At 41.1% G+C, this 72,089-nt stretch overlaps 1 protein-coding gene across 1 annotated transcript; it reads left to right on the top strand.

Moving 5' to 3' along the window:
* Positions 1-18,872: 18,872 nt before the first annotated feature.
* Positions 18,873-55,789, top strand: LOC126263098 (odorant receptor Or2-like). The gene is made up of 6 exons (XM_049960107.1): positions 18,873-18,886; positions 35,803-36,688; positions 37,642-37,741; positions 37,866-37,970; positions 49,903-50,058; positions 55,638-55,789. The coding sequence occupies exons 2-6, from the start codon at positions 35,829-35,831 to the stop codon at positions 55,692-55,694; spliced, it is 1,278 nt and encodes a 425-aa protein (XP_049816064.1). The 5' UTR covers positions 18,873-18,886; positions 35,803-35,828; the 3' UTR covers positions 55,695-55,789.
* Positions 55,790-72,089: the final 16,300 nt, after the last annotated feature.

The following is a 72,089-nucleotide window of genomic DNA, read 5'->3' as shown; positions in this document are numbered from 1 at the left end:
GAGATTGTAATTCTGTCAGAGACAGCAAAGGACTTGGAAGAGCAGTTGAACGGAACGGACTATGTCCTGAAAGGTGTATATAAAATGAACATCACCAAAACAAAACGAGGATAATGGAATGTAGTCGAATTAAGTCGGGTGATGCTGCAGGAATTAGGTTAGGAAATGAGTCGCTTAAAGTAGTAAAGGAGCTTTGCTATTTGGGGAGAAAAATAACTGAGGATGGTCGAAGTAGAGAGGGTATCAAACGTAGACTGGCAATGGCAAGGAAAGAGTTTCTGAAGAAGAGAAATTTCTTAACATCGAGTATAGGATTAAGTGTCAGGAAGTCGTTTCTGAAAGTATTTGTATGGAGTGTAGTAATGTATGGAAGTGAAACATGGACGAACAGTTTGAACAAGAAGAAAATAGAAGCTTTCGAAATGTGGTACTACAGAAGAATTCGGAAAATAAGATGGGTAGATCACGTAACTAATGAGGAGGTATAGAATGGAATTGGGAAGAAGAGATTGTGGCACAACGTGACAAGAAGAAGGGACCGGTTGATAGAACATGTTCTGAGGCATCAAGGGATCACAAATTGGGTAAAAATCGTAGAGGGAGACCTAGAGTTGAGTACACTAAACAGATTCAGCAGGATGTAGAATTTTAATAAACGTGTTATTGTTGTTGTAGTCTTCAGTCCGGAGACTGGTTTGATGCAGCTCTCCATGCTACTCTATCCTGAGCAACCTTCTTCATCTCCCAGTACCTACTGCAACCTACATCCTGTTGAATCTGTTTAGTGTACTCAACTCCATCCACGCGGTCGGGGCGTTCCAGCAGCGGTCTCCACCTGCCTTCGATCCAGCGCCTCGACGTGGCGACGGCTAAGCGACGTCATCGGGAAATCTTTATATGAACTTTAGTTATTTTGAACAACATGAACTTTTAATTTTCATGTTAAACCTCGGTGAAAGAATCTCTTGACCTCCGATACAACTAAACACAAACATAAATACTCGTGTTCAAAATATTATCTGTTGTAATCATGTGAAGCCTGACACGTAAGCGTAGGTAACTGTAGTTTCGTGAAGCCCCTTGGACGGTTTTATTCCCAGTTTTCCGGATCCAGTGAACCCGGAGTGGTGGGGAGGGGTGGATAAGTTAATTCGGGAAGTCTCTGCCGCATTTTCCCAGGTTCTACAATTATTGAAGTCATTTACACAATCACATCAGTACTAATTGTGGGATGTGTTATTCAATGTTATATATGAACAATGGCATGTTGAGAACAGTGTGTTAATGAAGTGAAAGTGAACAATAGGCAACGTGGATATGGTGGTCAGGTAAAGAAAGATACAATACATAAACTAGTTCTTTTTCCCAATCGAAGGGGCTATGCAATATCCACGCCTATATTTTATTCAGAACAATATTCACGACAGCATTGTGTGTGGAATGTAAGTGAAAATGAATCGTATTCTCGTGATATTTATAAAAAGAACTTTATCGTTAGTACGATAACGAATAATTATTGTCAATGACGTAATTTAATATTTTGTAAAAAATTATAACTTAGTCAATACCCACGGAAAAATATAATGAAAATCTCATTTCTGTTGTTATCTATGATTCTTCTAAAAAAAAATCCTTCTTCTTGTTCGAACTGTAGCACTGATAGGTTATCATTGATGTCTCGTAACAGAGAGATCTGTAAAAAAACTGTATTACCTTGCTAATTTAATATTTAAAACATAGAGTTTATGTGCCATTAAAATGAACCTTCCTTGTTAGGAGTTTTATTTCATTATAATTCTCGTTCTATATTATAAATGTTAAGTTTTCTACTCAGCTACAAAAGAGAGAAGCCATTAGCGCTATTGATCTACAACGCGGTGTATTGGTAAGTGCAGAATAATAAGCGATTAACATTCAGAAATCATTTCAAATATTAATACATATGGTGAAGATACAAATAGATTTAATATGTATTTTTGTTAGTAGTAAAACAAGGCCTGAAGCAGAGTCGATAAGTGATTGTCTTATGTTAGCCGCCATCTTAGTGAAATATTCCTGAGGCAGTTTTAAATTGATTTTCTATACACACATAAATGTTGTTGGTCATAATTGCGATAGTAATTGTGTACTGGTGGCCCAAAACCCACTCTGAGGTAATAAATTCCAGTTAGACTGTGAATACAGTGAACGCCTATGAATACAAAAAGCTTCTTACGTGATATAAATTCGTACCTGCTGATGTGATTATGAAGCCTTGTTATCTGGAAACAACTTCTATGAAATATTTTTACTGGAAAAATACATTAGTGTTGTGTACGTGTGGTGTTGTGTGACAAAACTTTTCATTTTTCTTAAACAAAAGTGTTGCCACCTCGAATAACAGTAGCGTTAAATTCGATAAACGATCTGCAGCTAGTAAAGAGACTATTACACAACATCACTGAAGATAACAAAGTCATTATTCTTGTTTAGGGCAGATAACTTATCATACATATAGCTTGTTTGCTATATATATGTGATTTCTTTTGTGCATCAACTTAGTGCCATTTGCACAGTTTGACAATCAACATTGTTAACCGTTCCAGGGAAAAGCAGTTATTAAATAAGACTTCATGTTACATTTATAATGAGAGCTAGTTTTATTTTAATCTTGCTGAAATAGTGCAACACGCAATCAAACCATGCACGCCACAGGGTGAAGAATGACTACAGGCCTGCTTTTCCGACTTTTTATTCCGAACATTTCGTTCTTGGTCGTCCACTCCTATTATTCCCTCTTGTCTCTTGTACTTATTGAATATTACCCGTCTCTTCCTACAGGATACTCCTATTATTCTCAGTATTTAGAACATCTTACATCGTTTAACGCTGTCGAACACTTTTTCCAGCTCGACAAATCCTATGAATGTGCTTTGATGTTTCTGTAGTCTTGCTTCCATTATCAACCGTAAAACCAGAATTGCCTCTCTGGTTCCTTTATCTATCCTGACTGATCGTCGTCTAACACATTTTCAGTTTTTTCCCTTTCTTCTGTATATTATTCTTTTAAGGAACTTGGATGCGTGAGCTGTTAAGCTGATTATGCCATAATTCTCGCACATGCCAGCTCTTGCTGCCTTCGGAATTGTGTGGATGATACTTTTCCGAAGGTCAAATGGTATGTCGCGAGACACATAAGTTACACACACCAACGTGAATATTCGTTTTGTTGCTACTTTCGCTAATGACTTTAGAAACTCTGATGGAATGTTATCTGTATCTTCTGCCTTATTTGATCCTGAATCATCCAAAGCTCTCCTAAATTTTGATTCTGTTACTGGACTCCCTGTCTCTTCTAAATCGACTCCTGTTTCTTCTTGTGTCACTTCAGACAAATCTTCCCTCTCCCTCTTACAGGTGCCTTCAACATACTCTTTCGACCTACCCGCTCCTCCTCTGCATATAACAGTGGAATTACCGTCGCACTCCTAATGTCAACACCCTCGCGTTTTATTGTATCAAAGGATGTTTTTACTTTCCTGTATGCTGAGTCAATCCTTCCGACGATCACTTCTGTCTACATCTTTTCACATTTTTCAAGCAGCCATTTCTCATTAGCTTCTCTGCTCTTCCTATTTACTTCATTCCTCAGTGACCTGTATTTCCTTAGTCCTGAAATTCGCTGAATATTTTTGTACTTGCTTCTTGAGGTATTTCTTCTGTTACCCATGGTTTCTTCGCGGTTACCTATTTTGTACCTCTGTTTTACTTTTCTACTTCTGCGACTGCCCTTTTTAGAGATATCCCTTCCTCTTCAACTGTACTGCCTAGTGACCTATTCCTTATCACTTTTTCTGTAGCCTTAGAGAACTTCAAACGTATCTAGTGATTCCTTAATACTTCCGTATACCACATTTCTTGCCGACTGATTCTTCGTGACTAGTCTCTTAAACTTCAGCGTACTCTTCACTACTGCTATACTGTGGTCCGAGTCTATATCTACTGATGGGTACGCCTTACAATCCTCTATCTCATTTTCGTATCTTTGTCTGACCCCATGTAATCTAACTGAAATCTTCTCGTATAAGAATCTCGTATAAGAATCATAAGATGGGGAGGTATACTTGGAAAAGGGCACGTGTGGCCTTTTCCCAGTATACCTCCCCATCTTATGATTCTTCAACAGAGTATTCGCTATTACTAGCTGGAATTTATTGCAGAACTCAATCAGTCATCTCTCATTCCTTGCGCGAAACCCATATTCTCCTGAAACTTTTTCTTCTGCTCCTTCCCCTACAGCAGCATTATAATCGCTCATGACTATCACATTTTCATCTCCTTTTACGTATTGTATTACCCTTCCAGTATCCTCATGTACTTTCTCTGTCTCTTCCTCTTCAACTTGCGACATCGGCATGTATACCTGAACTACCATTGTCGGTGTCAGTTTGCTATCCATTCTAATAAGAACAACCCTGTCACTGAACAGTTCACAATAACAGACTCTCTGCCCTATCTTCCTACTCAGAACGAATCCTACTCCCGTTTTACCATTTTCTGTTGCTGTTGATGTTACCCTATACTAATCTGAGCGGAGATCCATGTGTTTCGATTTCTCTTCACTGACCCCTACGATATCTTGCTTTAGCCTTTGAATTTCCCTTTTCAGATGTTATAGCTTTTCTGCCACGTTCATACTTCTGACATTCGACGCCCCGACTCGTAGAACGTTATCCTTTCGTTGCTTGTTCAATCTTTTTCTCATGGTCACCTCCCTCATGGCAGGACCCTCCTGGAGATCCGAATGGGGGAATATACTGGAATGTTTAGCCAATAGAGAGATCGTCATGACACTTTTTCAATTACAGGCCACATGTCCTCTTGATACACGTTACGTGTCTTTAATGCCGTGGTGTCAATTGCCTTCTACATCCCGACGCCGTTGATCATTACTGATTCTTAAGCCTTTAGGCCATTTCCCTATCACCAGGACAAGAGAGCGTCCTGAACTTCTGTCTGTTCCTCCGACCTCTTTCATAAGGCCGTTGTCAGAATGAGGGTGAATTCTTATCCCGGAAGTCCTCAGCCGCAAGATACTCAAGCGGTGCACACACGGCAAAATGTCCACTTTAGGCGGCCAAAATTCAAATTTGTTAAATAATATGCCCATTTATAGTTAGAAAGGCTTCTGACCTTAGGGTTGATGTGTATTCAGACTTGACATGATTCTGAAAGTACCTACCAACCTAAAAGGTGATTTATAGGTAGGTAAAAATGAAAAAGTTAGTATCTCTCATCATAATCATCCATTGTTCCGTCGTCGTCGTCATCGTCGTCATCATCATCATCATCATCATCATCATCATCATCATCATCATGATCCATTGTTTCTTTGTCACCATTATCTTCAAGCATTTTCACAACAGGTTTTTCTAACATTAACAGTACCTCCTTAGGAAAGCGTTATCTTTTTTTTAATGTGCCTCGTCCTCATGGACGCAATGATAGGATCTGAAGCTATCAGCATCCAGTGGACAATATCCGTATTCGTATGTATTCTTGATGTTTTCCTTGCATGGAAAAGTCTTAAACCTTTATATTCTTTCTCACTAGATTCCATACATCTTGTGAAAAAAGCCCTACAGGCAAATGTAGTTCGTTTAGTATTAGCAGCTTGTGGACAGATGCACTCATTTTGTACCACTTGTACGTTTCTAAACAGATTTTTGCTGTTTCGAGGAAATAATTTTTAAAATTACTATAATTAACTTTAAATACGCAAGACAAAATGCTTGGGATATTTGCAAATCTTCGTATAATTTCGGGCTCTGGACCTGTTATAGGCGCAGATTTCGTGGGCTCTGCAAAACATTTTCTTGCAGTGTTCCCGTCATTGGAGTTACCTCCTCCTTGCATGGGCTGGTCTAACACTAATCTCATTTCACGATAGAATTTAGTGGTTATTTCTTCTATTTATATTTTCTTTGGTTTCTTTACCTCTTGCTTGCCACTGCTTCAGTTCCAATTTATATGATATATGTAACAAGTACTCGTAACATCTAAGGTATGAGTGTAAAACAGATATCCCAAATTTAAACGAACTAGTCGTAGAATATTGTTTTTGCAAAAGTAAGTCAACGTTGTCGAGTTCTTTGGGTATTGCCTTGCATACATTACACGCTTGTGTTGACGAATGTCTGTGAGCACTTTACGCGTTTTTCCGTCCATCATTTTACATACACCATGAAGTTTAAATGTGTAAGATTTATCCCCAAGGGTCACCTCAGTAGGCTGCAAACTTGATATTTGTTCCTAATTGCTTCGTAAAGGAGTTTTACTGATTCTTTTGTCTCCTTTTCAATCTGCAGGCGAATGATCCGATTACATCTCGACCAAGAAGGACTCGGGTTTTGCCAGATAATCTGTTTACCATTCGTTGTGACCTCTGACATTTGCAATGGAACTATAATAAATAGAATTATGTCGGTATCTCCACACAGTGAGTTGTTGGCAACCCATTGTTTGTAAATGGAATGCCCACCACTACCGTCAAGGCCCACTTGTAGATGACTTCAATCGCTGAGTTTGCAGTGTGATCATGGTGTAACAGAAGTACATGAGCAAGTCTTTTGATTGTGTGGCTCAAAATGTCTTGCACTGCAATTTGCACTTCGATCTCGGTGATTGTTATGTTACTCGGGTAACATTGCTACTTTGTTTGTGCTAAGACATTATAAGGAGGAAATATGTTCGCACCTCGAGATTTCGCCCCTTTTTGTCAATGATTATAACCTTCTTTTCCCATGTTAGAGTCAATAATGAGCGCTAAGGCTTCTTCTAGTGAGTAAGGCTTCATTACCGAATATGATGGCTTTTCGTGAATGTGTTTTATGCGTTTGTGTCTGCGAGGGCTTGTGGTTAGGGCTAAGTTTACTACTAGTGCAGTTGTTCTTTTTCCACTCTTATTAAGGCTGCTTTGAGGAGCAGTACACAAAAGCTCTGGGTTTGACTCACCAACAATTGGTTGCGCTATTATTCGTTTTGATCATTGCGAGCTCTCTTCAAAAGATTTTGCAGGCCTTACTCTGGGTTTTTTCACGTGTAAATCTTCGTTTGTTGTTGTAGTGCTTAGAGCTGGCAAGACCAAGTCGTTTTTTAACCATTCTGAATTGGATTTTGTAAATCTTTCTATATTCCAATTGGATTTTTTCCACTATTGTAGCAATTTTGAGATAAACACTCTTAAAAAGGATTTAATTTTACATACACTATCTTTTGACTGTTTATATTCACTAAATGTGTCCAATATGTGAGTCGTTAATCGTTCTATGCACTTAGAATGTAATTGTTTATAAAAGTTCTACTACACCCATTTTCTTCATATTTAATTCCGAGTGACTTGGTCCACTCTGTGCCCGCATCTCGTGGTCGTGCGGTAGCGTTCTCGCTTCCCACGCCCGGGTTCCCGGGTTCGATTCCCGGCGGGGTCAGGGATTTTCTCTGCCTCGTGATGGCTGGGTGTTGTGTGATGTCCTTAGGTTAGTTAGGTTTAAGTAGTTCTAAGTTCTAGGGGACTGATGACCATAGATGTTAAGTCCCATAGTGCTCAGAGCCATTTGAACCATTTTGGTCCACTCTGACTATCTGTAAAGAAAAGACTCTGTTGTCACAATGTGTTGGTTTGAGTTCCTAGAATTTACAATACTAATGCACAAGTGTAAATATTTAGGACAGAAAGCGGTACTAAGCGGAACATTTATTGAAAGTCTAAGGAAAAATATTTTTTATAAAATCGTCATTTACTGTTAACAAGGGTAAAAAATGAGTTGTAACGTTGTCTATTTAATGAACACACCTGTGGCTTCCACCTCCATGATAAATATTGAGATTTTCGCGTGAGATGATCAAAAAATTCACGTTATAATACTTTCGAGTTTAGAAGCAACTTGCCTCTCAGATCCTCACACGCCTTTATTATCAACATAACTAAGGATATTTTACGGCAGTGTGATGGACCATCTACCTCAGGTGAAGAATACAATGGTCTCGCGGTTCTAGGCGCGCAGTCCGGAACCGTGCGACCGCTACGGTGGCAGGTTCGAATCCTGCCTCGGGCATGGATGTGTGTGATGTCCTTAGGTTAGTTAGGTTTGTAGATCTAAGTTTTAGGGGACTGATGACCACAGCAGTTGAGTCCCATAGTGCTCAGAGCCATTTGAACCATTTGAAGAATACAAGGACGTTTAGACCTAATCTATAAGTGTGAAAATCGATTTTTGGCCGCCTAAAGTGGTCATTTGGCCGTGTGTGCGGTGGTGGGATCTAAGAACATTTTTATTACTAATCAAAGTCGCTACTCTTAGACCACGTGTGGTTACTGACCGATAACAAAAAAAATCGTGTGATACAATTACGGAATCACAATTTTCAGGTTCTTTCCCTCGGCTATAATGTGAAGCCTTGCTTGTTGTCAAATTCCATGGTTCTAAGTCAATGGAAAGTTACCTACAGGATTTGATGATTGAGTTTGGAGGATCAAAATTGGTGGCCATATCTTTTTACTCTGTTGTCTTAGAAGGTAACATTTACTGTGCCATCACGGGACCATAGACGTTAATATGTGTCATGGATTTCGACTTGATACATCTACCATTTGCAAAGAGATAGGGCTTTGAACTCTCGGATAGACACACAAAGAGATAGACAGACAGACGAAATCCTATAACAATTCTGTTTTTATCGATTGAGGCAGAGATCCCTGAAAACGTATTCAAATAATCGCCTTCTATGGGTACTGTATTCTGTTTCTTAAAAGTTTCAGTGTTTCTCTTTTCTTGGTTAGTTTAATTATTTGTAGATTACTGTCACAAACCTCCCTATTTCACCCACATTCATCTTGACTTTACGTTCTCATACATGCGTTGTCTCAAGTGCCCGCAGCTCGTGGTCATGCGGTAGCGTTCTCGCTTCCCGCGCCCGGGTTCCCGGGTTCGATTCCCGGCGGGGTCAGGGATTTTCTCTGCCTCGTGATGGTGGGTGTTGTGTGATGTCCTTAGGTTAGTTAGGTTTAAGTAATGCTAAGTTCTAGGGGACTGATGACCGTAGATGTTAAGTCCCATAGTGCTCAGAGCCATTTGAACCATTTTTGAAATGTCTCAAGTGCTCCAGCATTGTTCGCCCTGGTGCATTGAAGATCGTATTTACTGAATCAAGCAAGTTCTACATAAGTGTCAAAATTAATAGTTACGTCAGTGAGCTCATTGTAATGGCGGCTGAATGGATCACATTCAAGCTTCTTAAGTCTGATCAGGAAACAGTACTCACTGACATATCCAGAATACTGGCTGTCTAAATAATATTATGAAAGCACGATATGATATGATACGACGAATTAGGGGTGATACGGAGGTATATAGGCAGTCGCGTATTCGTCGCTCTATTTACGAGAGTAACACTAAAGGAAACGACTAGTAGTGATACAGAGTACGCTTCGCCCCGCACCGTACTGTGGGTTGCGGAGCATCGATGTAGATGTACATGTACATGTAGATTAGTGTAAAAAATCTCTACTCGATGATACTTTTATCATGCAATATAACGCATATAATTACATACTTCGGTCCGTATAGAATCTAGGGCGAGAAGAGATAACGAAAAGCAAGAGAAGATAGCACGACGAAAAAAAGAAAGCAATTTAAATTGCTATTTCCAGAGTTATCAGTATTTTGACTTTACACTTTATGCAAGTGTTCTTTTATCATAAAAGGAAATACAATGTTCATGTAAAAAAACTCACAGAAAATTGTGTCTCTATACCACCACGTTCTACAAGACTGTATATAAATAATCTGTAGGCCTTAATGATTGAGTTTGCGAGTATCGAAGTATTTGACGTACATCGTCGTCTCTTTTGATCGTACTGACTTAAAATCTTACACTATTTGCAACGTATAGGAACCATAGAACTTAATATCTGACATTAATTTCAATATCTTACGTCCACCAACTCCCGGAAAAGGGCACCTAACAATCAGACAGACAGATATAGAGAAGGAAAGACAACTAAATGATCCTGAGTTCCACTCTAATCGAGTGAGGTATGCAAATTAAAAGTAGAGCCATTCCTGTACATTTTTGACTCGCTAGATGTGAAAAGCTATACACCGTTACATGATGATTAGGTTGCCGATGAAATCGGAATATGGACGTGTTCACTAAAAGTGAGTCCTTCGAAGTGTGCGCCGTTCAGTCACCCCTACGACGTACACTTTTACTGACAAGTGTAAAATCACATTCACCCGTTATGAGGTCCCTCAATCTCATTGATCAACCAAGGTGAATCACGAGTAGAGGCGTTGAAATCTTTAAAACATACGCCTAGATCCGTGATCAATGGACCGCTCCAGCTGTCGAGGAAATGCTTTGATATACTTCGTTTGCCCAGAAATTATCTACAAAGGTATTTAAGAGATGAACGAAATTTCTCATCCTAATGATAATAACAATAGGAAACATGACAATGCCATTTGCGTCTTCAGATATTGCTGGCGGTGCTTAGACCCGGTTTAATGTTTTTATGATAGATGCCACCAAATGAAACACAACATAAACTGATGTAATAGAATTTACATGTTTTGCATTTTCAGTTACTGTTAGTTACGCAAGGTTATCTAAGATTTGTGATAATAAAATCTAGTACACTAATCTCTACATACAAAAGGTATGGTCCTGTATGACTGACTGACTGACCCATCATCGCCCGGCCTAAACCGCTAAAGACAGAAACTTGAAATCGGAAGATGGTGTGGATCTTATAATGTAGGCGTAATTTAAGAAATGGTTTCGACATTCCAACCTTAAGGGGATGAAACAGTGGATGAACGCTATTTAGAAGCTGGACCTACGAAAACTGGTCTTTGGTCTCTCAGTCAGTAATAAAGAAATCTGTGTTCCAGCAGTTTTGGAAATTTAACCCTATGGATTGAAAAGGGGTGAAAGCTTTCTTGAAACTATACTACTATTAAAGAACTACTAAAGTGTTATTAAAGATACCTCTATGAATATCGGTATTTGACTCCTTAGTTACTAATAAAAAAATAAGTGTTTCAGTGTTTTGAAAACTGATCCACCAAAGGGGTGAAATAGGAGATGGGATGTATTAAGGAAATATTTTATTAAGAAAGTTTTTTATAGCCAAATCTACGAAAATTTGGATTTGGTTTCTCACTTAGAAATAAAAAATTACAAGTTTCACTGGTTTTGGAAATTCAACCCTTATGGGAGAGAAATATTTCACTGTGCAAGCATTTTTAAGCTAAATCTATGAAAACCTGTAATTGGATCCTCTTTTAGAAATGATACATACGCATCTCACTGTTTTCAGAAATTCAGCTGCTAAGGGGGTTAACTAGAGAATTTCATGAAAATGTTTCATTGTGAAAGCATTTTTAAACATACATATATGAAAATTGATATTTGGCTTCTCAGACATGAAGAATTACATATTTCCCCGTTTTTCGAAATAACTCCTAAGGGGCTGAAAAAGGGGCCGACTGATTCACTGCCTCATCGTCGCCCAGCCCAAACCACTGAGGACAGAAACTGGAATTACGTGGAGGGTGTAGATCGTATCCTGTAGGCAACGTTTCAAAAAGGGATTGTCGGAAATTCCAGTCCTAAGGGGGTGAAATAGGGGTGAAAGGATTTTTGAAAGTACGTTTGCTGTTAAGGTAATTTAGAAGGTATTTGGTTTCACAGTCAGAAAATAAAATATACATGTTTCTGCATTTTTTAAACTCCTACCACCAAAGGTGTAAAATAGTGGGTGAAAGTTTTTCGAAAGTAAACAATTACTAAAGAACTACCAAAGGATTTATAAGGCTACATCTACGACAATTCGTATTTGACTGCTCCGTTAAAAATAAGAAAATACATGTTTCAATGTTTCTGGAAATTAATCCCCTAACAGAGAGCAATAGGCGATAAACATTTTAATAAAATATTTCATTACATTAAAAAAATTGAAAGCCAAATATTTCAAAATTGGTGGTTCAGTTCTTGACAAGCTGTAGAAAGATAGTTGTCAGGGGATCATACTTTGTATGGAAATATCTCGAGAAGAACGCAAACCGCATGATTAACAAAACCTTTTTGGTCAGAAGTACTTTCAGAAAAGATCATGCTTATTTGGCCTTACTTAGCGCGGAAAGCTTAGCCAGTTTTGCTATTTTTCAACAACAGAATAATTTAAGTAAACAAAAACAAAAAAAGATATCTGCATGTCATTCCGTCTACGCTAGTAGAGCAGCAAGCGCTAAGGTGGTTATAATAGTATTTCGAATGCTTATTTCTTTTATAGATAATTCCACAGTTTCTCGATATCACAAAAATACCAATATCACTGATATCATATGCTTACATGACAACAAAAGGAAATAAAATATCTCCATAAAATTGTTTACCGAACGCAAAATTTCAGTCCTGTGTTGTTAGCCGCTACTCTACCAACTTGCTTGCTATACTACCAATGCACTGAATTCAAAACTTTGACTATTACTTTCCCCGAAACTCCTGAGTGTTGGCAATAAGACAAAATGAATCACCATTTATTTTCACCCTTCTTTAATCATGCAGAGATACGACTGTGTCAGAGAGCGATCTATTGTGGCTACTCATTGTAAGATATAGCTTGAGGATACTTCTGATATAACTCATCACATGGCGTTATTGCCATATTTCCTCACTATAAACGCAGATAGAACTTAGGAGGTCCCTCCCATGCTAACATAGGGTGACCCCTTCATGTTACTTTGGTCCCTCTCTATCTTTAAATGCTTGAAAAAAGACACTTTCATTGATATAGGGCTTTTGGCTCTTACTGAAAGAGTACCACCAGCATGTGTATTGTAATCCCACGATTAGATGATACTTTTAACCTCTTCAAAGTTAATGGTGTGAATGATTGCTTTGCCTCAGTACCAATATTAGAATAAATGTCATTTATTCATAATGTGAATAGGTCTGATGATGCTAAAAAGGATCACTTCCAGTCAGTGAGATTTTTAGTTTGCTCAAAGCAGAAAACAAAAATTCATATGACAACTACAGAAGAGGAAAACGGCCGAAATTTTTTTTTTTTGTGTTCATCCTTTTCAGTGAATTTCTTGGGGACCAAGAACGTTCACCAATATTAGATAATGAAAAACCTACAGCCGTCCTTATGATCTTATTTACTGTGCAGCTACAATTTTCGGCACTTCAATGTGACGTCTTCAGCCCTTAATTGATGCCTAAGGGACTATCATCATCCTTATAAACACTACATCGGAGGTCAAGATAGCTGGTTTACACAGACTATCTGTAACTGTGATGACACCACTGCAATTATTAATTGCCAACTCAGCTGGCTGATCTACTTAAGGAACCGCAGCAATACATACGAGCCAGTGGACTATGTCTGAAGTGCCTTAGATATGTTAGCAAATTATGTAGATGTCCATAACTTCATGCCAACACCAAAAGATTGTAATAAATCGTAGAATATTGATGAATGATGCATGGACCTGGATTCGGCTGAAATAATGTAGTGTTATCTTAGTGTGGAGGAAATCAGGTTCAGTGTGGTTATGCTATTGCGTCCTCTTCTTTTTTTCATTTTCAGTCATCAGTTTTTATTACATTGATTCAGGCAAGAATAGCCCTCTCCTCAGCTGAAGAATTTAGCTCAGAGTATCACTTGCATCCTATGTCCCGAATTATTTGCTGGATGTATTCCAGTCTCTGTCTTCCACTACAGTTTTCACCCTCTATAGCTCCATCCAGTACCATTGCGTCTATACTCTGATGTCTTAACACATGTCTTTCTTGTCACTGTTTCTCTCTTCTCCGAATCTGGAGAGGAACTCCTCCTACCTTATTACTCTACCTTATTTTCCACATTCTTCTGTAACACCACATTTCAAATGCCTCATTTCTCATCAGGTTCTGGATATCACACTGCCCATGGTTCATTACCATGTAATGCTGGGTCTTAAACGTACTTTCTTAGAACTTTCTTCCTCAGTTAAATTAAAGCACAATTTTGATGCAGTAGACTACTCTTAGGCAGGAATTCCCTCTTTGCCTATGCTACTCTACTTTTAATGGTCTACTTGCTTCGCCTATGGTCTGTTATTTTTCTCCCAAGTTGGAAGAATACCTTATCTTTGTCTACTTTGTGTTTACCAATTTTGATGTTAAGGTTATCACTATTCTCGTTTCTACTTCTACTAATTACCTTAGTCTTTTGGTGGTTTACTAACAATTCATATTTCGCACTCATTACACTGTTGAGTCCATTCAACAAACTTTGTAATTATTTTTCACTTTTAATAAGAACAGCTATATCGTCACCAAATCTTGTCATGGATATCCTTCAACTCTAAATTTTACTCCAGTCTTGAAACTTTCTTTTATTTCCGTTATTGCTTCTTCGATGTATAGACTGAACAGCAGGAGTGGAAGAATAAAACTCTATGTTTAATTCTTTTTGATCTGAGCACTTCGTCCTTGGTTCTTGTACAGTACATAAGAACTTACCTTTCGCTACTCATATTTACGTCAGAATTTCCAAAATCTTACACCATTTTACATTACTGTAGCCCAGCAAATCCTCTGGCCAGGCTTTCAATTTTCTTCAGCCTTGCGTCCTTTATCCAAGACAACATGACAACTGCCTATGTATGGTGTCTTTGACTTTCTTAAAATCAAACTAACCATCATCTAACAGATCCTAAATTTTCTTTTCCATTCTTCTGTATGCCATTCTTGTCAGTACCTTCGATGCATGAGGTGTTAAGCTCATGATGTGAGAGTTCTCACAGCTACCTGCCATTTCTCCATTCGGAAGTCTATCATAGATAATTTCCTTAGTTTTTAATGGTATTTCACCAATCCAATAGATCATACACACCAACTTTAATATTTGTTTTGTTGCCACTTCCACCATAGAATCCAGAAATTCCAATGGAGTGTTATTTACCCTTCCTTCCTTATTAGATCTCAAGTCTTCCAGAGACCTTTCAAATTCGAGTTCACCTACCAGATCCCTTTTTTATTCCATGTCAACTCCTGTTTATTCTCCCATCATGCCATCAGACACTTCCAAATTGTAATAGACGCCTTCAACGTACTGTATGGGAGCAACTCACTGGAAACAGTAATAACTATAAAATACCTATATTTAACTCCCATAGAGTCACCAAAAATGGAATGACTTCATAGAAACAAAATTTGTGGAAGAACATACGCCTCGCTAGGATGGAACTTAGGGAAAAGTAATCCATTGTTGAAAGAAGTTACTTATAAGAAGGTTGTACGGCTCAGTTTTGAGTGTTGCTAACCTGACACGGTCTCTCAACAGGTCACATTCGTAGAAAATGGTCATCAGATGCAATACATAGAGGGATGGATACGACTGATACAGAAGTGCTGAACAAACTCCTGTGGTAGGTGCTGCAAGAGAGGAATTGCATACTACGTAGAGCCTTTCAGTTGTGTACATATGTACACACACACAGATAAATATATATATATATATATATATATATATATATATATATATCCGACAGTCATTATATCTACATGCCAATTGGGAGTTGGACAGGAATGAGGCTCAAGTGACAGAAGTGTGAATGGGCAGCAATTTCGCATATGTGCACTATCTAAGTGGCTGGATGTGTATGGTATCCCTATCCGAAAAGAAACGGTATTAGAGTCACCTAGATCAACTAGCCCACTCTCGGACTACAGGAATGGTGGTTGAACGATGGGAATTCACTCCACCAAACGTCATAAGGTTTCACATGGCTGTTATGCATGTATCAGCATCATCTGGGAAAGGGGATTTTGGTTCATTTATGAACTATCTATAGCATAAATTCAACAAATTAAGCCATTCAAAATTGGATATGAAAGCTATGTTCAAACAAAAGAAAACAAGTGACTACTTTTCTTATTTCCTACTTCATCCTACATGCACATAGTTCATTGAGACCCATATAGGTAGCACCAGTGAGTTATAACAGCTCAACTTTAGGTTAAGTGGTCTAGTTTGTACAATTTTATACGTAGTATCTGAGGGATTTCCAATATTTTAAAGTTATGATTAGTGGATTTTAGATATTTCTCTCTGTTTCCACACTGGGTTGTGTGTCATAGGGTTGACGTATGTTGGTGAGCTATTTCTGATACTGACATTGTTGGGAGTCATAAATTATAATAATTAATAAAAAGGGACATCAGAAAAAATCGAGCCACACTGTATCATAAATAAGAGGGATAAAAATAAGGGTGTCATACACACAGAAGTAGCTATTTGTGACTGTGACAGATGTAGCATATCTTAAATTGTATTGATGGGTTTATGTGACCTGTAGTATGGTTTTTAATGCGATGCTGGTACATAAACATCAAAAACGGCCCTAACATACGGATTTCCTTAATCCCCCCAACAGCACAAGGGTGTCTTTAGGCAGACTCATACAACACTTCTCATATCTAACAACTTGGTGCTCTTCAGCTGCCTTCGATCAACGACATTTGATTATGATTTCGTTGTGTCAGTCATATTGTATCCGCCATCTTGTAAAATTCTGACCATCCCAGTCAAAAGGACAACGCCCCCACATATTTAATTTCCCATCATTTATACTTAACCCATTTGGCCCAGAACGGAAGAGAGCGTGAGGAGGGAGAGGCGGAGAAAGAGGTGGGTCTTACAATCACATAGGCTGCACGAGAAGAGATGGTTCCATTATTGTCCATTATTGTTGGAATTTTACGGCATTGTATACCAAGGAAACTTATCCCATCTCAGGAAAGTGTGTAGTAGCATGTGTGATACAGTGGTCCTTTATGCCGTAGTGTGGGTTGCCTGTCTATCTTTGTACTGTGTCCATATGCCCACAGCTACACTATTTCTGTGCAACAGAGACATTATTATTTAAACATTGGCAGGAGAGACGGAGAGAAATGGTAACTGGCAATACGTCAACAAGTGACCACGGAGGTTTCAACTAGTGGCCTTAATGTTTTGCTTATCATTTGATGCTATTACAACATTTTTATATTACTATAACCTTCTTGGTGGATAAATATAGTGCACAATAAACGAAAGTGGCAGATCACGATCTGGTATGCTGGTCAGATGAGGGATAACAGTATATGAAGTGAGACTACTACACCAAGTCTAAGAGTCTGCTTAGATAATGTAGGCGTCCTTAAGCATCGACATCGGCAAATGTGATGTGTAACAGAATACATGCTCCACAATGTGGCAAAAATCGCATAATGGAATATACATTGGCCTACGTCCAGGATTGTGAACCAAGTGTTCCTGAAGATTTTGCCGATTACTGGTAAACGAAAATATGATGAGCAATAAAGCGAGAATTAGCTCGAAGATCTAGAATTAATAGATAATTTTATTTTAAATATCTGTGAGAATGAGCTACCTGTTCCTTGTATAAAATATTCGTTACTAACTGTTAACTCCAGCTAAATTTTATGAAATACGGAATAATTTGGAAAACACCATTATTTGAATAAAAGAGAACAGAATATGTCACACAGCAACAGAACATTCACTATGTAAATGAGTAATCGGGCATAATTTACTATCTAGCCACTTCAGTTTAAAAGCATCGTTGGTGGTATGTTTCGGTCGTATTCCCTGTTACCGCCCAGCTAGGCTAGTAGATGATATTTTCAGCGACATTTAGGAAACGATGCTCTATCACGTCTTAGGGGGATCGTATAGTGCATGAAATATTTCCCTTTCTTTCATATTATGAGGAAATAAAGAGTATTTAGCCAAACACAGTTATACTTAACGTTTTAATCAGGATAATGATGAACCAGTAGGCACTAAGGAATAGAACTGAATATAATCAAATTAACAGGAGTAACTGAAAAAAATTCGTATTCTGTTATCCTGTAATAATACATTTATCGGTTTTTATTCAATCAACAGTTGTGGAACGTACACGGAAGTAAAAAGAGTGTTTCAAAGTTTCGCATTTCCACTAAACAACCGTAAAACGCACTAATAAGTAGGCAGTAGTATTTGCAGAAAATCACAACATGTTTCCTTACACGTCATAAGTTGTGGACCCTGGCTTTTTGAAGTTAAGGATATTCTCTTAGATAGGAGATAAATACGAAGTTATTAAACGCTAAAATATCTGCTAATACACTTTTTAAACATTAGTGATTAGATATGTTATACATGTCTTTCTAAAAGCCAGTTCCAAGTAGGGACCTCATATTCCTAAATGTTTCATCAGCGGGAACTAATTACTTAACAAAGCACGAGGCAGCGTTCAGGAATTCCCGTAGCGGATGATCTCGTACCCTCCAAAGCGAACTCCGCGCTAGCGTGGTTTCCGGCGGGCTATATTCCATGCGCGTGGGAGAATTAGAGTGGCTCACAGCGCCTGCGGCGAGTGACGCAAGCCGGCCGTAGCAGACATGTTGCGTGTCCCGTAATTTCGTAGCAGCGTCGTCACCCGGAGCTTACACGGCTACACCGGCCGGGCTGCGTTCGCCGCCGACATCAAACATTACATACGGGGTTTGCCGTTCCGCTCTCAGATGACTTATGCAGCGTGCGGAATCAAACAGATCGTTGTTCGCGGCACGTTAATACTGCGCGCTGATTGGCACATGTCGTGTGCCGCACAACCAATTATTCATATCTGAGCGTCCTGTGTGGTGCCCGCAGGTGCCAAATGTTGCGACATTTCAGCACGGCGCCGGTTTCCGAAAGGGAGGTCGATCGACATTTATTAAACGGTAATTAGTAGTGCCGTACCATATAAGCAGCTTACAGTGTTTAGAACATGGGGTGACGGTACAGTGGCTTTTACACGTAAGTATCGGGCCATGTTCGTTGTTTCACTCCAGCAGGCGAATGAGCTCGTGCAGTACCCGCTGCACCGGTGTACATGATTTTTTCCAAATCAATTGTTCCGTTATTTTCGGACAGGTTCCTCCACTTTGTAGCGTAATATGGGTTGCACTGAAACATCCTGACAGATTAAATCTGCCTGCAGGGTCAGCAGTTAATTTCGAAAACATGCATTTCGAGTGATACTAACCGAGTTAGCTAAGGCACGATCGACGGCCTGCCCTCACAACTTTACCTTCCCAGTTACCTCTCTACTGCTCTCCAATCTTTACAGAATGTGTCCAGTGCTACACGTGAGAAACAAGTCTTTTTCTTTTTGTTAGAAGACTTGTACAGAACACAGTTTTAATCAGCTTTGTTACTGTCACCAGTAATTTCCACAGTCTCGCTTATTAATACTGGAAACGGTAGAGTGCACACCCCCACTTTCTTCATTATTTTCACCTGTGATGTCACTAAAGAGAACTGAAATTAGGGGGTCGCACTTTTGTTCTAATTATTTTTTTTGTTAGAATGTGTATTACACCAGACGTGATAGCTAACTTTTTTGACTAACACTGACCTCTACTTCCCCGAAAACAAAATGTGTCAGTGATCAAATTTATAGAGCTATCAAAATTAGATGTTCTGCATACCATATTAACACCGGTTCCCGTGAGGTCCTCGGGCGTGGTCGGCACTTGGATGGGTGACCATCCAGGCCGCCATGCGCTGTTGCCATTTTTCGGGGTGCACTCCGCCTCGTGATGCCAATTGAGGACCTACTTGACCGAATAGTGGCGGCTTCTGTCAAGATTACCGTCTTACGACCGGGAGAGCGGTGTGCTGCCCCCACGCCCCTCCTATCCGCATCCTCCACCGAGGATGACACGGCGGTCGGATGGTCCCGGTAGGCCACTCGTGGCCTGAAGACGCGGTGCTTTGCAACCAAATATTACATAACGTCTAATATATTCCTTACTACGGAGTGAGAAGATAAACTGACTAGCGCAATCCTAGTGTTTATAGACGCTCGAGTTTTGGTAGAAGCCACTGACGCAGATGTCACATGCTCACCGTGACTAGCCTATAGGCAACTTACCGCGTTTTATTCATGCGGAAAAAATATGTTACATGCCGGTAAAGTTATCGTTAATCGAAGAGCCAGTCATATCATCTGAGACGAGAAGAAGAGTGAGAGAAGCTATCTCTCGGAAGCTATTTTCCCCTGAAATAAATTGTCATTAATTCTGCAGAGAATGACGTACCGTGGCTTAACATTCACAGTCGAGAGTACTGAACCTAAAAGTTTTCTCAACTGCCTGTTGTACTGATCGCACGTTTCACTTGGTCCCTAACTCGTGCCGTTCCCGTATGTTTACGTTCTCATTTATTTTCTCTAGAAAATACATAATCTAATAATCGTTGAGGATTAAACAGGGATATTTAGAAAATTCCATTTCACCCATATTTTAAATTCAAGGTTTCCATTACATTTGTATTAATAGAATTATTATTAATCAAATTATGCCTAACTAGTTAACGCCAACCTTAACTACTAAACAGTAGTATTCGACATAACGACGGTGAATATAGTGGTGATCCGTGTGCAGTGTTATGTGTAGTGATTGTTAATATTACTTACACAAACGAAGGACGAGGTTATACCTAGACCTTCTACAAACTGACAATAATTTTTTTTGTCACCTCTGCCACGCATTAATCCATTACGTATTCATGTCTTTTATAATTCATAAGTTGGCTGCTCTGGGTCAATGAAACGAGGCTTGTTGTCAGCAGCCAATGTGCTACGATCAGATAGCAAGTTTACGCTCCCAGCGTCCTCCGCTCAGGGTCACATAAAAGTGTACGATCAGTACCAAAGTATTCAATGTTGACAATCACTTAATGTTGCATAGCTTGCATATTACGCACATTATCCTGGATGTTGTGAAGAACGATGTCTACACTGAAATTTCGCCTAATTACGACTTTGATCGGCTAAACCATCGTGGCCGCTGTTCTTCAACCATTTTCCATACATGCTCACAACAGTAAGCAAACAAACGACCATCTTCGTCCATTCCGAGACGCCCGTTTCCGGGCTCCATACCACAACTACCTTGCACAAGCCGTTCACGTCATTGGATTTTCCAATTTGCAGCCTGTCACTAGAATGATTCCCCGTTCATCTCTGCTCCAACTACGTAAGCAACTTTCTTACCGCTTGATGGGACTGCAGCACCACCAGATGGCATTCAATCTGGTCATAACGTTTCAGCTGATCATCGCGCGTGCTCGTCTCTCTCTCTCTCTCTCTCTCTCTCGCTCTCTCTCTCTATCTGTGTGTGTGTATTTGTTTTCACGCTGAAGGGGAAAAAGAAAGGCGAAATGCCGAAATGGGATTACCATATGTAGGTTATTCCTGCCAATGTGTACCACCACCTTCTCAGGCAGTAAACGCTGTGTACCTCATACAGATCTCCAAAAATCGCCCAATTCGTTATCTTTGTTGCTTGTACTGTTTTCCCCCTTTACCACCTGCAGCTCCCAGTGAAGTTTCATGTATGCTGTAGCATGTATCACAGTAACCTGTTCCTATTTCTGATACGAAATTTTCAGTCATCGTACCTACACTATCTGTGTCTCAAAACATATCCATTCACTCCCATCTCTATTCAAATGGCTCTGAGCACTATGGGACTTAACATCTGTGGTCATCAGTCCCCTAGAACTTAGAACTAGTTAAACCAACCTAACCTAAGGACATCACACACATCCATGCCCGAGGCAGGATTCGAGCCTGCGACCGTAGCAGTCGCGCGGTTCCGGACTGCGCGCCTAGAACCACTAGACCACCGCGGCCGGCCCCATCTCTATTCAGTTTTCATTGTAAGATTGCTGTCCCATAAGAGACCGTCCTATCATTAATCTTCAAATATTTCCTTTGTTTCATCATTGTCAGATTGCAATGTGGACAAATAACATACAGAGCGGTGGTTGGTGTTGGATTCGTTAGAAGGAAACCAAATATTTCACTTAGCAATACAATTTGCTACCTAGTTTCTCAACATAACATTCGCCCATTGTGTTGCAGTTAGTGTACATGTATCGGCATAAAATATCCTCTATCCTCTCCCGTCACATCACTAAACCCACTTCCAACAAAGTTATCCCTGTCTTCCGTTTCCTCTAAACTCCCCCATAGGAAACTTCTTGGATAATTCTAGCTTGATATTTAAAACTTCAGTCTTACATGCGAAGGTACTCGTAAAGTGGCCATGTTTACGATACTTTAGAATATTTCTCGAACTGTCAATACCCCCCCACCCCCCCACGTGTATGTAATGAAATTTGTTTCACTGCCATCAGCCCCCCCCCCCCTTACTACTGTTAACTTCTTTTCTTCTTCTTGTTTGGAATGGGCCTGCTTTGGACCACGCTTGTTCAGCTGTTGGGCTTTGATCTTTGCTCAGTGCTGTCTCATCTTCTGTCGGCGTAACTCTTTCCTTTCTTCAGTTCAGGGGGTACGATTCCTTCTGGACATATCCTGAAATCCTCGGACTTCCTTCAGGGTGTGTATCACAGACTGTCTGTTCTGGAGATCAGTTATTCCCAGCTCTTTAATGTCCTTCTCGGTTTCTGTCAACCAAGTGGTGCGAACCTTCTTGTTTTGCCAGGAGGTGAACCGACGGTTGGTCAATCTGTTTGGAGGCAATCTTGCAACATTGCTATAGAAAGCTACCCTTATTTTTCTTGCACAGTCAGAGAGCCTCTCGATATGCTCGTAGAGCTTCGAGTTATGCATCCTTCTGAATTCCACAGCTTCTTCTACCGGGCCTAGGATCGTCTTGAAGATTCTCCTCTCTATGCAGTTTCAAACGGCTCTCAGCACTATGGGACTTAACTTCTGAGATCGTCAGTCCCCTAGAACTACTTAAACCTAACTAACCTAAGGACATCACACACATCCATGCCCGAGGCAGGATTCGAACCTGCGACCGTAGCGGTCACGCGGTTCCAGACTGTAGCGCCTAGAACCGCTCGGCATACAGGCATGGCATACAGGGCTTCTGATAGTATGACTTATGTGTAGCGCTTAAGTTTCAGGTTGCGTGACAGGCATTTGTTGTTGTAGGTGTTCATAGTCAGTCTTTTAGTGTATTACTGGTTATTTTTAATTTTTATGCTTTATACGCTCTGAGGCAAGCAAAAGCCGAACACCACCAAGGAAGTAATCGAACGGGATGGAAGTTGGTATATGTGATGACATGTACTGACAAACAAAGACTTCAATTTCAGAAAAAATTGATTTATTCAAGAGTAAGAATTTCACAAATTGGGAGAGTCAGTAACGCATCGATTTGCTGCTGGCCCTTATGATACCACTTATTCGGTTTGGTGTTAATTGACAGAGAGTTCCTGTCCGTTCTTCTGAGGGATTCCCGCCAAATTACATCCAACTGGTGCGTCACATCATAAAAGTACCGAGATGGTTGGAGGGTCCTGCCCATAATGCTGTAAAAGTACTCCATTTGTGGGGGGGGGGGAGGAGTTCCGGTGATCTTGATGGCCAAGAATGGGTTAGGCAAGCACATATAATAGAACCTATCGCCGTGTGCGGGCGTGCATTATCTTGCTGAAATGTGAGCCCAAGATGCTTTGCCACGAGAGAAACGCAAATTGAGATATGCCGACGCACCGCTGTGCTGTAGGGGTCCGCAGATGAAAACCAAAGGGGCTCTGGTGTAAGAAAAATTAGTACCCCAGATCATCACTCCTGGTTGTCAGGCGGTATAGCAGCTAAAGTCAAGTTGGTATCGCGTCGCTGTCTGGGGAATCTCTAGACACGTGTTCGCTAGTCATCGGGACTAATTTCGAAGTGGGTCTCATCACTCCAGTCACTGAGATTGCAGGCTGAAGAACTGTCTGGAGCCGCCCCGAACAAAGGTGGGATGCGAACCTGATTATCGGCCCCCATACGCCAGGCACCTGAGAGTGATGACCTAGGTTGCCATTTGTTGTCATAGCAGGACCACTTTGTTGGTCGTCTGCGGCACCCTGAAAGCACAGCGGTACGTCGACGATATTCCACTCCCATTTTGTTACCCATTATGACAAGGCATCTAGCGTGCCCGACAGCACGCAACGAGAGTTTCTACTCTTGGATTCCTTGACTTACACAAGGCGTTTGATACAGTTCGCCACAGTCGTTTAATGAACGAAGTAAGAGCATATGGACTATCAGACCAATTGTGTGATTGAATTGAAGAGTGCCTAGGTAACAGAACGCAGCACGTCATTCTCAATGGAGACAAGTCTTCCGAAGTAAGAGTGATTTAAGGGGTGCCGCAGGGGAGTGTCGTAGGACTGTTACTATTCACAATATATATAAATGACCTTGTGGATAACATAGGAAGTTCACTGAGGCTTTTTGCGGATCGTGCTGTAGTACATCAAGAGGTTGTAACATTGGAAAATTGTACTGAAATGTAGGAGGATCTGCAACGAATTGATGCATGGTGCAGGGAATGGCAATTGAATCTCAATGTAGACAAGTGTAATGTGTTGCGAATACATAGAAAGAAAATCCTTTATCATTTAGCTACAATATAGCAGGTCAGCAACTGGAAGAATTCCATAAATTATGTGGGAGTAAGTATTAGGAGTGATTTAAAATGGAATGACCATGTAAAATTAATCGTCAGTAAAGCAGATGCCAGACTGAAATTCATTGGAAGAATCCTAAGGAAATGAAATCAGAAAACAAAGGAAGTAGGTTACAGTACACTTTTTCGCCTACTGCTTGAATGCTGCTCACCTGCGTGGGATCCTTACCAGATTGGGTTGATAGAAGAGATAGAGTAGGTCCCATGGAGAGCAGCGCGCTTCGTTACAGGATCATTTAGTAATCGCGAAAGCGTTGCGGAGGTGATAGATAAACTCCAGTGGAAGACTCTGCAAGAGAGACGCTCGGTACCTCGGTACGGGTTGGTTCAAATGGCTCTGAACACTATGCGACTTAACTTCTAAGGTCATTAGTCGCCTAGAACTTAAAACTAATTAAACCTAACTAACTTAAGGACATCACACACATCCATGCCCGAGGCAGGATTCGAACCTGCGACCGCAGCGGTAGCGTCTAGTACCGCACGGCCACTCCGGCCTGTCCGGTACGGGCTTTTGTTGAAGTTTCGAGAACATACCTTCTTCAAGGAGTCAAGCAGTATATTGATCCCTCCAACATATATATCTCGCTAAGTGATCATGAGGCTAAAATCAGAGATTAGAGCCCACATAGAGGTATACCGGCAGTCTTTCTTTCCACGAACAATACGAGACTGGAACACAAGGGAGAACCGATAGAGGTACTGAAGGCACCCTCCGCCACACACCGTCAGGTAACTTGCGGAGTATGAATGTAGACGTAGATGTATTCGCGCTTGCCAGACTCCTCTTGTGCCATCAAGGTCGCCGGATCTCTCTCCAATTGAGCGTTATGGGTAGCGTCCTCTAACCAAATCCGTATTTCGACTATCTAACGCTCCAGCTGGACAGAATTTAGCACAATGTCCCTGAGGACATTCAAAAACTCTTTCAACGAAGGGCAGTCGAATAACTGCGTGCTTGCTTGGGCCAATGCGTTATCGACTTCATTTGTGAAGCTCTTTCTTTTGAACGAATCATCCAATTTTTCTTAATCATAAGTTAGTCTGTACATGTTGATCACCTTTACATATTCCCCCCCCCCCTCACCCCTTTCTCGAGAGTAGTATAAAACTTCCTTCGAAGAAAGTCGTTTCTGTTCTTCTTTAGAGTTTATTTGTTTATGCTGAGAGTCAAATATCTATACAAAACGCTTCGAACGTCTGGAGGTTTCTCTGCAGTAGTACACAATTTCATGCCGTTGCTACTTTTCTATATCCAGTAGATTCACTGAGCCCCAAACGTCACTTTTAAACATTGTGTACCACAATGATCATATGACACTTTCTTGCGGTACTGCCGGTGTTACTGTTACATCTGTGTATTTGCCTATGCTCTGTTCTGTTTCTTAGTTACTCCCCAGTCCTGTTAAAAAAGTTGATCGAATATTTCATATTTTAGGAGACAGTGCAGGACTTTATCGAACGTCTACTGTACGACAAGGAACCGTGCGTAGGATGTTTACTGAGCCTCGTGGACGGAAATAGCGAAATGCGTAACATAAGATCGTTATTTGTGGAATCCCACGTTGGTTCCTATAGAGATTATCTACCTCAATTAACGTCCTAATACGCGCGCTTTAAAAAAGTTTCAAAAATTCTACAGTATTCTGACGTCAGACAGAACTGACCGCTGCATTTTTCCAATTCATTGTAACGTCTGGTTCTTCCTGTGACTGATCGCAGAAGAAAAGCAAGTTACTTCACAGACTCACTGGTTAGAGCTTTATTTGGTATTCTAGAAAATTCGATCACTTCTGCGAGGATAGGAAGAACGACAACGTAAGTAAGGCTACCTTGCGTGGTGTGCTCGTTGATGTGTATACGTGCACTTTCTCCTCCTGCAGTGACAGAGCTCTCAGGAGAGCAGCAACGCCGCGGCAGACGGCTGAGTGGTTCGGAATGGCAAAGTGGCAAGGGCCAGGAGTTGGAGAGAGCCATGGTCCCCGGGCACCGCAGTGCATCAGCTGCCGCAGAGCTTCCACACAGGTCCATCTCTGTCTACGCTACACATCACCAACTGACGTCACTGCGTCTGAAGCGATCGCTACGGCACACGACGTCAGCAAACAACTGACAGTAGCTGATATTAGTTCGCACTGTGGCAAAGGTGCCAAAAATGGGTTACCTGCGAATAACGGTGTTTTACTTTTTTGTGCATATACTGTGCAGCAGAAAAGGGTGCCCAAATTAGTCCACGGGACTGCCACCTCTGGCGGCAAGATTGGCTCTCACCCAACTGAGCGCCGAAACTAACTGAGCGTAGATAACAGACCCGGGCGCGTCAATCCATGCTGCTTCATTTCTGCTCAAAATGGGTCTGAGCACTATGGGACTTAACATCTGAGGTTATCAGTCCCCTAGAACTTAGAACTACTTAAACCTAACTAACCTATGGACATCACACACATCCATGCCCGAGGCAGGATTCGAACCTGCGACCGTAGCAGTCGCGCGGTCCCGGACTGGAGCGCCTAGAACCGGTCGGCTACCACGACCGGCCCTTCATTTCTGTGACACAGTACATCAAACATAGTGACAGGCAGGCAGCCTTTCGGCATCTATGACCAGACCTTAGTGTGTGAGGGATCTGTTGAACTTATTGCCTAGTGTTACTGACGAACACCTTTTGCATTGAGAGAATCCGGGCAAAATGGGTGCCTTGCATCATCTTCTTAAAATATAGCGTAGAGCCACAGGGCATAACGAGTATGAAACGTAGCGAGTGATCTTGAAATTTGTATCTTTTGTGCCCAATGGCATTCCACAACGTGCTAGGTGCCTGGCCCCTATAATGGCGTGGAATGTAATCTGGTATCGTCCGTCCTTCTCGTAATCTTCACATGCAGATACGTTTTTCGTGGTGCTGTACACACAGCCGGGACCTGTGAAACGACCAAGTCGAGGGTCCCATTGTACAGTGATGTCACAAGCGTACAATAGTTGGCGAGCCGCTCTCTGGTTGATGTCGCGCTCCTTCACTTCAGAAGGCATTCGGCATCGTCTCTGTCGTTTAGTGAAACAAGGAGGCCTTATCGAGTAGTGGACCAGATTTGCGATTGCATTCAAGATTTCCTTGTTCATAAAACTCAGTATGCCGCTCTTACGGGACCAAAATCGACAGTTTTAAAGGTAATTTCTGGAGTACCTACAATAATAAAATTTCATTACTCCACATTTTGTTTAACTTATTTCCATGCCTACTTCTTCCATTTCTCTCTTGGAGGTATTTAATTGTTCGTTCAATTTCTGCCCATGTTCTTCCCAAATCATCAACTCATCTGCATCTGGTATGACTTTCGTATCATCTGCTGCTATCCCTTGCCAAATCTTCCTATACTTCCTTACCAATCGTCTCTGTTCGTTGTTAAGTCATTCATATTTTTTGCCATGTATTATGTCACAATTCTGAGATTTTTTGAAAAGTTTCTGATTCTCAGTAGCATTCCGTTTGACAGTTCCAAGTAAATTCACACCGTGTATTTGGTTTTCCTCGTAATAGCGTCATAAGTCATTTTTATAGCTGTGAATGCTACTGCGAAGGTCTTTCTCAAATTCCCGTTTCCATACACAACCCGTCTCTTTGGATAAATGACATCTAAAATTCATCTCCCATGTGGTTATATGTTATCCCTGATTATCTGCAAAAATTATCTTTTTGTAACTCAAAAAATGGTTCAAATGGCTCTGAGCACTATGGGACTAAACATCTATGGTCATCAGTCCCCTAGAACTTAGAACTACTTAAACCTAACTAACCTAAGGACAGCACACAACACCCAGCCATCACGAGGCACAGAAAATCCCTGACCCCGCCGAGAATCGAACCCGGGAACCCGAGCGTGGGAAGCGAGAACGCTACCGCACGACAACGAGATGCGGGCTTTTTGTAACTCTTCATACATTGTCACAGCAGTACGATTCCTCTGTAATTTCCACAGAGTGCCTTGTTAACATTCTTGAAGACAGGTATAGTAATTACGTTTGTCGAAACATCAGAAATTTTTCCATATATCCATACTATCTTCATTGTTCTGTACAGCCACCGAACTACAATAGGTCCTGAGAATTTAATATTTTCCACTGTGATTTCATGTACTTCTGGAGATTTGCCAATTTTCCGTTTGTAATAAAGCCATCTCTCCATACAAAATCTTCAAATTTTGTCGTTCTATTTCCTCTGTGACGGTGTTATTTCTATTCTTTATCTCATCACGTGCATTTGTTTAATCCTGTCCTTGATATTGTGAAGTATTCTTTACTTACTTTCAAAACCTCTTCTTCCTCCCTTACGGGTTTTCCATGTTTGTTGATGAGTTTTGAAGTATTTTTCTTTTTCTTCCTTCTGTTACCGAATACTCAGTAAAATATCTTCCTGACGACCTTAATATTCTCTTCTATTTTGTGGACTTTTCTCAAGACATGATGTTAGTCCACCTTTTCTTATTTCTTGCTGCTCTGCTTAGTCGTTTCTATTTGTCTGTGTTATGTTCCGTTCTGTGTTTGAAACATTCTGGACGTTCATTCTTCTTCTTCTTGATTGCTTTTGTAGTTCTTTCAGTGAATCGTGAAGTTTTTGGTTCATGACTTTTGTTGATGTCCTTCCACATGTTTCTTCCGTTACACGGACTATAGCCAGCTTGAACCTCAATCATTTTTCCTCTGTGTTCTTCGTCTCATCTTTGTCGTAATCTCCAGATGTTTATCTCTCCGGTTTCTCTATTCTCCAATTCCCAGCACTTGAATTTTGGCTGTTTTTTTATGTACCTTTTATGAATTTTTTCGATGTCGCTTCCAACAATCTGCAGTCTCTGTCGAGAATAATGCTTGGCATTACTTTAACTTCTGTCAGTCATTTGCTCATTTTTGAAATTATTATTATATCTTCTATCTGGTAAGCTTGTAACTATATCTTCTCTTATACCATCCATTACCTGTTATTCATTTACTTCTCACACATTTATCTCGTAATACCCCACCTTCCTTGCTTCTGTGATCTTGTACTTGGTTTCCCATGATGCTGTTGTGTCTTCCAGTGAGATAATTATAATACATGCAGGCAATTTTACAGAGATCTGCTGACATATTTGGCTTAGTGCACAAATGTAAGTGCTAGGAAGTATGTATCTGGTGTGTAGCCTTACACGGATATAAGACGTGTACGATTACTAGGCCAACACAGAAGATAGTAGGAGCTTGGAAAATGTGTGTAAACAGAAGAATGAAAATTTGTTGGGTAATGGGCTAGCGAGGAGATACTTTATTGAACTGGGGAGAAAGGAAATGCTTGGTGCAACTTCACAGAAACATTCTTAAACATCAAAGAATAATCAGTTCTATAATGTAACAGACGTTGCAGTTAAAAATTGTAAAGGAAGACCAAGAGATAAATACAGTACGTATGGGTCGCAGGATTTATAGCGATTTGAAGAGGTTGCTACAGGATATGCCAGCGTGGATTAGTATATCAAACCAAACTTTGTACTGAACTACAACAGAAACAGTATGTACTCAAGGGCAGAAACAATGCGCGACAATTTCGGAAAAAACCATCTCCGCGCCCACAGAAAGTTCGCCATTCTCAAGTGGAAACAAGCAAATATCGTCTGACGCCGCGTCTTTCGTTGACGAAGGCGTCAATTCGGCGAATCAACACGAAGGAATTATGCCAATGTGTTACTAGTGTAGGGGAGGAGATTTGTGGAATCGGTAGATGTGGAGAACATGTACAGACAAACAGATGACTACAATGTCAGAAAAATTGTATGATTTATTCAATAGAATTATTATTACATCTCTCACACTAATGCAGGCAGTTACTTGTATTTTGTTAAGAGGGTAATCATGCAAAATTCTGTAGAACTCGAACGTTAGATAGTCAAAGTCCCGAGCCGGTATTTGCTGCCAAATTTCTCAACGTTCGGTCAACGTTCTGCTCATGGGTGGGTTTATGAAGCACGAAGAGAAGCAGTAGAAAATCTCGCCGTGCTGAAGGGCACCATCGTGTTGTAATACAGGTCCAGGGCGGCTTCCCTTGAACGTAACAAAGCGAGGCCTAGAATGTCGTCGGGGTACCGCTGTTCTGTAAGGGTGAGGCGGATGGCAACCGAAAGGGCCTCGCTATGAAATGAAGTGACACCTCAGAGCATCCGTCCTGACTGTCGGGCACCTATGCTACCGCTGTCCGGAGCGACAAAAGATACGTTTTTGTGGTTGATCTGGGCTCAGTTCGAAGCGGGACTCATCACTGAAGACAATTCTACTCTATCCAATGAGATTCAGGACTGAATGTGTCCGACACCACCGGAAGTGAGCTTCTGCAAATTGGCTGGTTGTTTTGCAGAGGTCAATGTCAGTTGGCGTGAGGGACACAGTGAGGTGCGCCCCCTTTCAGTGAGCAGCTGCACGTCGGATCGATGACACTGGTGAATCCAAGGCTCAGACTACCTCTATCGTTATAGCTCGGTCCTCACTTTCTGTCATCTCTCTAAGTCGACCGCCTACTACTTGACGCTGTGTTTGGCCATGGTTCACCAACTACTGCCTAAACCGTTGAATAGTGGAACCACTCCTATTCAAATGTCGATCGATTCGCCCGTAACTCAAAGCCGCTTCTTTTGGCCTAGTTACACGTCCTTTATCAAATGCTGACATCTGAATACATTGGTCATTCGCCTGTCTGCGAGGTATAGTTCCTATCTAACTGCATATATGAAATGAAATTCATAAATACTTTATGCCCTGTCATCAAACTGTCCCCCGGTTACTGTTCTTGCCATCTGCTTTGTGAAACTGCGGTGCAGCGTCACACATTAATCCATCGTCCAACCAAGTTTACAATTTTTGCATTTTCAGTGAGAATAGGAATATGTGACCAGTTTCCATAACACCTTCGTCATACGTCGTCTATTTTTTTGTCTAATAGTGTAGTTCCTGTAGAATTTCGATTGTGTTATTTAAAGAACTAGCAGAGTTATGATAAGGTGCATGAATGACTGTAAAACTAAAATCGCATATGTGTAGCCCCACACACACAGTTGCTGTCATCTTGCTAACGGGAGCGTCCACATCACACTCATGATAAAGACATTGAAGGAAGAGAGATATTTGCTTATAGAGAACGTTCAAACCAAATAAATAAATTTAAAAAAAATCCTGCATTTCTCATGGTGACCCGAATGTGTTAAATGAAGTCACTGCCAACACCATCAATAAAACATCACAGAATACCTCCGACGTGGCGTACACCAGTCTGACACGGTGGGTTAAACACCCCATTTGTCCGTCATTGCACCAAAACTTTTGATCAGTTTGAAAAAGGATCAATTTCGCAAATAGTCGAACCGTATCACATGCCTTGAAACAGCTATTGTCAAATTTCAAATAACTTCCGGGAATTCAGCCAGGTAACACTTTCATCGCCCGCCCATATTTCGGCAGGACAACACCCCGCCATTTTCAAGGCAAACGGCAACGAACTGGCTACGTACATTAAAATTTAAAACTTCGGTTCTCGGACTGATGCACTGAACACTAGTGTCACCAAAGATGACGTCAGAGCTATCGATAGCGAGACTACTAACTCGCAGGTGAGGTAACATTGTCTCTGTCCCTCTGTTAAGAGTGATCTTGGTCTGCATAAGGCGGGTGTATATCTCATTCCTTGTAGCTGCGGCATGGCATATAGTGGTCAAACTATCAGCACCGTGGAGGACCGATGTACTGAACATAAACGGCACATACGACTACAGCAGCAAAGTAGATCTGCAACTGCCGAACATTGCTTGGATACTGATCACCCCATGTTATATAATAACACTGACATATTGGCATGCACGTCCAACTATTGGGACAATGTTATTACGGAGGCAGTTGAGATTAAATTAGCGAGCAAGCTCGTTAACAGGGATGGAGGTTATTGTTCAAACTCTGTCTGGCATCCTGCTTTCTCCCTTGTCAAAGAACAAAGGGACAGAGTCAATGCTACCTCACCTGCGAGTTCGTAGTCTCAATATCGATAGCTCTGATGTTGGTCGTCTTTGGTGACACTATTTTTCAGTGTGTGTGTTATCTTTCTTGCATCAGTCCGAGAACCGAGGTTTTAAATTTGCATGTACGTAGCCTGTCCGTTGCAGTTTGCCTTGAAATTGGCGGGGTGTTCTCCCGTCGAAAAATCGGCGGTCACTGGAAGTGTTAACTGGCTGAATTCCCGGAAGTGACTTGAAAGTTCTATACGCCAGGAGAAATTCAGGTCTCAGCTATTGTCAAGTTTATGTGTTGTTGGCCCATTCAAAACTTTCATGCCACCTTTTGGACCTGAAATGACACCAGAACGTCTTGTCGATTATGGAAACAATTGTGAGTGATAAAGTTGACATCTCATCTCTTTACGACCACTGTTTTTACCGTGATTTGTATGGTTGTGAGAGCTGCAGCGTTCCTAGTAGACACGTTCAGGACTTCAAGTTGATACATCAACAAATCAGAGACACTTACTACGTGGATGTGCGCACGACGAAAAACTAAAGTTTACTTCAGCCATTATGTCACAGCGCATATTGATGCGCCGATTCCATTGAAAGTGCAAGACACTTCACTGCCACGGTTAATGTCAGCACCATAATGGACAAGCGTACTCTTTTAAGGGATTGACATTCCCTCCAGTGAGTTGATCTGACTTTGGTTTACATCAATCTTTCATTCGTATGTACCAGCTAGCTGTGACTTGACAAGAACAGCTATCATTTCACCTCAGAAAAATAGGAGCTTCGGTAAGCCTCCCGTGTCGTAACGGTGTACTGTGTAACTCTGAAGTGCCAGGTAAGGAGCTGTCCACTTCGTACGTCTCTAAAATATGATGACAAACTGGTTCAAATGGCTCTCAGCACTGTGGGACTTAACATCTGAGGTCATCAGTCCCCAACTAACGTAAGGACATCACACGCATCCATGCCCGAGGCAGGATTCCAACCTGTGACTGTAGCGAAGCGCCTAGAACCGCTCGGCTATGATGACATAAATGTCGCGTAGAGAACGGCCATTTTCTATAGTTGTGCACATAATGAGTGAATACTAAGCGTAACATCGAGAAATGACTTAATACTAGGTAAAAGTAATGTTTAATAATTACACATTCTAGATTTCGTCCAAGCTCCTCCTTGAATCGCCATATTGCCAATATAGGACAAGTAGTCGCGAGGCTGTGTAAACACAGGCATGCATTAGGATAGCCAATGCATGTCTGGTTTTACGATGGCCTCTGATATACCCTGGTGGTTGTTTACTGAAGGCGGCACCACAGGAGAGAGTCGGCGCCTCAGGGGTTGTAGACACGGGCGATTTGTATCCACAAGCAGTCAAACACCAGGAGTGCAACTAAGAGACGTTCGACACATTGAAAATATAAAGTTCCTTGTCGTGTTGGAGTCATATACCGATCCCAAGACAAGTTGGCGACGGCGGCTGCGGAGTCGGCAGCGTCGTACCAGTCCTGGATTTACTTAGAAGCAGTTGGAATCTCAGGTACGCCGCAGGTGGCTGCACTTTGATCTACCTATCCGTGGCTGCTAAGAAGCCGTTATAGGGTACGTTTTTTACCTACGATTGCACAGCCCCTTCGGTATGGGGCACAATGCGCTGCTATGTCTGCCTAATTACTGCGCCATCGCCGACGCAAGAAGGAGTCGGGTAGCCGCTTAAGTATAAAAAAAATAAATAAATAAATAAAAAACAAGACACCAGGAAATTTTTCCTTCTAAGGAAAGATTGATAGCTTCTAACAGGAGACATTATCCTAATAACGGCCCGTGTTGCAACGATTTCACAAGTTTCTTCAGATGTGCAATGTCCATCGGAATCCCCCCATTGCTGATTACATCCCGAGAGAGACTAATCACCGGGGATATTGACTGCTACTCTTCACTTACTCCAAGTAGTCCCACTCTTTTTCTGAGAGAAGGGGATAGGGTGATTTCTTGGGGCAGTCCAGGTATGATACGGTGCCTGAGCTATCGTCAAACAATAAACCGTGCGTGTGGAGCATGATGAAAACAGCTGTCACCACCTTTCGAAAATCCACAGCATGTTCACCATGAAGACGTAGAAGAAAGGGCAGAAGTTGGTCACCGAGAATACTGAAGTAAATATTCTGGTTCACATTCACAAAAACCTGATAAGTGAACTCAATCATGGTACGAAATCGAAGATCACCACTCGTCTGAACTACATCATCCGTCCGCTGCCTTTTATACTACGCGTTGGGCCCTAGATTCATTCTACGCTTTGCTTCATTTCAATGATTAAATACCATGTCACTTCATGTTTGTGGCTTCTATGTTGTTTGGCCTACTGACAAAGTGTAGTTCTATTCAAAATACCTGACTCTAAACGTCCATTTCATGCAGCTGTTTTCACAAATATCGCTGGCAAACTACTTGAGACGGATTGTAATTCATTAAAAGCAGCAATTCCTGTAAGGTCTGAAACCGATTACCTTCGACAAGACGTGACATTGCCCGTTGGTCCCCGTCGGTTAGCATTTTCATACGACCACTGTTCTTACGGCTCGAGGTGGTACACCAAATCTTGCAGTCGCGGTGCAGAGCCTGCGTTGAAACGCCAACAATTGTGGGTGTAGCTTGCAAATAATAAAGCTCATTCTACCTCTATGTCACGTCTCAACGTCAGCTCATCCTGTTGCGATAATCCCGTACAACCCACTGGCACATATTCCCCAACGTTACAAGTCAGTGGCGAAGGGTCAACTGACCGCCTGGTCTTAGTTCTACGCAATGTGATGCGCTTCAAAACGATCAGTGGCTTCTTCTCATGGGATGTGTTTAGTTCACTGAGTCACAGCGCAAGAGGTGGGAGGCGCACGCTCAGGAGATCGACGTTTTGCGGAATAATTTTCTGGCAAGTTTTCATTCCCAATAAAAGATATCAAGGTAACTTAGTTTCTGATTTCTCAGTGTTTCCTCAGTTTACAGATTAAATAATGCCATATATTATCTGCACTGTCATTCCAAATGAGGCTGTTAGACATTGTTGATGCTGTTCTGTCCCGCAATGGGTACACTATTACTTGGTGGTAGCGTAATTCATTTCGAGAGGATTACGACATGGAACATTCGCAGCTTTCCCACCTGGTACATTTGAACAACAGTTCCTTAATTAATGACGTTTCTCTTGCAGAGGACATCATTGTTTATGTCAAGAACATGTCTGTAGAACCAGACCAGAAGTTGACGTCCTTGCCTGGCCCACATTCTGTGCTCGACGTGAATATTGGTGTACTTAAAGTGGCTGGTCTATGGCCTAAGCGTCCATACGGTCTGTTCGCCATCTACACTGCGTGGATATACCTGACGCAGTGGGCTGTATTCGCACTGGACTCCATGTCGCTATATTACTACTGGGGTAACCTTAAAATGATAACTGCTGTCTTCTGCAACCTTACGTCTATAACAGCTGGAATTATTAAAATGACTCATTTCTTCATGTACAAGCCCAAGTATTACATGCTCGTTAACAAACTGGACGCACTGGTCGCTTCCCAACAACGGATTACCGATCCAAATGTATTTTCAAAGTCAATTTTGGTTCAAACAAGCAAACTGAATAAATACTCCACCTACATCATTGTGACATACGGAAATCTGGTTGGGGTGCCTTGGATTGTGCTGCCTTTCGTGATGGACAGTGGAGAGACAGAAAGGACCCTTCCAGTGGTGGAGTGGTACGGCATACGGCAAGACAAATCACCCCTTTTCGAAACTGGCTACGTCCTCCAGTGCCTCACCATAATGTACTGGTTTTTCGCAAGCTGGGGTCTGGACCTCTTCTTCGGTGCACTCATGATTCACCTGGCCGGCCAGTTTAAGATTCTCAATAACCGCATTGCCAATGTGGGGCGAAAAGAAACCGCTGCATTTAATAGCACATCTACTGGAGAAACTGAAAGGAAAATAATGAATTTCAACAGAGATGTAGTCTCTAGAAAAACTCCTGTTCAACAGCAAGAGGTCACATTGTACAGTGAACTCCGGAATTGCATCATCGATCACCAAGAGATGATAAGGTGAGTGTATTTTCACATGTATATCTTTTTCTTACACAAAAAAGTAGAAATAGTTGCTTCCCCAAAGGCTCTAGACAATTTTTTTTCGAATTAAATGGGCCTTATGAAGTGCAACAGAAGTTACCACCAATTTAGAGGCTTAGGGTAACTCATCTAAAAACGTCCCCTTCACTAAATCTCTGCAATGGGGCCTAAAGATCTGAATCGGTAGTTCTTAGCAGAAAAATTCCTTTTAGTATCCGCGTTGAAAGTTAACTGCATCATCTGTTCTTAAAAAGCCACACTGCTCTAAATTTGGAAAGACTGAAAGAGACGAGGAGTACACTATAGATCGTAAAGTTCTGGGAGATCCAGAGAGACCACGTCTCAAGGAAACCAAAGAGCCTAAGGCGATTACATCGCTTTCACACTTTCATGGAGCGGTGTCATCACATTCAATGGTCCCGAAAAATACAGAACTGATGACATCATATCACGAATACATTTTCAAAGATTGAGAAAGCTAAAAAACATGGCTTTATGACTTGAGGCGTAACTGACAACGTGATCATCACTTTTACTATTCAGTCTGAAGACGTTTACGATCTCCTGCTTGTGGTTCAACAGTTCTTACGATCGTGTACTGGGTCACTGCTCCAGGAATATAACACTGTAACTTACAGATTCCCAACAAAAATACAAAGTCCTTCACGAAATATTTTAAAGATCTTTGCTGACTTTCAGGTGCCATTCCCTGTAACAGCTTTTGTTTCCGTGTGTGATGAGCTGTTTACGGTGCGGTGGGGCTAACATTGCGTCTCAGAAGTAGTAAATCGGCGACCAGTTTTGCGATAAATTGCTAGCTGAAGTTGCACACCAATTACAACCATAGTTATACGACAGCTAATTTTAATGAAATGTGTGCTTTGCTGTTCTTTTTCTCAGTACTGGAATTTTTTTCATTCGGTTTGCAGTTTCATGACCGATCTGGAGCAGACAGTCAACTTCGTAGTCCTCGTTCAGTTCTCGGCGGGAACATTGGTCATCTGTGTGAATCTGTTCCAGGCTGCATTGGTAAGTAACTCAGCGAATTATTATATTACAGAATCATTTCGTGACTGAGTATTCTAAGCACTGGTGCTATTATTATCAGGTGGTGTACAAATCTAAAACTTATTCAAATTATGACTAATTTCAGAATGTGCAGGACTTTTCTTCGGTGCTCAAAGTTTGCATGTATATGTTTGAGCTTATACTACAGCTTTTCATATACTGTTGGTGCGCTCACGACGTTATGGTGGAGGTACGTAATACATCACAAGTGTTAATTACCGTATAACACATTGTATTGAAAAGTGATAAGTTTTTTTCTTGTTCTTACAAGATGTCTCTCAACAAATGTTATATATTTAATGAGGATATCACCACGAGGCGTTGTATAGACTTTATCGAATTTTTGTTGTAATTTATGCCAATGTGGATCTTCTTCCGAAATCTGTTGTTTACTAAGAAAACAAGCAATGATGTCAACATCAAAATTTAAAGTCTCTTACAATGCATTCCGTGCATACTATTAGGCACTTACTGGACAAAAATCTGTTTCAGACTTGTGATTTCCAATGTATTCAACATAATATTCAAAATATTGAGTTTGACAAACAACAACATGATGATTACATTTTGATATTGATTTTATTGCCTGTTTAGTTCACAGTCATCAGGTGCCAAAAGATGTTTCACATAAACTAAAAATTTTCGATATACGCCAATACATTTTGTACAGCAACTGACGCTGTATGTATAATAGTCTTTGCCGGCCGCGGTGGTCTCGCGGTTCTAGGCGCGCAGTCCGGAACCGTGCGACTGCTACGGTCGCAGGTTCGAATCCTGCCTCGGGCATGGATGTGTGTGATGTCCTTAGGTTAGTTAGGTTTAAGTAGTTCTAAGTTCTAGGGGACTGATGACCACAGCAGTTGAGTCCCATAGTGCTCAGAGACATTTTTATAATAGTCTTTCATTAATATTTAATGTTCTTCCTGCATCTTAATTACAGATAATATTATAGTTTAAACTATGCATTTACAATAGGAAATTCTATTATTATTCTATTAGTTTTACGCAAGGAGTCTACGTTTGTGCACTATGAGTATGTTGAGAGACTGCGTTCGTTGCTAAGTGTGAAATGATATGTCTCGACAGAAATAATATTTGTCAAAACACTGTTATCTATCTACCACCGGCAGAGAAATTCAGTGTGACTTTCCTAAATCGCTGTGGTATTTTTTAAACCCGTTAATCTTCGCCTTAGGTTCTCAAAATCAGTTACGGTTCACTACCATAAGTTTTCGTAGGTCATTGTCCAAATGACTGTTTTGCATGTTACTTGTGAATCGGATCGACGTAGACATACAATTTTTTCATTGTGGCCGTCAATCTACCTGACAGTGTAATACATTTCCTACCGTTTTATCAGCTCTAATGCTCTATGTTCATATGTTTGGTCTTTCAGTTCTCTTAGCAGCTAACTAGTTTTCAGTCTAGCTAATAACTTTGTCCTGCTAAGGTCTGAACTTCACGAAAATTTAGCAAACTCTTCCATCAACGCTAACTGGGTCGACATGACTGTCGCGTCTTCCAAAGCAATACTTCCTATTATCAGGTTCTTGTTTAATAGAACCATCGGGCATTAATTGTGTGACTGTGATAAATAAATCTGCTCACAATCGCAGGTAATGACGTAATTTTCTGAGGTCAAGAATTGCTGTCATCCGTCGGTAAGACAACCAGCAATATTAGCACTGGCAATTCATCAGACATGATCACCGCTACGTAACTTACATCTATAAACTTACATTACGTCAGTGTTAAAAATTACGACACCTTTTCACTTTTGAAAACTCCTATATCACTTCAAGAGCGTGTAATTGACTTTCAAAATTGAAGGTGAATGTTAATATTATCTCCGAAACCCAAAGTGACTTCATCGAAAACGGTCAGTCTAGAAGATAGACCACGTCCCTTTTTCTCAACCTGACTCAATTAATGATTGGATTTCTGTTCAGTAACTTGATCTGCTTAGGGTTTCACATGATGAAAATTTATGTTTTTGACTAATCTGTTATACTCTACATCCTGGATGATAGTTAATTACCAAAATCGGTAGATGACTAATGAGACAATAAATAGCTGACGTTTGAAATGCATTTTATATCATTAGCTTAAACGCGCTAGCAACAAAAAAATTCATCAACACATATTATTAATCTTTATTAATAACTTCTTCTGTTCAATTTTTACTCGTTCCCAAAAATACATTCGTTTCGTCAATGGAATAACAGGAACTCTGGTTGTTCACACATATGAGTGCGAGCCAATGCTGTAAAGACGACATTCTTTTTTAATCACAATCAAAGGCCGATGTCTTTCAGTTTTCCACGGCCGTCCGCTCTGAGCGTAAGGCAACCAGCTTTCAACGAAGCCGTACCTTGTTGCAGTAAACCCACCGCCGTTGCTCCAGCTTCCTCGATCTCATGTAACAGAAGGAAACAACGACTCATAATACACACTACTTCCAACATATCACAGTTATACATATTTTATATAATGACCCGATACAGATTAACTTCGTTTCACGTAATATGGTACACACAGGCTTTGAATATCCCGAATTCTTACCACAAACCAAGCGTCAGTGAAGGAAGGTAGTACCGGCTAAGGATGTGCTATATTAAGTTATAAACATCAGCATATTAGCTGTGGTGATGTAAACCCGTAATTGATTAACATGTACACTATGTGATTAAAAGTATCCGGACACCTGGCTGAAAATGACTTACAAGTTCGAGGCGCACTCCATCAGTACTGCTGGAATTCAATATGGTGTTAGGCAATACGTAGCCTTGATAAAAGCTTCCACTCTCACAGGCATACGTTCATTCAGTTGCTGGAAGGTTTCTTGGGGAATGGCAGCCCATTCTTCGAGGAGTGCTGCACTGAGCAGAGGTATCGATGTCGGTCGGTGAGGCCTGACACGAAGTCGGAATTCCATAAGGTCACAAAGGTGTCCTATAGGATTCAGGTCAGGACTCTGTGCAGGCCAGTTCATTACAGGAATGTTTCTGTCGTGTAACCATTCCGCCACAGGCCGTGCATTATGAACAGGTGCTCGATCGCGTTGAAAGATACGATCGCCATCCGTGAATTACTCTTCAACAGTGGGAAGCAAGAGCGTGCTTAAAATATCAATGTAGGCCTGTGCTGTGATAGTGCCACGCAAAACAACAAGAGGTGCAGAAGCCCTCCATGAAATAAACGACCACACCATAACACCACCGCCTCCGAATTTTACTATTGGCACTTCACACACTGACAGATGACGTTCAAAATGGTTCAAATGGCTCTGAGCACTATGGGACTTAACTTCTGAGGTCATCATTCCCCTAGAACTTAGAACTATGTAAACCTAACTAATCTAAGGACACCACACACATCCAAGCCCGAGACTGGATTCGAACGTGCGACCGTAGCGGCCGCGCGGTTCCAGACTGTAGCGCCTAGAACCGCTTGGCCACTCTGGCCGCCCAGCTGCCGTTCACCGGATATTCGCCATACCCACACCATGCTATCGGATCTCCACATTGCGTTCCGTGATTCGTTACTCCACATAGCGTTTTTCCACAGTTCAGTCGTCCAATGTTTACGCTCCTTACACCAAGCGAGGCGTCGTTTGGCATTTATCGGTGTGAAATTTGGCTTATGTGAATCCGCTCGACCACAAAATCCAAGTTTTCCCACCTCTCGCCTAACTGTCATAGTACTTGTAGTGGATTCTGATGCAGTTTGGAATTCCTGTATGATGGTCTGGATAGATGTCTGCCCATTACACATTACGACAGTCTTCAACTGTTGGTGGTCTCTGTCAGTCACACATCGGAAATAGTGGGTCTAGGGATGTTTAGGAGTGTGAAAATCTCGCTTACAGACGTATGACACAGACACCCAATTACCTGACCACGTTCAAAGTCCATGTGTTTCTCAGAGCGCCCCATTCTGCTCTCTCACTATGTCTAATGACAACTGAGGTCGCTGATACGGAGTACCTGGCAGTAGGTGGCAGCACAATGCACTAATATATAAAAAGTATAGTGTACATGTGCCTTCAATTCTTGCCGGAGAAAGCACAGATTAACAGCCATTAAAACAACAACATCAATTCGTTGGTACGCAACAAACAACAAAATGGCACGCATTGTACTACGTGAAGCTTTTCAACGCAACTGCACAATGTAGGTAAGAGTGAGGCCAGCTACACTCCGTATATAGAGAAATATTAAGTAAAAAGTTTCGCATTCAATGACAAGTGCGCCAACGGTGGCGCACAAAATGACGTCGCTAGACTGAAGAGTGGCTCGCGTCGTCTTTCCGCACGAGTTCCGTTTCTGCGTACAATATCAGAATTGACGTTTCATCGCGGAATAGGGGAGATAGTGCTACAGACATGATACGTGAATTGGAGTGGCAATCGTTAGAACAAAGGCGTTTTCCGTTGCGAGGGGATCTTCTCACGAAATTTCAATCAACTGTTTTCTCCTCCGATTGCGAAAACATTCTGTTGACACCCACCTACATAGGAAGATATGATCAACACGATAAAATAAGTGAAATCAGGGATCGCGCAGAAAAAATTAAGTGCTCTTTTTTCCCTCACGCCTTTCGAGAGTTGAACGGTAGAGAGACAGTTTGAAGGTGGTTCATTGAATCCTCTGCCAGGCACTTTATTGTGAGTAGCAGAGTAATCACGTAGATGTAGATGATGTATCTACAGGGGTATGCTCCGAGAACGAACGTCGTCTTCCCACGGCCCCAGTGCAGGGTGTGATGGTTTAGGGTGCCATTCGGTGCAGAGTTTTGTAACATCCGGCTCGCAGAGCCGTTAGTTTAGACAAGAACCGTTATATTTATGACGTGTTGATGGACTACGCGATATTTTATTTTAACAAGAAAACTCAAGACCGCAAGTAACAAGAGATGTCTTGACCAGCCCTGGCCAGTGTGTTCTGCATCTCTCGCAGAATTTGAAAATATGTGGTTAATGGCTGACGAGAGACCAACACACATCCTGACAGTCAATACCATTCATGAACTCTGGCTTATAATCGAAGCAGCATAAAATGACTAAACGTTCACTTCGACACAATGGATAACCTGCATATAAATGTTGCTACCACCACAGATGTAATAACTTCCAGGCTAAGTATACCCTATATCTCCTGTAAATTTTCTCATGTATTGTTTCTACTGTATAATGAAACGACACTAGATAATTTTCGGAATTTTCTATCCTTGTTGATTTGCTTCCTTAATTCCACAGGTTTAATTGGTTTACTATCTTAACATAGCCATCAACAATGGGCAACTGCGATGAAACTGTTCCTAAATTTAGTACGTAACGATATGTTAATATACCACTTTTCAAAATCTTGTTAAATATTTAGTACGTAAAACTGTCCTTACATCTTTACCACTACTAAGTGTAAATTCTAACAATGTTAAGGTATCTATAATCAAAATAGACATAAATTATTGTAGGATGGTGAAAACATTCATTTCAGGTTCGTCTATGTGCACAGAAAGACACCAAATTCACCATGCCGTACCCGTTTCTCCTTTGGCTTTTCAGAGGCTTTATCAGTGGCCTACAATACATACATCTTTGGGGGTGAATAATTTTGTTTCACCCATAGATTCTGTATTTTCAGGTTATAGAGAGTTACTACACTTTTAATTAAATTACACTCATCCGTATTTTAACTTAATATGTGTGTAGGTTCTGCTCTACATGTGTGCTTGCAATCCTGGTTTGAAATCTGTTCTTCTGCTTCCAGTCTTCGGAGTAATTATTTTTGTACTTCAGGCCACTGGTGGCGCCTATCAGAAAATAAGGACGAAACGTGTGTGGGGTGATAAAGTTGCTATAATGAGATGCACGTAGGAGGATCTAAATTGAAAATTGTCAGCATAATGTTACACGTAACTGAGAACAATATGGCAACAGAATATGGTACACTGGATTTCTGTACTGAATACCACTGCCTGTAGTTTATGCCTGATTAATAGTTACGCTAAAAAAATCAAATGGCTCTGCGGTCATCAATCCCCTAGACTTAGAACTACTTAAACCTAACTAACCTAAGAACATCACGCACATCCATGACCGAGGCAGGATTCGAGCCTTCGACCGTAGCCTAGAACCGATCGGCTACAGCGGCCGGCTAATAGTTACGCCTAGTTGTGCAACGAAATCGCAAAAATCTGAATAGTGCATGGCAGGATAGTTGAAATTTTCTTCCCGATCGGATCGAGGATTTATCTTTTATCTGAAATTAAACTTACGCAATATTTTGAGACAACTGATTACATGTTACTAAACGTAAAATTATAAATAATTCGGATATAACATTATTACGAGTCTTGGCTGCCCGAATGATGACATATTTCCGCTCTTTACTCCCAGGTGAAGTATCTCATTTTAAAGTCGATGAAACATGGGAGCTATCGTACGAAGTAGCAATAGAACGTCTATTTGTAAGCAACAGAGGATGTTTTGTTATTTATTGGTAATGTAGTCCTCGTTTCATGCTCCTCATCGTTGTTTTACTTCACTCTACACGCGGCAAGGGCCTTATCGACCATACGCCTGCTCTATGAGCCTCTTCTACCTCTGTCTGTCCAATGCACTATTTGTCCAGTTGCTGTTGCTGTTTATCCTAGTTGTGTCCTCCCGGATGTTATCCCGCCATCTTATTCTGGGTCTCCCTCTGCCTCTCGTTCCATCTATTGTTCTGCTGAATGTCATTCAAGATTATTCTCTGTCATTCTTGATATATGGCCTGCCCAATTCAACGTTATCCTCTTGAGCACTTCGACGATGTTACGGTGTTTGTACAGCCCTCTTAATTCTCCATTTCTTCTTAATCTCCAGTTCATGTTATTTTTGTCGTATACAGGTTCAAAAATTTCCATTAGTATTTTTCTTTCGAATATTGAAAGTTTTCCTTCATCTTTCTTTCTAAATATTAATGTTTCACATCCATATAACATCACAGGTATAATGGTCGATTGATATAAATGGGGTTTTCAAGTTACTGCTTGGTGATGTTTTTCTTTGAATTTTGATGAAACTAAGAAGTGTCTTGTTTGCTGTTGCTAAACGGTCATCTATTTCTATATCTGTTCTGTTGTTATTACTAAAAAGGCTTCCTAGGTACTTGACGTGGTCAACAGTCTTGAAATTGAATCCATCTACAGTCAAAGGTGCATATTTTCTGGTTTTCTTACTTATGGGCAGATATTCTGTCTTTTCTTCTTTAACATGTAATACTACTTTCTCAGCAATTTTGTAGTAATTTTGCATCATTCTCATTAATTCTGTTTTGGAACTACGAATTAGTGCTACATCATCTGCATAGACAAGTCCTCTAATGTTCACAACCTGTAGATGGATCCGTTGTGGACTGGTTTCAGAAGATTCTCTATCGATCTTCTCTAGGACAAGTTTAAATAAAATAGGCATCCCCCTGTCTCAGTCAAGTGTACGCCTTAAAATCTTGTTTCTCCTACCAGTGTCTTTATATGACACAATGTTTCCTCTATACACATTTCAATTAATCAGATTTGATAGTATTTTAAATTCCTTCATTATATTTAGGAGTGTCTATCGGTGTATGCTGTCATAGGCCTTTTTAAAATCTAGGAATAATTTGTGGATATCTACACTGTATTCCCACGCCTCGGTTACTTAGGTTGAATAAGTGATCTAATGTGGATCTGTTTCCGCGGAAACCGCTTTGGTAGTCCCTAATCAGTTCTTCTATTATTGGAATCAGCCTGTTTAATAGGCAGCTCCATAAGATTTTGTAGCTGACATCCAGTAAAGCAATTCTTCTGTAATCACAAACAAGTGGATCATTCTTCTTAAATAAGGGGCACTTAATTGCAGTTTTCCAATCTGCAGGAATGGTTTCTGTCTTCCAAATTGTTTCTATTGACACCTGTATTTCTAATTAAAGTTGTGGGCCTGGATTCTTTAATAACTCAGCGTATATCTGGTCTTCGTCACAAGCCTTGTTATTCCTTAATATTTTATTGCTTGCTGTATTTCATTTACTGATGGGGTAGTACTGTTGTTGATAAAACGAATATTTAAACTTACATATTCATCATTCTTTTTATGTTGCATCCAGTTCCTTCTTACTTTGAACGTGGTATATACAATGGCTGTACATCAAATGCCTAATTGCGTTGTTATGGAAATACAAAAATGTAGATGATGTGACCGGTACAAACTAAATGTTCAAGTTCTATCATATGTGAAAAATATGTCAAAAACAGGATTAAACATCAACAGCTGTGTTTTTATAGACTACAACAGGCAGCCCAATGCATCACCTGCAATATTGCCTTGTTTATTTGAGTCATCAGCCCACAGATTGGTATGATGCGGCCCAACATGAAATCTTTATCTACTCTGTCACACTTAAGTGCAAGGCAGACGTTTCATCGAACCACCTAAACTTCCCTATTATTCCTTTCTCGAACAGCGAGCGGAAAAAACGAACACCTACAACTTACAGTGCGAGCTCTGATTTCCCTTTGCTTTATTACGATGATCGTTTCTCCCTATGTAGGTCGCCGCCAACAAAATATTTTCACATTCGCAGGAGGAAGTTGGTAATCAAAATTTCGTTAGAAGATTCCGCCACAAAGAAAGTCGCCTTTGTTTTAATGGTGTCGATACCAGATTCTGCCCGTGGCACTCTCTGCCCTATTTCGCAATAGTAAAAAACGTTCTGCTTTTCGTTGAACTTTGTCGATATACTCCGTTAATACTATCTGGTAAGGATCCCAAACAACCTAGCAGTACTCCAAAAGAGAACGGACAAGCGTAGTGTAGGCCGTCTCTTTAGTAGCTCTGTTACATTTCCTATAGTAGATCTGTTACACTTCCTATGTGTTCTGCCAGTAAAACGCAGCCTGGTTTTGCCGTCCGCACAACATGTTCTGTGTGTTCATTCAAATTTAAATTGTTCGTAATTGTAATTCCGACATATTTAGTTTAATTTGAGGCCATTAGATTGGACTGATTTATAGTGCAATCTAAGTTTAACGGTTTCCTTTCAGCACTGATGTGGATGATCTCACACTTTTCATTATTTAAGGTCAAAAGCCAATTTTTGTACCATTCAGGTATCTTTTCTGTCATATTGCAGTTTTTTTTATCTTCCGATGATAAGAGACAGCATCACCTGCAAACAAACTAAGACGGCTGCGCAGATTGTTTCCTAAATCATTTTGTAGATAAGAGACAGAAGGGGGCCTATGAGACTACATTGGGCAACGGGAAAAATCACTGATGTCTTACTCGAAGATTTTCCACCAGGTGCTATGGACTGTGACCTGACCTCTCTGACAGGAAATCACGAAGCCAGACACGTAACTGAGACGATATTCCATAAGCACGTATTCCATAAGCATGCTGTTTCACTACAACGTGGTTGTGTAGTACAGTGTCACACGCCTTTTTGAAATCTAGAAGCACGGAATCAATTTGAAATCAGTTGTCAGTGCAACTCAATACTTCGTGCGTGTAAAGAGCCAGTTGCGTTTCGCAAGAACGATGTTTTCTAAATACATGTTGACTGTGTGTCAATAGTACGTTCTCCTCGAGGTAATTCATTATGTTCGAACACAATGTATGTTCCCAAAACCTGCTGTCTATCTACGTTAAGATATGGGCCTCAAACCTTCTCTTGAGCCAACCTCTTCACCCTATGTCCTGAGTCACCTGCCGATGTATTCCAGTCTCTGTCTTCCTCTACGGTTGTTACCCTCTATAACCCCATGTAGCACATTGTAAGTTATTCCAAGATATCTGAACACACCTCCTACAGTGCTATATCTGCTTCTTTTCCCTTTCCACTGTTTTTCATGTTTCCCATTCACCGCCGATTATGTGGAAATGCTCCTCATTCCTTATCATTCAGCCAGATCTTCCATATTTTTCTTTAGCACCACATCTCAATCTCTTGGATTCTCTTCTGTTCCGGTTTTCCCGCAGTCCATTGATTCACTGCCATACAATGCTGTGCTCTAAATGTAGAATCTCACAAATTTCTTCGGCGTACTGATGTCCACGCTAGACAGCAACACACTTCTCTTGGCCAGGAATGCCCCTTTACCTGCGCTAGTCCGTTTTTCACATCCACCTTGTTTCGTCCAACATGGGTTATTTTGATTCCAACGTAACAGAACTCCGTAACTTCGTCTACTTCGTATATACTGATTTTTTATGTTAATGTACACGCCAGTCTCATATCTGCTACTTTTCTTTAGTTTTATCTAGCTTCCGTTTTTCTCCATCAATCCTCAGTACTCATTAGACTGTTCATTCCATTCAACAGATCCTGTAATTCTTCTTCACCCGCACCAAGAGTAGCAGTCATCAATGTCTCTTATCATTGATATCCTTTCATCCTGATTCTTCGTCCCACTCTTGAACCTTTCATTTATATCTTCATTGCATTTCCTACGTGTAGATTGAACAGCTGGTGCGAAAGACTATATTTCTCTCTTACATTCTTTTATTCTGATCTCTTCGTTCTAGGTCCTCCGGTTTTATTGCTCCCTCTTGCTTCTTGTACATATTATATATTAGCCGTCTTTAACTATAGCAATTCCATTTTTTTTTTAGAATTTCGAACATATTGCACCATTTCACCCTCACGAACGCTCTTCCCAGACTGAGAAATCCTATGAACACATCTTTATTTTTCTTCAGTCCTGATTCCATCATCCAGAGCAATATCAATACTGCCTATCTGGTATGTTTACTTTTCCTAAATGCAAACAGATCGGTATCTGACATGTTCTCAGCTTTCTTTCCCATTCGTTTTGATACAATTCTTGTCAGAAACTTCGATGCACGAGCTGTTGAGTCGATTTTTCTGTAATTTTCGCAGTTATTTAATTTTGCTACTTCGGAGTTGTGCGGATAACATTTTTCCGATGGTCCGTCACCAGCCTCATAGATTGTACTCTCCGGCTTTAACAGTCGTTTGATTGCCGCTCCCTTCAATGATTTTATGAATTGTGATGGAAAATTTTCTACCTTTCGTGTCGTTTTTCATCCCAAGCCTTCCCAAGCTGTTTTAAATTCTGCGCTAGTACTAGATTCCCTGTCTCCCTCACATCCACTAGAGTTTCTCCTTCCATCACGTCATCAGACAGTTCATCCGCTTATACAGGCCTTCGAAGCAGTTTTTACTACTATCCGCTCTCCCCTCTGCGCTTGATAGTGGAATCCCATTAAGCAATTAATGTTGCAACCGTTGCTTTTGATTTCGCTGAAGGCTATTTTGACTTTAGTGTACGCTGAGTCAGTTATTCCGGCTTTCATTTCTTTTTCTATTCCTTCATATTTTTCCTGCAGCCATCCCACCTTGACTTCCTTGTACTTTTTGACTTATTTCATTCCTAAGAGATTTCCCTTAGATTACCCTAATATTTTCAACAACTTCTGCACCATACTACCCTTTTTAATTTGAATTTTGAGTCGTCAATTTTTATAATTTTTTACTATAATCTACCGTCTGAATCAGACTTGTAAGTTACGTTATCAGTATATTCCACCACATTTCAGTCAAAGCCATCATCAATAGTCAGAACTAAAAGATATTTTTACGTAGAATCGCATCACTAGTTTGAGTACGTAAATGAACCGTCCATAAAGAGCTCCCACTGGACTGCTTAAAGCATGTACAGGGAAATAATGCAGACCCGCTGCCACGTTCTAACAATCTGCGATGTATTAGCGTAATCCATTCATTCGAGTACATTACCAAATGAAACGAGTTCTGTCTTCTAAGGTGGGGTATTTATCTGTAAAGTTATTACCAGAAATTTCGATTGCTTGCAACAACTAAATGAATCTCTCCTCTTCAATTACCTCTGACAAAATCAAATATGTGAGATACTCATGAGTATTTCAAAAGGTTTAGCTGAGTTCAATATAGCCTACGCGGGAATTACCATTTAAGTAACTGATGTCGTTTAAAATCAACATATTTTAGTATTACCGTAGCATGAAATTTGACTCCATTTGAATGTTTCTCTCATTTCTGATCTTCAATGTCGAGGCCTGTTTTTGGAAAATCATGAGAGTCTTCACTACATTTCAGAGCGAGCGCTTGTCCACATCAGCGTACTTCAGCGAATGGACGGGCGCACCACGCCGTTTCACCACAGCACTGCACATCCTCATGGCCCGTGCTCAGAAACCGCTTACCGTCTCCGCAGGCCGTATATACACCATCAATAGATCAACTTTCGTCTCGGTAAGCTGCAGAGTAAGCTGTCGTACTGAGATAGTTCAGCACGCATTAATTTCTTCAGTAGTTGGTAAATTGTGAATTATCTGCTATCATTTGACCAGGGATATGCATTCAGAATATTTATAAATTAGCTTGTACTGCGGCGAAGTAATTGAAAAAAAAATGCCAGTGACGGAAAAAATTGTGGTTGTGCGTCTTTGAAAAGCAAAGAAAGGAAAGACGGTCGCATGAAATACCTCATCAGCAGATTTTGTCCCGTTGGCCGGGATTCGAACTCCTTCCACCATGTATCACGGAGCGATTGATTGCATACTCCTAACAATTATCTGCAAATCATATTTCTGTATAAACCTCCACCTTCATTCTCGAATATCTATTGTCTTCCATACACAAAAATAGTTTTGATAACAGTGAGCCTCATTCGATCACTATAACGTAGTCTGTTTAACCGTTGTTAGCAAACATGACGGATCTAGGGAACACAACTCGCTAGAGTCTCCATGCTTGAAGTAAATACATGAAACAGTTCCTAAACAGTTCACTCTCCCTAAAATGCTGATACAAGAATAAAACTTTTGCCATTATCCCCTCCTTTTTCCAGGACAATGAGTCTCTTCTTCTGCTCTTCTGACTGACAACACTAGAAAATTATTCTCCTTCGTACATCACAAAAATGGCGCTATAGAAGAGTGTCCATACTCCGGTGAAGAGAAACTGCATTCATTGAAACTTCTGAGGACGTCAATCCTGCAGATGATCTCTGCTTCCTACACTCCAATAACGCACGAAACGTATTTCAATTACATTTTTGTATTTATTTGTTCTATTCCTACATCTACATCAGCAATTCACAATTGCTTAGCAGAGAGTTCATCGAACCATATTTAAGCTACTTCTCTATCGTTACACTCTAGAGGAGCGCACGGGGAAAATGAACACTTAAACCTTTCGATGTGAGGTATGATTTCTCTTATTTTACTATCGTGACCATTTCCCCTATATATATATAGGCCCAACAAAGTATTTGAACGGTCTGAGGAGAAAGTTGGTGACTCAGATTTGATGAGAAGATCCTACCGCAGTAAATAACGCCATTGTTTTAATTACTGTCACTCATATTCGTGTATCATATTCGTGGCACGCTTTCCTCTATTTCGCGATAATACAAAACGAGCTGCCGTCTTTGAACTTTTTCATTGGCCTCCATGAATCCTGTATGATGCGTGTCCCACAACGCACAGGGGGGATGGAAAAATGGTTCAATGGCTCTGAGCACTATGGGACTTAACATCTATGGCCATCAGTCCCCTAGAACTTAGAACTACTTAAACCTAACTAACCTAAGGACATCACACAACACCCAGTCATCACGAGGCAGAGAAAATCCCTGACCCCGCCGGGAATCGAACCCGGGAACCCGGGCGTGGGAAGCGAGAACGCTACCGCACGACCACGAGCTGCGGACGGGGGGGATGGACAAACGTAGTATAGCGTAGAGCAGGTGTAGTGTAAGCAGTCTCTTTAAGAGACCTGTTACATTTTCTAGGTGTTCTGCCAATAAATCGCAGTCTTTCATTTGCTTTCCCCACATCATTATCTACGTGATTGCTCCACTTGAAGATACTCGTAATTTTAATCCCAACCATTTTGCTTCATTTACAGCTTTAAGATTTGTGTGATTTATTGTGTAACTTAAACTTAGCGGACTATTTTTAGTGTTCATGTGGGTGACTTCGCACATTTCATGATTTTAAGTCAATTTTTGCATTTTTCACCACACACGTGTCTTGTCTAAATCATTTTGAATCATTTTTTGACAATGTGATTACTTTACTTGACGGTAATTGACAGCGTCATCTGAAAAGAATCTTTGAGGGCTGCTCAGATTGTTCCCAAATCGTTTATGAAGATCAGGAACAACGGAGGTGTTCCTCAAACAGATTATCAGTCTTACACATAGGATAAAATTTAGTAGCTATATTCAACAAGTGATTATTTTCAAATCAATGTATTAAGAAATTATGTAAATAACAAGCCGGCCGTTGTGGCCGAGCGGTTCTAGGCACTTCAGTCCGGAAGCACGCGGCTGCTATGGTCGTAGGTTCGAACCCTTCCTCGGGCATGGATATATGTAATGTCCTCAGGTTAGTTAGGTTTAAGTAGTTCTAAGTCTAGGGGACTGATGACCTCAGACGTTAAGTCCCATAGTGCTTAGATCCATTTGAAGCATTTGTAAATAACGAATTCTTGAAGTTTTGGTGCGACTTTTGAATCACGGTACTGCGATTTTTGTCCTCTCAGTAGAAAGCAATCGACAATTTTGACTGTATTTCGACACTGTCAAGCGAGAGCACGTGATTCATTTTGGAAAATTATTTTTTATTAACATCATTATCGTACTGCATGAACTTATAACCTCTTAAGTTAAACCTTCCTCTTAACGTAAAGTACACAGACGATCTGGCGAATGCAATTACCACAGGTTATCATTAGGAAATCAACTCATAAAATAATTTAAATTAGTAATTTAGCTTAAATTCACTTCGTTCATTTAACATCTGGTGCAGACCACAAGATTATCACCAGGAAATCAACTCTTCAAGATTTTAAATTAAAGGTTTCCGTTAATTTGACATTGTCCATTTGATATTCTGTCCAGACATATAAGGATATTGAAAATCTTTAGTTCTTGGAGCACGTTGACACATCTGCCTTCGCCGGTAGAATGAGCAAAATAAGCGTAGTTTGTTTCAAGTTCATCAATGAATGATTCTGTACCGCTAAACGTGCTAGCTAAACGTTTTTTTGGCAAATAGGATGGTCCTTTGTATTTATTTCAATGGAAGGACGGGCCTGACGTTAGAGTACCTACCACAATTATTACTATTGATTCTTTAGCACCTCAGTGTAGCAGTACGTCATGTTTCTGACGTATTTTTTTGTGTTATTTTATTTTTATAGTGGTAATAGTTTGATAGTTTGAAAACCAGTTTTTATGCTCACCTTCATGAACCAGTTTTCTATTTTCTGTGAAATTTTATCGTCGACAATGATGGAAACAAACTTACTGACTGTAATTATGGTGTGGCATATTTTCGTTCACGAATTTCTCTTATCTTTGCCTCTTAATCTCACTACATGAGTTTGCGACTTTCATGCTGATACAGCTATTAGAAACAGCTACCTGATAACTCTTCTTAACCTCTTATTTTGTTCAGCTGCAAGGGAAGTCATAGTAACCGACGTATCAAAGAGTAAAAGAGTAAAAGAAAACCATTTGTAGAGTGGTGGATCGCGTGAGAGGGCGTATTTTATGTATTAGTCGGCATTCTGTAAATGCTGAATATGTCTTTTTTTAGAATTTACAGTTTCAAGTAGTTGACAGAGTTATATGTTTGAAACTAACTTTACTGTCTCTCGCTATCGCTCTCTACAGTACTCCTTAAACAATCAAAATACACTTTCCTTGAACACGAAATACAGGAGTATTCCACTCCGTGAAAGAAACTTTTTTCTAATGACGATACTTATATGGTATCTTTAAACAGATACTGGAGCTCAACCTATGTCCACAACTACGCCTCATGCTCATCTTAAAATTAACAGAGCCGATTTCAGTTTTCAGACCCAAATCAAAATATTCGAAAAGATAAAATAATGAATATGATATCTAGGATGATTTTCCTAGGTTTTCAGCGGTTGATACTGTCGGATGAAGCTGATTTGCCTTGAAATGAAAAAAAAACCTGTTACTGAAATATAATAAGTAGTATTTCGAAACATACTTTCAAGTAGGTTATTTACGAAATTTGCGTGGAATGCTCACACTTTAAGAGCAAAAGTTTCCGCCAAGAAAAGTATTTTTGCGGAATAAGGTCAAGTTTGCTTTTTTCTTTTGATAGTATGTTGTGAAAATTGAAGCCATGAAAATTCATCAGCTCTTTGTATCAATAAAGAAGAGTAACTACTGCTCTGTGCTAAAGTTCTACTAGCTATAAATCCTCGCCAAGTTGCTGAGTTTTCTGCAGTCATTGCAGCAAACAATAAATAACGTGCATCAGTTAACGTGGCACAGAAAAGGTAGCCGTTTTGATTACTGAACTACAAACGTTCCTTGTGAACAACAAGCTCACTTATCTCACTAACTGTATTAATAAAAATTATCACTATACCATGTATTAAAAATAAATTTGTTTGTAGATTAAAAAAAATGTTCATTTCATTTTCGTGTTTTGGAGACGTATGGCTTTATGCTTATTGTGTGCATGTGACTTCCCATTCTCTCTCTCTCTCTCTCTCTGTGTCTCTTTCTCTCTTCCTGTAGTGTCTTCCCCTGTAGTTTACGATTCCCTCCAATGGAAATGAAATTGTCACTTGATGCCATATTTTCTGTCCCTTCTTCAATACTCTCCACATCTTTCTCTGCCGACCTATTCTGTGGAGAAACTCTTTATTTCTTATATTACAACACTACTAATTTTCAACGTCCTTCCATGTCTAAGACACTTCGATTCTATTCTTTTCTGGTTTTCTTACAGGCCATGTTTCACGTCCATTCAATACTGTGCTTAAATGTACGCTTTCGGAAATTCCTTCCTCCAATTAAATCGTACGTTTGACATGAATGGAACTCCCCGTTTGCCCCTGCTAGTGTACTCTTGTAAGTAGGCTGTTTAGGTTTTTTTATTGGTAACGCCACCTCTGTATGAAAATTACTGGCTGTGCTGTGTGCAGTCTGTGGCTGCTTTGCATTGTTGTAATACTCGCCATTGTAGTGTTAGGTAGCTGGCTGTGAACAGCGCGTAGCGTTGCGCAGTTGGAGGTGAGCCGCCAGCAGTGGTGGATGTGGGGAGAGAGATGGCGGAGTTTTGAAATTTGTCATGAACTGCTATATATATTATGACTATTGAGGTAAATACATTGGTTGTTCTCTATCTAAATCTTTCATTTGCTAACTGTGCCTATCAGTAGTTAGTGCCTTCAGTACTTTGAATCTTTTATTTAGCTGGCAGTAGTGGCGCTCGCTGTATTGCAGTAGCTTGAGTAGCGAAGATTTTTGTGAGGTAAGTGATTTGTGAAAGGTATAGTTTAATGTTAGTCAGGGCCCATTCTTTTGTAGGGATTTTTGAAAGTCAGATTGCGTTGCGCTAAGAAGATATTGTGTGTCAGTTTAAGCACAGTCATGTACAATTGTTCAAAGGGGACGTTTCACTCTTTATGTCCTCCTTGCTTCGTCCTTCATGCGGAATTTTACTTTCCAGGTAGGAGAATTCCTTCACTTTGTCTGCTTCGTGATCCCCAAATTCATAATATCATAGTCATGGCCAACTTAATATGAACTCACTGTAATAGTCATAGTTTAAAAACCTCGCAGAACGTAGTGGCTGATGTCCACTGTTATATTATCAGGAGAACGATGAAAAAATTCTAGAAATTCTATCCGGCTTCATTCCTGAGTTATCCACTGACAGGTGTACTAGTTGTCAGGTTAAAATATGAGGCACATCAAAATCACATAGTTATATAATTCCAGTTTCAGTCAGTGCAGCTGTGAGTAATAGTTTGTGACGTGTTTGTTTCAGCTTATCAACGCCTCATATTCCTACTACGCTATTCTGCGCCAGATGAGCGATCGCTGATGACATAGCAGTTTCGTGAAAAACTGGACATGAATAAAGGTGACATGATTGTGGAGGTCCGAAATACACAGCGAAATAACAAGCCAATTTGGAATTTTTTGTGGTCATGGTACACATGTAATATACTAAGTCACTTGCAACTGAAATGAGAGTAAATGACCGTGCAAAGAATGAGCAATGGATTAATCTCAGTTTTCGGTCTGACTAACAATTTCTCCTTAGACATTTCTTCCTGAACTATTTAGTCACTTCAAGACTGATCACCTTAACTCGTTTCGCATAGCACTCGAAGGACTCATCTAGTACTTTTCGAAAAAGACAACCAACTTATACTATAATTGTAGAAGACAAAAGCATTTCAACGGCTATTCCTGAATGACTGAAAGTATCTGAATCTAGTACTGCTTCTGAGGGCGAAATTGATTCAGCATATAGAAGAGCTATGTTGGACATCTCAGAATCAAGAAAGTAGTGACGAACCTTGGGATGTAAATAAAGTAAGCTTACCAAGGGCAGCCATGCCCGCTAATACAGCTCAAACTGCAAATTCAAATAATGTATCAAGTATACCCCAGCCTGCAAATAAAATTTATATGCAAACCATAACACAGGCTGAAAATGCTAATACTCTAGCAAGTCCAGCCCACCCTTCAAATTTTTTATCGGATGCGATGGAACGCAACAGAGAAAAACATCACCTCCTTCTAGCAGGAAGCTTAATAAAAATACAATGAAAGTTTCTCCACGCCCTGTTAAAAAAATACACAAACGATTAAATATTCTTGGAGTTACTTCGTCACAAATAATATTGTACATGAAAAAGTTCGTTGCAAAAATGTGGAGGAAGGACGCTCAGCAGCTGTAAAACGTCTAACTTGGCGTAAGGTTGGTTGGTTGTTTTGGGGAAGGAGACCAGACAGCGAAGTTATCGGTCTCATCGGATTAGGGAAGGATGGGGAAGGAAGTCGGCCGTGCCCTTTCAGAGGAACCATCCCGGCATTTGCCTGGAACGATTTAGGGTAATCACGGAAAACCTAAAACAGGATGGCCGGACGCGGGATTGAACCGTCGTCCTCCCGAGTGCGAGTCCAGTGTCTAACCACTGCGCCACCTCGCTCGGTTTAACTTGGCGTATGGTTAGATATGAGGACATCAGGGAATTTTTTTTGGAATTCTACAAGTAGCAGGTAGTTATGAAAGCATGGATGTTCCTATAAGAGAATCCAGTTTACAGGGCAAGTTTTTCTAAAAACAGTTTGAAGAAATAGTGGGGCAGCCAACCTAGTCTGATACAGATCTACAAAGAAGTAAATTAAATGTTTATCTTTTCCGGTCTTTTCTCCGTAGTATGTATATTAAATTTCGTTCATGTTTCCGTTCAGGAGATGTAAGCTCGCATTTTGGTAGCGTAAATACAGTAAGTTCATAGTGTAAGTAGGCTGTTCAGGTTTTTATGTTGGTAACGCCATGTAGCGCTCTATATGAAAATCATTGACTATGCTGTGTGAAGGCTGTGGTTGGTTTGCATTGCTGGATTAATATCCTCAATTATAGTGTCGGGCAGTTGGCTGTTAACAGTGCGTAGCGTTGCGCAGTTGAAGGTGAGCCGCCAGCAGTGGTGGATGTGGGGAGAGAAATGGCAGGACACACAGTAAATTTGTAAGACTGGCTGTCATGAACTGCTGTATACATTATGACTTTTGACCACTTTTAAGGTAAATACGTTGTTTGTTCTCTATCAAAATCTTTCATTTGTTAACTATGCCTATCAGTAGTTAGTGCATTCAGTAGTTTGAATCTTTAATTTAGCTGGCAGTAGTGGCGCTCGCTGTATTGCAGTAGTGGCACTCGCTGTATTGCAGTAGTTCGTGTAAAGAAGATTTTTGTGAGGTAAGTGATTTGTGAAAGGTATAGGTTAATGTTAGTCAGGGCCACTATTTGTAGGGATTATTGAAAGTCAGATTGCGTTAGTGTTCATCAGAATAGGTAAAGAGCGAAATGTCTGAGTACGTTCAGTTCTGCTCAGCTGTTTGAAAATCAAATAATGTAAGAGGTTTATCTGCATACTAATTCATTAAGTTTTCTAAGGGGACGTCTCAATAGGGCAGTTTTCATTTCTTCTGAACCGCCAGCTACACAGCCCAGTGAATCATCAGCGTCCACTGGCGACACATCTGGAGGGTACCAAGTTGTATATCTAGGATACTGTCTGCTTTTTTAGTTTCCTTCTTCAGTTAGTTTTCCTAGGAAAAGTAGGATGTGTGAATGCTGTGTACGGACAAAGGAGGAGCTGGCCGCCGTTCACGAAGAGCTGCATGCGCTTTTGGTTGTCCAGATACCTTGAGGCTGCACTATAGTTCCTTCTCTAGATTGTCACAAAGATGACGAAATGATAGATATAGAAATAGACGACAGAGGGACAGAGAAACAAAATCGCTCAGAAAAGGAAAGGCCGCTGGACCTGATGGGATACCAGTTCGATTTTACACAGAGTACGCGAAAGAACTTGTCCCCCCCTCCCCCCCACCCAACCCTTCTTGCAGCGGTGTACCGTAGGTCTCTAGAAGAGGGTAGCGTTCCAAAGAATTGCAAAAGGGCACAGGTCACCCGTTTCAAGAAGGGACGTCGAAGACATGTGCCGAGCTATAGACCTATACCTCTAACGTCCATCCGTTGTATAATTTTGGAACACATTTTATGTTCGAGTATAATGACTTTTCTGGAGACTAGGGATCTACTCTGTAGGAATCAGCATGGGTTTCGAAAAAGACGATCGTGTGAAACCCACCTCGCGCTATTCGTCCACGAGACTCAGAGGGCCATAGACACGTGTTTCTTGACTCCCGCAAGGCGTTCGATACAGTTCCCCACAGTTGTTTAATGAACAAAGTAAGAGCATATGGACTATCAGACCAATTCTGTGATTGGATTGAAGAGTTCCTAGATAACAGAACGCAGCATGTCATTCTCAATGGAGACAAGTCTTCCGAAGTAAGAGTGATTTCAGGTGCGCCGCAGGGGAGTGTCATAGGACGGTTGCTATTCACAATATACATAAATGACCTTGTGGATAACATCGGAAGATCACTGAGGCTTTTTACGGATGATGCTGTGGTATATCGAGGGGTTGTAACAATGGAAAATTGTACTGAAATGCAGGAGAATCTGCAGCGAATTGACGCTTGGTGCAGGGAATGGCAATTGAATCTCAATGTAGACAAGTGTAATGTGCTGCGAATACATAGAAAGAAAGATAACTTATCATTTAGCTACAATATAGCAGGTCAGAAACTGGAATCAGTCAATTTCATAAATTATTTGGGAGTAGGCATTAGGAGTGATTTAAAATGGAATGACCATATAAAGTTGATCGTCGGTAAAGCAGATGCCAGACTGAGATTCATTGAAAGAATCCTAAGGCAATGCAATCCGAAAACAAAGGATGTAGGTTACAGTACACTTGTTCGCCCACTGCTTGAATACTGCTCAGCAGTGTGGTGTCTGTACCAGATAGTGTTGATAGAAGAGATAGAGAAGATCAAACGGAGAGCAGCGCGCTTCGTTACAGGATCATTTAGTAATCGCGAAAGCGTTACGTAGATGATAGATAAACTCCAGTGGAAGACTCTGCAGGAGAGTCGCTCAGTAGCTCGGTACGGGCTTTTGTTGAAGTTTCGAGAACATATCTTCACCGAGGAGTCAAGCAGTATATTGCTCACTCCCACGTATCTCTCGAGAAGAGACCATGAGGATAAAATCAGAGACATTAGAGCCCACACAGAGGCATACCGACAATCCTTCTTTCCACGAACAATACGAGACTGGAATAGAAGGGAGAACCGATAGAGGTGCTCAAGGTACCCTCCGCCACACACCGTCAGGTGGCTTGCGGAGTTTGGGCGTATATGTAGATGTACAGTAGTGGCGTAGAATCCAGCGCGTCGCATGGGAAACCTCACGTGTCTCTTGTTTCGCCTTCGGGATCTGCTACCGAGGCTTCTCCTAGCGTAAGAGATGCAGTGATCCGCCCTCACAGCAGAGTACGTGGCGGGTGATATTGCATTCGCGCCGCTCGAGGCAGAGGACCAATGTGGAGACTACTCATTTGGCTTCATCGATTCGTTAGCGTGAGCTCCAATGTTAGGCGCGTTATGTGGCCCTTTAGGCAGACATCATCCAGTGTTGGAAAGAAAGCCAATGTGAACTCGGTATGTCTGCTGGGTGGCATCATCTAAAAAGTGGAGGCAGCCGTGCCTGCGGCTGTCGAATATGCGAGGCGCAGTCATTTGTAGGTTGTGGCTGATGTTGGCACTAACGATGCCTGTCGCATGGGTTCTGAGGCCATCCACAGTTAATACAAGCGGCTGGCGGAAATGGTAAAGGCTGCTGGCCTCACTCGTGGGTGTTCGCAGTCCTCGCCATTTGTAGCATTAGTCCGAGATGTGATCGGTGTACTTTGGTTTCGTGCCGAATGGAGTGTCTCAACCAAAGAGTTAGTCGACTCTGTGACGGTCTTGGCTGCAGATTTCTATACCTGCGATATTGGTTAGAGATTTGTAGTATTCCCCTTGTAGGAGATGTGCGCTGCACAAAGGCAGCAGCTACTCGTGTAGCAGAGTACTTACAGAGTTCACATGAACTATGCTAGGCGGTAATCTGAGGCCCTCTGATGAATACTCTCCGCTCGATACAGAGCAAGGGAAGCCAGGCAGTGTTCAAAGTAAAGACACTTCGAATGTTTATCAGTAAATTGTCGAAGTATTCGTAACAGATTTCCGGAATTTACTGCCCTCTAGTGAAGTTCTCGCCCCCAATTTACTCTCGGAATCGACAGCTGGCTAAAACCCCAAGTGGAAAGCTCTGAGATATTTAGGAGTGAAGGAACGTATATCGGAGACAGATTAGAGGCAATAGGATGGGAGTGTTCATTGCAACCTACAAAAATACTGTCTCTATGAAGTCGAAGTCGAGTCTGGGAGTGAAGTTGTCTCGTCGCGTATAATAGGCCTAAGTGAAACCACGCTAGTTCTTGGATGTTTTTGTCGACCACGTGATTCTGCTGTGACAGTTTTAGTCATTCAAAGAATGTAATTGGACAGCGGTGCATGAATGCCCAGATCATGCAAAACAGGTTGGAGGCGAATTTAACCTGCCGAGTGTAGACTGGGATGTCTGTGAATTCATTGCAGGAGGTACAGAAAGACAATCATAGGAAATACTTTGAAAATGTTTTCTGAAAACTGTCTTCAGCAGCTATTTCGGCAGGCCACACGTAATTGAAACATCTTATAACTTGTAGTTACTAATAGGCTGGACCTTATCGACAGCGTTACAATTAAAACAGGGTTAGCGATCATGATCTCTTTATAGTAACTATTGTTACGAAAGTTAATGAATCACTGAAGAAGGCTAGGAGACTGTTTCTACTAGAAAGAGCAGAGAAGCGGTTGTCAGCATCTCGTGTAGACAGTGAACTGACGTCATTTAGTTCCTGTAAGATTGACGTAGAGGAATTACGGCCAAAAATTATAAAGATTATGAATCGTGGTCTGGAGAATTATGGGCCTAGTAGGTGGATAAAGAAAGGAAAAGACTCACTATGGGTTAATACGGAGATTCGAAAAACGCTGAGGAAGTACAGGTTGTTGCATGTGCAAATGACGACAAGATGAGGTTAGTAAAGGTTCTATGAAAAGATCTGTCCGTGAAGCTTTCAACTATTACCACCGCCGTACCTTATCGAAGGATCTGGCAGAGAACTCGAGAAAATTCTAGTCCTACTTGAAATCGCTAGGTGGGTTAAAGGCTTCTATCCAGGCATTTGTTGACCAGTCTGATGTGGCAGCTGAAGATAGTAAGGAAAAGCACAATTTTGAAATTTCACGTTCAAGAAAGCTTTCAAGCAGGAGAATCGTCGAAAATTTTGTCGTTTGACCCTCGAACAGACGCCAGTAAGGACTATGTAGTAATAAGAGTCCCTGGTGTAGAGAAACAAATGAAGGAGTTGAAAAAGGAAAACAAGTCACCTGGTCCAGATGAGATCCCGATTCGGTATTTCAGAGATTACTCTATGGCATTGGCTCCTTACTTCGCAAGCATTTATCGTAAATCTCTAGCCTAGCGCAAAATTCCAAGCGCATGGATAAAAGCGCAGGTGACTCCTTCCTATAATAAGGGCAAAATATCGGATCCGCAATATTACAGACCAATATTCAGGACACCAGTTTTCTGCAGAATACTTGAAGATATTCTCAGTTCTTAACCAATAAATTTTCCTCAGACCGAGAATCTTATGTCCGTGCATGAGCATGCTTTTAGAAAGCTTCGCTCAGGCGAAACCGAACTTGCTGTTTTCTTACGTGATGTGCTGCGAACTATGAATGAAGGGCAACAGGCGGCTTCAGCATTTCCAGATTTCCGGCAAAAGTTTGACACAGTGCCCCATTGCGGGGTGTTAAGGAAGGTACGACCATATGGAATAAGTTCGTATGTACGTAAGTGGCTCGAAGACTTCTTTAGGTACAGAATCCAGTATGGCGTGCTCTAAGGCGAGTGTACAGCGTTAGGATTACGCTAGCGAAGTGTGATAGGACATACGATATTTATATGCTTATCGGTGAATGATTTGGCAGACAAGGTGGACAGCAGTCTGTGGTTGTGTGCCGATGACGCTACGACGTACGGTAAGGTGCCGAAGTTGAGTGACTGTAGGGGGGATACAAGATGACTTAGACAAATTTTCTCTGTCGTGTGATGAACGTTAGCTGGCTCTAAATGTGAGAAATGTAAATTAATGTGGATTAATAGGAAAAACAAACCCCCAATGTTCTGACACAGCATTAGTAGTGTCCTGCTTGACACAGCCACGTCGTTTAACTGGACGTAAGGATACTAAGCGATATGAAATGGAACGAAAATTTGAGAACAGTGGTAGGAAAACGAATGGTCGACTTCGGTCTATTGGGAGAATTCTAGGAAAGTATCGTCCACGTGTAAAGGAGACTGCATGTACGACGCCTGTACGACTCATTCGTGAGTACTGCTCGACTGTTTGTGATTCATAGTAGGTCGGATTAGAGGAAGACATCGAACTCAGAGGGGTGGTTTGCTAGTTTTATTATTTGTTGGTTCGAACAACACGTAGGTGTTTCTGAGATACATCGGAAACTCAAATAGGAGTCCCTGGAAGGAAGGCGACGTCCTTCTTGAGGAACACTATTGAGAAGAGAACCTGTATTTGAAGCTGACTCCAGAACAATTCTGTTTCCTGCAATAGACATTGAACGAAATGACCAAGAAGATTAGATAAAGGAGATTAGGGTTCATACGGAGGCTTGTAAGCTATCATTTGCCCTCTGTCTGTCTGCGAGTAGAACAAGAAAGAAATTTCTGAAAGGGGACTATCAACAGCAGTCAAGTAACATATAAAATACATGTTTGACCATCAGCTGTTTTTATTTTATACCCAAATATCAACCGGTTTCAGTCTTGGACCATCTTCAAGGATATGGGCTAAAATGGTTTAACCCACCACAATACATTTGTCATTACTTAAATAACGTATAGGGTATATCATGAACATCAATATACGACACAGGACTTTTAGAAGCAAACTTACAAATACTAAATAAACATAGAGCAGCAATGCTCTGTGTACGTGAAGTATTCGCCTCTTACTGAAATTACTCTGCATTCTCTTCGGAAGAGATCAGTTTATGAACTAATACGTTCGGTTATGCACGCCAGCAGGAAATCGGGTCCATAGACATGCCCTTTATAGCCACGTACCAGATTATTTTCTTATTCAAGTGCATAGTGATGACTGAACACAAGTACTTTAGAACCACTTCAAATAATTGATTTATACGCAGCCACTACACAGATTCACAGGAAATACACCCGCTGCTCGAAACTGCGAGTGCCAAATCAGGAATTCATGAAACAACCACCCTGAAAATTAATTCTAACAAGGCCTCATCCATTTACAAAGAACCCACAACTGGAACTGCCCTATATACACCCATAAAATGACACCAAAACATAACATACGCAACGGGCCACGGAAATACCGAGTCACAATTGAGTTTACTTATAACATACGTCTGTATGGTGCGATCCACATCGCTCACATAAACCTGAACGCACCCGTTACGCTCGACGTAGACTTCCAAGGTCCTGCTCTAGGGCACTCAGTGGGGTTGCTGGTGCAAGACGTTAGACAGGGGTTGAAGCGTTGAATGTCAGCAGTTTCAAAGATTTTCAAGGTCTCCTGTTGTGATACACTATGTGATCAAAAGTATCCGGACACCACAAAAACACTGTGCTGCCACCTACTGCCAGGTAATCCATATCAGCGACCTCAGTAGTCATTAGAAATCATGAGAGATCATAATGGGGCCTTCCGCGGCACTCACGGACTTCCAGCATGGTCAGCTGACTGGCTATCACTTGCGTCATACTTCTGTACCCGAGATTTCCACACTTCCAAGCAATCCTAGGTGCATGTTTCCGATGTGACACTGAAGTGGAAACGTGAAGGGACACGCACAGCACAAAAGCATACAGGCAAACCTCATCTGTTGACTGACAGAGACTGCCGACGGTTGAAGAGAGTTGTTATGTGTTACAGGCAGACATCTATCCAGACCATCATACAGGAATTTCAAACTGCATCAGGATTCACTGTAAGTACTATGACAGTTAGGCGGGAGGGAGAAAACTTGGATTTCATGGTCGAACGGCTGCTCATAGGTCACAAATCACGTCGGTAAAAACCAAACGACGCAGTTCTTGGTGCAAGGGGGGTAAACGTTGGACGATTGAACAGTTAAAAAAGGTGGTGTGGAGTGACAAATTTCGGTACGCAATGTGGCGATCCGATGACAGGTTGTAGCTATGGCGAATGCCCGGTGAACGTCAGCTGCCAACAGTAAAATTCAGAGGCGTTGGTGTTATGGTGTGTTCGTGGTTTTCATGGAAAGGGCTTGCACGTCTTGTTTTGTGTGGCACTACGATAGTACAGGCCTACACTGATGTTATAAACACCTCCTTTCTTCCCACTGTTGAGGAGCAATTCGGGGATGGCGACTGCATCTTTCAGCTCTGTGGAGCAGCTATTCGTAATGCACTGCCTGTGGCGGATTGATTGCACGACAATTACATGCCTGTAATGGACTGGCCTCTACCGAGTCCTTTGAGATATATTGGAACGCCGACTTCGTGCCAAGCCTTGCCAACCGACCCCAATATCTTAACCAAGTACAACACCCTATGGAATGACTGGCTGCTATTCCCCAAGAAACTTTATGGCACCGGACCGAACGTATATCTGCGAGAGTGGAAGCTGTCATCAAGGCTGATGGTAGGCCAACACCTTACTGAATTCCAGCATTACCGATGGAGGGGTCCACGAAATTGTAAGTCATTTTCAGCTAGGTGTCAGTTGCTTTTGACCGCAAAATGGGTATCGACGCCTCATGTGAGGTGCTAGTTTCATTGACGCCTTTCAGCGCCTGGTGTCGCACATCCAACCGTCATAACAGAGGCGTCAAAAGATCTGGTGAAATGTAAGAGAAAGTCAACTATCTTCCCTTCGTTCTACATGTCCACGGTGGCGTTGGACAGAATAGTGATGAAATTTGGTGCCAATGTGACATCGTTAACTCTCCTCGCTTCTGACATGAGCTTCTGAGCTACGGCTTTTTTCTGAGACATCTTACTGTTGAAGCGTCTCCGAACCAGAGCTTGACGTCTGCCCCACCCTTTTGCACCGTTAAAAGAGGAAAGCTGTTGGCACCTTTTAGCCAACTTTTAAACTTATATGCCGCAACGGGAAGTTTATTTATTGATTATCACTTATTATTAATATTCTCATTTACTGACAGGCCTCACCGATCAAAACTATGCAGCCAACGTCTGTAACAGTAATTGGTACCGTAAAAATAAATTACAACAATGATTGAATGAAATAAGCTTAGCCGGCCGAAGTGGCCATGCGGTTCTATGGGCTGCAGTCTGGATCCGCGAGGCCGCTACGGTCGCAGGTTCGAATCCTGCCTCGGGCATGGATGTGTGTGATGTCATTTGGTTAGTTACGTTTAACTGGTTCTACGTTCTATGGGACTAATGACCTCAGAAGTTGAGATCCATAGTGCTCAGAGCCATTTGAACCAAATAAGCTTACCTTAGTTCATTAGCGTGGAGACGTACTTCGGTATGATACATATCAGCAAAGAGTAACAAGAGTATTAGTTGAAGTGGTTGGAATTTCAGCAGAATTATGCACTTTACACTTTTAATTAACTTAGTTTTCCTCTGACAAATGAAAAGCTAATGTTTCATACATGGTGTTGGTTGTACCAGGCAATGACACACATAATAAAGTGGAGAATGCACTCCCTGTTTCCGAAGTTCATTAGGGAACTCTCTGTGCACACTCCTATACGGTGTGTGTGCTACAATGATGTGACTGACTTCCACTATTTGGAAAGATTTCTCGGTACAATTTCTCCTGAGCATGTTTCTTGTTTAAAGAAATGGTGATAGTATAAGACAGGAAAATTCCATATGAATCACCTGTTGTAATACAGTGCTTCGATAAACATCCTCTGTTTCGTTATAATGGGTCGTAATTTGACGCTTATCTTCGGTGTTCTAGATGTAATTTATGCTTACATTATTTATTTTTTTGCTTGACTATAGCTGCTGAAATATTCCGATTCTTAAAATATACATCTGCATTCACAGACCACAAAATTTTTTTTAAAATTATTATACTGCTTAATAACATCATTAACTGCCGTGATCTAAGTTATTTATTTCGATGTTTCCTATGGAAGTCCATACAATTCCTGTATTCCACTGTATGGGCTGTAGAATGCATATCCTACTCCATTTTGTGGCTTACAACCATCCATCCATTATACTGTTGAATACAACGTCTTCACAATGTATTTCAGTTTTCTCCTGACTTCATGGTCATAATGAAAAACTGGTGACCGTAATGTTAGAAAATAGGTAGCATCATGTTCCCTGAACGAACATTACTCTTGTGTAATATGGGTCGGATCGCTGATGACAGTCGTAAAAAATTTTGGTAGCCAGTAATATCAATGGATGTTAAGAGGCATTTCTTTGGCTTCCACGAGCGTTGCATTAGTCGATGTGAAACACGCTGCACTGAGACACATCAAATTTACTCTAGAAAGCATTTTGTACAGTCTGAGGTAAACATGTTTCTTGTGCACAACCAAAATAAACTTTCTCACAGTACACAGCTGGTCTAATGAAGGCTTTGCCTCATTGCAGTCGATGTCACGAATTGAATCCGCTCTTAAACGTCTGCTGCTTACATCAACATAGTAAGCTGAACCAGATAAAAAAAACCTTTGTCTTTAAACTAAGTTCATGCCACATAGGCTTATGCCATGTCTCCAGTGTCCTACATCCAGTCACGGTGACACGACATGTGTTAGGTCACCAGGGAACTCGGAATTATTTCCATGGTAGATAGTTGTAGGGGGTAAAAACTATAGTAGAACACAGAGACTGGAATGCATTCAATAAATAATGGAGGATTGAGAGTGAAAATGCTGCTCAATGATAGAGAGGCTGGGACAGAATGGGGATTATGGAGGTAACATAGTACTAATCAGTAGAAGTGACTAAGATCAAAACAAAAACCAAATTACAGAAAGAAAATCTGGGCACTTTGTATGTATGGTGTTACTAATGTCCTTGTGTAGATACGTCAATTTTTTTCTTCCACTAATATTGTATGTTGTTGTTGTTGTTGTCGTCTTCAGTCTAGAGACTGGTTTCATGCAGCTCTCCATGCTACTCTATCCTGTGCAAGCTTCTTCATCTCCCAGTACTTTCTGCAACCTACAACCTTCAGAATCTGCTTAGTGTATTCATCTCTTGGTCTCCCTCTACGATTTTTACCATCCACGCTGCCCTCCAATGCTAAATTTGTGATCCCCTGATGCCTCAGAACACGACCTACCAACCGGTCCCTTCTTCTTGTCAAGTTATCCCAAAAACTCCTCGTCTCCCCAATCTAATCTTCAGCAGTCTTCTGAAGCACCACATTTCGAAAGCTTCTATTCTCTTCTTGTCCTAACTATTTATCATCCATGTTTCACTTCCATACACGGCTACACTCCATTCAAATACTTTCAGAAACAACTTCCTGACACTTAAATCTATACTCGATGTTAACAAATTTATCGTCTTCAGAAATGCTTTCTTTGCCATTGCAGTCTACATTTAATATCCTTTCTACTTCGACCATCATCAGTTATTTTGCTCCTCAAATAGCAAAACTCCTTTACTACTTTAAGTGTCTCATTTCCTAATCTAATTCCCTCAGCATCACCCGACTTAATTCGACTACATTCCATTATCCTCGTTTTGCTTTTGTTGATGTTCATCTTACATCCTCCTTTCAAGACACTGTCCATTCCGTTCAACTGCTCTTACAAGTCCTTTGCTGTCTCTGACAGAAATACAATGTCATCGGCGAACCTCAACATTTTTATTTCTTCTCCATGGATTTTAATACCTTCTCCGAATTTTTCTTTTGTTACCTTTACTGCTTGCTCAATATACAGATTCAATAACAGTTTAAATAACATCGGGGAAAGTCTACAACCCTGTCTCACTCCCTTCCCAACCACTGGTTCCCTTTTGTGCCCCTCGACTCTTATAACTGCCATCTGGTTTCTGTACAAATTGTAAATAACCTTTCGCTCCCTGTATTTTATCTATGCCAAATTTATAATTTGAAATATAGTATTCCAGTCAACATGGTCGAAAGCTTTCTCTAAGTCTACAAATGCTTTCTTCTAATATAAATCGTAAGGTCGGTATTGCCTCACGTGTTCCATTATTTCTACAGAATCCAAACAGATTTTCCCTGAGGTTGGCTTCTACCAGTTTTTCCATTCGTCTGTAAATAATTCGCGTTAGTATTTTGAATCTGTGACTTATTAAAAGCCGGCCGAAGTGGCCGAGCGGTTCTAGGCACTACAGTCTAGAACCGAGCGACCGCTACGGTCGCAGGTTCGAATCCTGCCACGGGCATGGATGTGTGTGATGTCCTTAGGTTAGTTAGGTTTAAGTAGTTCTAAGTTCTAGGGGACTGACGACAAAAGAAGTTAAGTCCCATCGTGCTCAGAGCCATTTGAACCACTTGATCTTATTAAACTGATAGGTCGGTAATTTTCACATCTGTCAACAAATGCTTTCTTTGGGATTGGAATTATTATATTCTTCTTGAAGTCTGAGGGTAATTTGCCTGTCTCATACATCTTGCTCACCAGATGGTAGGGGTTTGTCAGGACTGGCTCTCCCAAGGCTGTCATTAGTTCTAATGGAATGTTGTCTACACCTGGGGTCTTTCAGTGCTCTGTCAGTCTCTTCACGCAGTATCGAATCTCCCATTTCATCTTCATCCACATCCTCTTCCATTTCCATAATATTGTCCTCGAGTACATCTCTATTGTATGGACCCTCTACATACTCCTTCCACCTTTCTTCTTTCCCTTCTTTTCTTAGAACTGGGTTCCCATCTGATCTCTTGATATTCATACAAGTGGTTCTCTTTTCTCCAAAGGTCTCTTTACTTTTCCTGTAGGCAGTCTCTATCTTGCGCCTAGTGAGATAAGCCTCTACATCCTTACATTTGACCTCTAGCCATGCCTGCTTAGCCATTTTGCACTTCCTGTCGATATCATTTTTGAGATGTTTGTATTCCTTTTTGCCTGCTTCATTTACTGCATTTTTATGTTTTCTCCTTTCATCAATTAAATTCAATATTTCTTCTGCTACCCAAGGATTTCTACTAGCCCACGTCTTTCTACCTACATGATCCTCTGCTGCCTTCACTACTTCATCCCTGAGAGCTACCCATTCTTCTTCTACTATTTTTCTTTTCTCCAATCCTGTCAATTGTTCCCGTATGCTCTCCCTGAAACTCTGTACAACCTCTGGATTAGTCAGTTTATCCAGGTGCCATCTCCTTAAATTCCCACCTCTTTGCAGTTTCTTCAGTTTTAATCTATAGTACGTAACCAATAGATTGTGGTCAGAGTCCACATCTGCGCCTGGAAATGTCTTACAGTTTGAAACCTGGTTCTTAAATCTCTGTCTTACCAGTATAAAGTGTATCCGATACCTTCTAGTGTCTCTAGGATTCTTCCATGTATACAACCTTATTTTATGATTCTGGAACCAAGTGTTAGCTATGACTAAGTTATGCTGTGTGCTGAATTCTACCAGACAGCTTCCTGTTTCATTTCTTACCCCCAATCCAAATTCACCTACTATGTTTCCATCCCTCCCTTTTCCTACTCTCGAATTCCACTCACCCATGACTATTAAATTTTCGTCACCCTTCACTACCTGAATAATTTCTTTTATCTCATCATACATTTCTTCAATTTCTTCATCATTTGCAGAGCTAGTTGGCATAGTGCTATTGTAGTAGGCATGGGCTTCGTGTCTATCTTGGCCACAATAATGCGTTCACTATGCTGTTTGTAGTACCTTACCCGCAATCCTATATTTTAATTCATTATTAAACCAACTCCTGCATTACCCCTATTTGATTTTGTATTTATAAGCCTGTATTCGCCCGACCAAAAATATTGTTCCTCCTGCCACCGAACGTGAGTAATTCCTACTATATCTAACATTAACCTATCCATTTCCCTTTTAAATTTTCTATCCTACCTGCTCGATTAAGGGATCAGGCATTCCACGCTCCGATCCGTAGAACGCCAGTATCTTTCTCCTGATAACGACGTCCTGAGTAGTCCCCGTCCAGAGATCCGAATAGGGGACTATTTTACCTCCGGAATATTTTATTCAAGAGGACGCCATCATCATTTACGTACAGTAAAGCTGCATGCCCTCGGGAAAAATTACAGCTGTAGTTTCCCCTTGCTTTCAGCCGTTCGCAGTACCAGTACAGCAAGGCCGTTTTGGTTAGTGTTACAAGGAGAAATCAGTCAATCATCCAGACTGTTGCCCCTGCAACTACTGAAAAGGCGGCTGCCCCTCTTCAGGAACCACACATTTGTCTGGCCTCTCAACAGATACCCCTCCGTTGTGGTTTCACCTACTGTACAGCCATCTGTATCGTTGAGGCAAGCAAGCCTCCCACCAAAGGCAAGGTCCATGGTTCATTGAATGTAATCACTCCTATTTACATACGTGTGGATTACATATCGCTGCTGTTTGGTGGTAGTATTGTTGGAATAAAAGTATTATATGATAGGAAGAGCTTATGTTGATTCTACTCATCAACCTATGGTTTTTACATTTACTTGATATCTAAAAGTGAAATCAATTTTTTCTAGTTTTACGAACTTTTTTCCGTACATTTTTAACAAGTACCGAGAAACAGTACATTACTAAAGGTAGCCTTTATCTAAGCTGATTTAAATTCTAGACTTTTATCAAAAACAAAATTGATTTAATTCATTATAATGCACATCTACGAAGAAGCTATAGTTGAAATTTATACTTTTTCGTAGAAATACATGATGGCCTGAAAAGCTGGGTAAATGGTCTAAGACACAAACGGAAACAACGGCTACAAACAAAATACATACATTGAACCTCATAGTAATCACTATTAATTGAAAACAGTGGTACAGAACCGTGGTCACGCTTTGCTGAATAGATGAGACGTGATCCTACTTGTTATGATCCGAAGACCAGGCGACAGTCAATGCCATGGTGCTTATCGCCTCCCCCGCCTTCCACGTAAAGCCGGATTTCTAAATCCGAGATGAAGACCATGTCGACCCGCAATTTTCGACAGCAATGGCTCGGTCTGTCGTGAATTTTTACGATGTACACCATGATACTGAATATCGCTTGGTCTCTGAATCACACTGGTAGCAAAACGTTGCATCTTTTTGAACTGATGCAAACATCCAACACTGTGCTTCAAGCTGTAACACGCCTGGGGGTACAATTGGGTCGGGTGGTACCTTATACCTGTTGTCGTTTCGACCGTACGCCCATCCCACACCACGTACCTGATAATACCACGGCGGTAGTATTGCTCTGCTCCACACTGCTGCTGGCTTGCCTGAAATTATCTATCGAACTATGCAAGCGGGTTTAGAGGAGCCACTCAACGTTAAGACACAACAGTGTTTGAAGTGTGGTATGAACAACTATATTCTGAGACGATCGAAGGAAATCGCAGGTTCCACTGTTTACATTCTAATTCACAAGTGTTTATCCCAATTAATAGATTATTACCAGTCTACAACATCACTCAGACGAGCGTACGCGTAACCGACACGACGTGGGTGACTGTTGATGATGCGGAAGCCGAATCATCACACGAAAGTTCTTGCGCTCGTCACGCATACACAG

This window comes from Schistocerca nitens, chromosome 6, assembly GCF_023898315.1.
Source record: "Schistocerca nitens isolate TAMUIC-IGC-003100 chromosome 6, iqSchNite1.1, whole genome shotgun sequence".
NCBI classification, from domain to species: domain Eukaryota; kingdom Metazoa; phylum Arthropoda; class Insecta; order Orthoptera; family Acrididae; genus Schistocerca; species Schistocerca nitens.
Note: the sequence above shows the minus strand (reverse complement) of the source record. Positions and strands in the feature narration are given on the sequence as shown.

Coding starts and splice junctions, on each gene's coding strand:
- LOC126263098 (XM_049960107.1), top strand. CDS start 35,829: ATGTCTGTAGAACCAGACCAGAAGTTGACGTCCTTGCCTGGCCCACAT. Junction 37,971..49,902: donor CTCACGACGTTATGGTGGAG/GTACGTAATACA, acceptor ACTACATTTCAG/AGCGAGCGCTTGTCCACATC. Junction 50,059..55,637: donor ATAGATCAACTTTCGTCTCG/GTAAGCTGCAGA, acceptor TGTTTGTTTCAG/CTTATCAACGCCTCATATTC.